Source organism: Balaenoptera ricei, chromosome 17 (assembly GCF_028023285.1).
Source record: "Balaenoptera ricei isolate mBalRic1 chromosome 17, mBalRic1.hap2, whole genome shotgun sequence".
In the NCBI taxonomy this organism is placed as follows: domain Eukaryota; kingdom Metazoa; phylum Chordata; class Mammalia; order Artiodactyla; family Balaenopteridae; genus Balaenoptera; species Balaenoptera ricei.
The window spans coordinates 50,264,404-50,336,492 of NC_082655.1; positions in this window are offsets into that span (position 1 = coordinate 50,264,404).

Genomic DNA, 72,089 nt, shown 5'->3' on the forward strand with positions numbered 1-72,089 from the left:
TTCTACTGTATCTGTGGGAAGGAAGGTGATCTCCGCGTCTTACTCTTCCGCCATCTTGCCCCTACCTAGAGAAATATTAGTTTCAATTGTGACCCTATTTTGACCTTCCACTTCCTGTGATCCTAAAAATATGGATTACATATATATATAATATAATAAGACTTTATAGAGCCCTGGGGGTTAGTAAGTAAAGAAAGAAGCCTTGTTTGTCCTTATTACAGCCATGTCCTCAGGGCCTAGCTGTTTATGTCATGTCTTCAACAAATTTGTATTACTCTCAGATTTCAATATATTTGATTCAAAGATCACTTGACAAATAATTACAATATTTAAGAAGGGTACTATATAACAAGTAAAATTATAAGATAAATGCAGTACCTACCTTTCACTGCCTTTTGTTCTAATATGAATTTATTAGCTATATTCTATTAATGAGTTCCTATGCAATGTCTTGATGCTTTCAGGGGACACCAGGATCTTACAAAAATATTTCATGTATATTTATATGTATATATATATTTATGCATAAAACATGTTGAGTGGGAACCAGTTGCATCTCCTTATAGCTGCTGAGGAAGACTAGCTTACAAAAATAAATTATAAAAAGACCCTTTGAAATAGCTTGATGATTGTATTGTCACCCACCAAGTTATCCAACCAGAAATCAAAAACAAGCATTGCCAATCCTATCAACACTGCTGACACCTAGTTCAACCATCCACACTTCATTGTGAATAATGACAATAGCTTCTTCACTGCTCTTCCTGTCTCCAGTCTTATCCTTTCCAGTATATTCTCCCACAGTGCTATCATACTAACTATCAAATCTTATTCTCCTGCTCAAACTTGATTTCAATGGTTCCTTCATCATCTGGGCCCTTCACTCCCTGTTTGTCTTCTATATTCCAGGAATAAACAAGTATTTGCAGTGCCCATTTCACACAGAATTTTCTCCTAACTCCACCATGCTTTTGATCATGATTTTCACTGGACTTTGAATTCCTTTCCTTTGCACATTTGTTACACACTTTTATACTTCTCCAAAGACTCTATTCTACTTCCATTTTACCATATACATATTTCTCATTATAATTACAATTGTATTTTACTGATATTTTTGGCTTACATATTTTTGTTTTCCATGAACTATAAGTTCCTTGAGGACTGGGACATAGTCTTTTCATCTATGTATCGCTCATATATGGGTGAAGTCCATATTCTCAACTGTAAATAGGGTAATATTTATCTCATGGTTATTTAAAAAAATAAATGGATTAAAACAAAGGAGGCCTTTAGATTAATGCCTGATGCATGGTGTACACTCACACATAGGAAGGCTCAATACTATAAAGATGTAGAGTTTCTCAAATTTACTTAAAACTTAAAGAAAGTGCAACTGAAACTCTGAATTTTCAGAGATTTTTAATAAGCTGATCCTAAAATTATATGAAGAATAAAGTTCCAAGAATTGTCAAGAGTTTTACCAAACTCTTGAAGATAATAACAAAGATGGTTTAAGTCTAGGTAATAATTATTGAAAAAAGCTATACTAATTAAATTCAGGTGGTATTTGCACAGGGCTATAGACTACTATAATAAAATACACAATCATAAATAGATTTGACAACTTGAAATATAACAGAAGTGGCATTACATGTCAGAGGGGAACTGATGGATTATTTAATAAATGGTCTTAGCTGGGACAGCTGGATATTTATATTAAAAGTTCCTTCCTCGTATCAAATCTCAATTACATCCTGATAAATGAAATATCCAAATGTGAAAAGTAAAATTAAACATTAAAAAATAAATATATGTGAACCTCAAACTGCTCTAGAAACCTCTTTTAAAAATAATGGAAGGACATCAAGATGGTAGAGTAAAATAATGCTGGGCTCACCATCCTTCATGAATACATCAAAACTTTAAATACATATAGAGTGAATCTCACTGAAATCAAGCTGGGGACTAGCAGAACAGCTCTTCTACAACCAAGTTTGTAAGGAAAGATCCACACAGGTTTGGGTAGAAAGGAAGAAGAAGTGATATGATCAGAACCTGCACTCCTAGTGGGGGACACAGAAGAGGAAGCAGATATCTTAGGCTCAGTGATCCTCCTGGGGAGTGAGAAGTTTGAGCCATATATTAGGCACCTCAGCTCTGGGGTTGAAGACTGTGAAAATGAGCCTCCTTAGCTGGTTTGGAAACGAATGGAGCTTACTGGAAGGTTATGAGAAACAGAGATTCTACTCTTGAAGAGCATGTACACAGATCTGCTTACTCCTGATGACAGCACAGAGGTAACAGATTGAAAACTGCCTGGAGATTTCGTCCACTTGCCAGGATTGTCCTAGCATATCCCCCAGCCTGCACTAGACTGCTCTAGCCCCTCTTGCTCTGGTGCTGCTCTCCACTAGGGCCAAGGCTGCAATTGCTGACAGGAGCATGAACACTTAGAGGAAATGGAGCTGGCTTGAATCTGACTCTACTCCAAATCAGAGCTGAGTCAGCCATTTCCAATATATGTGCCCCCATCCACATTTAGGCTGAACAAAACTAGCTCTAAGGTGGAGAATGACACTGCCAATAGGAGTTAACCATCTCAGTAGTGTGGCAAAAACACCTCCCGTCCTGACTCCGCCTCTAATCAGGCACAAACACCAGGGAAAAAAGTGAAGCCAGCACAGAAATGCCACCTCAAGCCCTCAGGCTCCAGCCATGTCTCAAACAAAGGCAGAGACTGCCAGCATGCCTGGAAGAAACCCAGCTCTCTCAGGGATCTTGCTCCAGCCTCTCAATCCCCAAACCCAAACTGAAACTCCTGATAGGGAAGTTTCAGTCATTCAGCATAGCAGAAGCCCCGGGTTGCACCTGTCTCTAGCTGTAGCCCCTCCAAGTCCAGTTCTACCTTCTACCAAGGCAGTGGCTACCAGCACACCAGTGGGGAAGATATATTCTATGTTCATTTCAGATCCAGCTCTTCCACTAAAGCCACTGGCCACATGCAGACTGCATAGGGACACTCCCATATATGGTCTTACCTTCAAGACTAACATAGTAACTGTTTTACCTAATTTCTTAGAGACTGAGAAAATTAAACAAAATGAGAAGACAGAGGAGTTCATTTCAAATGAAAGACAAAAGAACCCCTGAACAAAACTTTAGTGAAGCAGAGATGAATAATTTAACAGATGAAACGTTAAAAGCAATAGTAATAAAACTGCTAACTGAACTTGGGAAAATAATAGATGAACACCATGAGAATTTTGACACAGAATTAGAAATTATAAAAAGAAAAAATCAGAGATGAAGAATATAATAACTGAAATGAAAAAAACACTAAAAGGAATTAACAGCAGACTAGGTGATACAGAAGAATCCATAAGCAATCTGGAAGGTAGAATAATGGGAATCACCCAATAAGAACACAAAAAGAAAAACAAACTTTAACAAATGAGAATAGTTAAGGGACCCTTGGGACAATATCATGTATACCAACATTTGCATTACAGGGGTCTCAGAGAGAGAAGAGAGAATGTTTTTGATTAAATTATGGCTGAAAACTTCCCAAAACAGAAGAAGGAAACAGATATCCTGGTTCAGAAAGCACAGAGACTTCCAAATAAGGTGAACCCAAAGAGACCCAAACTGAGACAAATCATAACTGTAATGGCAAAATTAAAGATAAAGAGATAATTCTAAAGGCAGCAAGAGAAAATCAAAGATTCACATACAACAAAAATTCTCAAGGTTACCAACTGATTTTTCAGCAGAAAAGTTTCAGGCCAGAAGGGAATGGCATGCTATATATAAAGTGCTGAAAAGGAAAGGAAAAGCCTACAACTTAGGATACTCTACTCAGCAAAACTTTCATTCAGAACTGAAAGACAGATAAAACGCTTCTCAGGCAAGCAAAAAATTTAAAAGTTCATCAATACTAAACTTACCTTACAAGAAGTGTTAAAAAGTTCTCCTAGAGTGAAAAAGAAAGGCTGCAACAAGAAAGAAGAAATTATAGGAAGGGAAAATCCCACTGGTAAAGGCAAATATATAGTAAGGGCTGTGGATCAAGTATTTAAATAAGCTAGTACAAAGGTGAAAAGAAAAAAAAAATTGTAAAATTAACGATAACTACAATAAAGAGTTAAGAGATCAACATGAAGATGTCACCTATGACATCAAAACCACAAAATGCATGGAGGTGGTAAAAATTTTAGAGCATTTAGAATATGTTTGAACTTAAATTACTATCAGTTTCAATCAAGTAGATATGTTATAGGTCAATATATATGAACTACATGGTAACCACAAATCAGAAACCTACAATAAATACACGAAAACTAGAGAGAAAGGAAAACAAACAAAACACTAAATAATCAAACCACAAGGGAATAGACTAAAAGAAGAAAAAAAGTAAAGTACTACAAAAACAATCAGAAAACAAATAATAATGTGGCAATAAGTACATACTTATCAATAACCACCTTAAGTGTCAATGAAATATATGCTGCAATCGAAAGCCATAGGATGTCAGATTGGATAAAAAATAGACCCATGTATATGTTGCTTACAAGAGACTCACTTCACAGCTAAAACACACAAACAGAATAAAAGTGAGGAGATGGAAAATATATTTCATGAAAACAGAAACAACAAGAAAGCAGGGGTAGCAAAACTCATATCAGACACAGGGGACCTTAAATCAAAGTCTATAACAAAATACAAGGAAGAACATTATATAATTATGAAGAGATAAATACAAGAAGGGGATATAACTTTTGTTAACATATATGCACCTGACATAGGAGCATCTAAATTCATAAAACACATATTAACAAATATAGAAGGAGAAATTAACAATAATACATTAATAGTAGGGGACTTTAACACCCCAATTACATCAATGAACATGCAGAAAGAAAATCAATAAGGAAAGAGTGATCTTAAATGACATATTAGAGCAGTTGAATTTAATGGATATATACAGGACATTTCATCCCAAAATAGCAGAATACATGCTCTTGTCAAGCGCATAAGTAACACTGTCCAGGATACGTCACATGCTAGGTCACAAAATAAGTCTCAGCAAATTTAAGAGGATACAAGTTATATCAAGCATTTTTTGCAGACCACAATGATACAAAACTAGACAACTAGAACAGGAAGAAAATGGGAAAAATGCAAATGTGCAGAGTAAATGACATGTTACTAGAAAACCAATGGGTCAATGAAGAAATCAAAGAGGAAATCAAAAAATACCTCAAGACAAATTAAAATGGAAACAGAACACTCTGGAATCTATGGGATGCAACAAAATAAGTACTAACAGGGAACTTGATAACAATAAAAAGACCTTTGTCAAGAAACAAGAAAAGTCTCAAATAAACAACCTAACTTACAATCTAAAAGAATTAGAAAATGTGAAACAAAGCCCAAAGTCAACAGATGGAGGGAAATAATAAAGATCAGAGAAAAAAAAAATGGAAAAGATCAATGAAACCAAGAGCTATTTTTTTTGAACAGATAAGCAAAATTGATTAATCTTTAGCCAGGCTCACTAAGAAGAAAAGCAGGAGGACCTAAATAAACAAAATAAGAAATGAAAATGGAGAAATTAAAGCAATATGACAGAGACACAAAACATCATAAGGGGACACTATAAACGGTTATATGCCAACAAATTGGACAACCTAGAAGAAACAGATAAATTCCTAGAAAACTACAACCTTCAGAACCAAATCATGAAGAAACAGATTATCTGAACAGGCCAATCACTAGTAGTGAAATTGAGTTAGTAATAAAAAAAAAAAAAATCGTAGCAAACAAAAGTCTAGAACCAATGGCTTCACAGGGAAGGGCTAATAACCATCCTTCTCAAACTATTAAAAAAATTGAAGATGAGGTATTACTAACAAATTCATTTTATGAGTCTACCATAATGCTGACAAAAACCAGACAGACATTGCAAAAAAAGTAAAACTACAGGCCAATACCTCTGATGAATATAGATGCAAAAATCCTCAACAGAATATTGGCAAACCAAACTCAACAATATATAAATAGGATCATATATCATGATCAAGTGGGATTTATTACAGGGATTCAAGGATGCTTCAGTATCCAGAAATCAGTCAGTGTTATATACCACACTGACAAATTAAAGAATAAAAACATTTGATCAACTCAATAGATTCAGAAAAAGCATTCACAAAATACAACACACATTCATGAATAAAACTCTCAACAAGTTGGTATGGGGGAACATATCTCAATATAATAAAAGTCATTTATGACATACCCACAGCTAACTTCATACTCAATGGTGAAAAACTGACATTTTTCCTCTAAAATCAGGAACAAGACAAGGATGCCCAATATTGCCACTTGTATTTAACATAGTATTTGAAGTCCAAGACACAGCAATCTACAAGAAAAAGAAGTAAAAGATATTCAAACAGAAATGGAACAGATAAAACTGTCACTAGTTGTAGATGACATTAAACTACATATAGAAAACCCTATTGTCTCCACCCAAAAATATTTTAGAACTAATAAATGAATTTAGTAAACTTTCAGGATACAAGATTAATATATATATATATGTGTGTGTGTGTGTGTATATATATATATATATATATATATACACATACATATAAATCTGTTGCTTTTCTACACAATAACAATAAACTATCAAAAAGAGAAAGCAAGAAACCAATTCCATTTAAAAAAGCTACAAATGGAATGGAATAAATTAGCCATGGAGGTGAAAGTTGTATACTCTGAAAACTATAAGACCTTGATGAAGGAGATTGAAAATGATACAAAGAAATGGAAAAATACCCTGTGTTCATTCATTGGAAGAATAATTATTGTTAAAAGGTAAACACTCCCCAAAGCAACAGATTAATGCAATGACTATCAAAATACCCATTTTCCACAAAACTATAACAAATAATTCTACAGTTTGTATGGAACCACGAAAGACCTCTTAATAGCCAAAGCAATCTTGAAAAAAAAAGACTAAGGCTAGAGATACCATGTTCCCTGACTTCAGATGGTATATAAATATATATTAACCCAAACAGAATGGACCAGTACAAACACACACAAATAGATCAGTGGAACAGGACAGAAAGCCCAGATATAAATCCATGCAATTATGATTAATTAATCTATGACAATGGAGGAAAATATATATAAAAGACAGTCTCTTCAATAAGTGGTTCTGGAAAAACTAGGCAGCTACATGTAAAAGATTGAAATTAGAACATTTGTATCATACCATATAAAAAATGAACTCAAAATTTATGAAAGACTTAAAATGTGAGAATAAAAACCATAAAACTCCTAGAAGAGAACATAAAGCATGCTGACATAAATTGTAGCAATACTTTTTTGGCTCTGTCTCCTCAGGCAAAGGAAACAAAAGCAAAAATAATGAAATGGAACATAATTAAACTTAAAAGCTTCTGCAGAGCAAAGGAAAACATCAACAAAATGAAAAGACAATTTGCTGAATGGGAGAAACTATTTGCAAATGATATGTCCAATAACAGGTTGATATTGAAAAGATATAAACAACTCAGTTAAATCAATATCAAATCATCAAACAATCCAATTAAATAATGGGCAGAAGACCTGAATATATATTTTCCAAAAAAGACATACAGATGGCCAAAAGGCACATGAAAAGATACTCAACATCACTAATCATAAGGGAAATGCAAATAAAAACCACAGTGAGATATCAACTCAACATATCAGAATGACTATTGTCAAAAAAGATAACAAATAATATATGTTGGTTAGGACATGGAGAAATAGAACCCCAGTATATTGTTGGTGGATATGTAAATAAGTATAACCAGTATGAAAATCAGCATGGATGCTCCTCCTCAAATTAAAAATTGAACTACCATATCATCCAGCAATTTCTGGGTATTTATTCAAAGAAAACATAAACACTAATTCAAAAGATATATGCACTCGTTTGTTCATTGTAGTATCATTTACAATAGCCAAGATATAGATGCAACCTAAGTGTTCACCAACAGATGAATGGATAATATATATATTATATATATATAATAATATAAATATATATAGATTACTCAGTCATTAAAAATAATGAAATTTTGCTATTTGAAACAACATGGTTGGACCTGGAGAGTATTATATTTAGTGAAGTAAATCAGACTGACAAATACAAATAGTGTATGTTTTCACTTATATGTGGAATCTAAACAAATGAATGAATACAATAAAACAGAAACAGAGTCATAGAGAGAAAAAACTAGTGGTTACCAAAGGTGAGAGGGGTAAGCGAGGGGTGAGATAGGGGAAGATTTTAAGAGGTACAAACTACTAGGTATAAAATAAATAAAACATAGGGTGTAATGTAAATGGATTATAATCTATAAAAATATTGAATCACTATGTTTTACACCTGAAACTAATATAACGTAAATCAACTATACTTCAAGAAAAAGAAAAAGAATAAAAAAAAAAAGAAAAGAAAAAGAATAAATAAATAAATAAATAAATAAATAAATAAATAAATGTTTCTTTATGTTCTTGGAATGGAGAAGTATTTCTTTAATGGTAATAGTATTACAGCTACTACTACTACTACTAACAATTATAACAACTAATGCTCAGTGAGAGTACTGTGTCCTAGGCCTTGTTTTAATCACTTGACATATTCTAATAGTTCAGTTCTCAAGACAACCTTAGAAATAAATTCTACTACCATCACTATTTTCATATGAGGAGGTCACATTTAACTTTCAAAAGCATGTGTGGAAGAGGTGAGTTTTTAATCCTGTCAGGCTGTCTCCTGAGTCCATACACTTTAATGGCTGCTATGTACAAGGTATAAGCCATAAAGAAAAATATTAACCAATGTGAATTCATCAAAATTAAAAACTTATGAATAGCAGCCACCACATAATGGGAAAATATAGAAAATATCATGTATATTAAATATAAAGTATTACATATTAATTGGAAAAATGACCTAGATATTAGGTAAAAATATGAATATGCGTGTTACACAAAAGAAAACTCAAATATCCAATAAATACATGATCAACTTCCCTAATGGTGAGAAAATTTAAATTAAAATCACAAGATCGCACTTTATGCTCAAATTAGTACTAAGTTTTGGCAAAGATGGAGGGAAGTGTTGAATTAATATGCACTGCTGGTAGGAGTGCAAATTGATAGAATCACTTTGGAAAGCAGTACCTAGTGAAACTGACAATATGCATAATGCATAAAAACCCAGAACTTTTATTTCTAAATATTTAGAGAGGTATCTTCATTTACACAAGACAATATATATAAATGTTTATTAAAATAATATTCATGAGTCTTAAAAAGTATAAATAGCCCAACTATCCTTTAGTAGAATGACTTAGAGTTTTAAACAATATTTTATTCATGTAGATATACTACAATGTCAGGAGAATCTAACTAAGTATTAAAGGCAGGACTTTTCCTCCCAAGTTTTTGTATTTTCATTGGTGTCTTGCAGACAATTTCTATTAGAAACTGTGTTCTAAAACTCCGTAAACCTCTACCACTGACTGTCACAAAAACTTGTATTTGTTCTTCCCAAACTCAATTAAGGAGGCTCTTTCCTCTTAACACATATATTTGTTTTAGATTTTTGAATTTACATTATGTTTATAATGAGAAATTATTTATTTTGAATTCTGATATAGTGGTTGAAATGTTGAGCATCTGCCACTGAGAAGAAAGGAATACACTGTAGGAAAATTAACCTCTTCTACCCCTCTTACTTTCCAAGAATTATTAGACAGTTATAAATACAGAGAAAATTCAGTATGTTTTTAAATTAAGAAAGAAAAGCCTACAAGTTACTATTACAAAATAGAAAATCAATTTTGTAATGGAACGTTAAGGGATATGTCAGAGAATTTGAGTCACAGGCCATTCAAAATTCAACTGATGTCTTAAACTTGGTTGCCTGGAAACAGACTCTGAGATGCATGTTTGCATATAAAAGCATTCTGGGAAGGGGTCTTGGGCAATACACCACTAAAACAATGAGGAAAGTAGGAAATGGCAGTAGGAGAAACTCACCAGCAGTGCATGTGCAACTGAGGCCTTAGCCAATCTTATTGCATGTTTTGGGGTTGGCATGATCTTTCAAAGATGTCTCAAGTTTATGTAGTCTCTCATCAGCCAGTCATTGCCAATTGCCACCCTCTGGTAGGGAGTGTAACCTTGTACAAGGTGGTTCCCTTTGGCCAAGGGCAAACTCATGAAGGAAGTAGATGTTGAGGCATCAGTAGCTACTCCCAGAGGCTGGGAGTTGGGGACATTGGCAATGAATAGGGAGTCTGTGTTGAGCACTGCGTTCTGACTGTAATGATATCCATGCTCACACCTACCCTATCTTTGATCTCCCCCCTTCAAGAGATAGGAATCTGATTGAGTAAGAGAAGTTCAGCAGTGAAGCTAAGCTTGGGGATACGTTAAAAAATAAATAAAATAAAAGAGCATCAGTTTCATAGATTATATGGGAATAAGAGAGTTGAGAGTTCATAGGATTGTTTTTAAAACCTCATTAGAATATTCACTCACCAACATGACTACATCAGAGCAACTGCCTAAATTGTCACTTTGACATGTCTCATATCTACAAGGATATTTCACAAGTGATACAGATCCCAATGGCAGCAGGGATGTGGGGAGAACAGAACCCATTATTGAATATAGATGTTCAATTTTAATAAGTTTCCTTCCTTGATCTCAATGACTTTGTTGAACTTCCTTAATTTTTTGGTGGGATTCTTTCATCCTTCCATTACTAGATAAAATTTTTCTAATGAGCTTTCTCAAATAGTTTAATGCTATTTCTACTTCTTTTTGAAATAAATAAAATATTTATGAAATGAAAGGATGAGCTAGGTTTTTTTAAATTTACAAATTTGCAAATTTGCAAATACTGATCAGATGCTAGCTTCCTGATTATGAGAGCATTATTGGAATCAATGTCTACTCAGATGAAATACCCACAGATACTTATATTTGATGAATTGATATAAATTCCTAAAGAGTAATCCTATTTTATGTTAGTTTGTTCAGATTAATGATTCTGTGATTCTAAGCCTAGAATGTGGCCTAATGGTAAAAGCATCCATTTTAAATCAGACAGACCTAGGTTATATTTTGAATATATTTTTTATTAGCTTTGTTATGTTCAGAAAATAATTTAACCTCCTTAAGCAGTAATTTCCTCATCTGTAAATTGTGGATAATGATAGGATTTATTTTACAGAGTTTTTAATTATACATAATACCTGGCATATGAAAGACTCATTAAATGTTAATTGTCTTCCTTCCTTTATGAACAATTTAATTAAAAGTCAATTGGGATTGCACCATCAACATCTGAAAATGTTTAAAGAAATGGGACGTCAGGGCCAAGAGTCCTGGAGAAGGCTGTATAAAGTTTATTCAAGCTTAAAGAAACATTAAAGTTGTCTTGGGCAATATACAGAAAACTGTTTTTGAAAAACATTCATAAGTCCCCCATATCCACTTCTATTAGCAAATTTAAAGGAGTAAACAATCTCATAACTTCCACATCTCACTCATTGCACTTTTGTGACTCTTAGCCTTTTTTTTTTAAATGGTATATTATATTAAGAGGGACAGGAAATCACACTGTATTATTTTGTCCATATCTGTACTTCCTAAGTATGGCCATGATATTCATATTCTATTAGGAATAGATTTATTGCTTTATTTAAATATTTTAAATAGAAAAAGAGGGTTGATCAGAGTTTACATTAAAAAATACAAATTAAAGCTAACTTTTTTTCAAAATATCTTAAAAGACATTTAAACATTTGTTCTTCTCTCCCTAGATAGGGATAAAACATACAAAAGGTAGATGGAAAAAAAGTAAATGGAAAAATTATACAGTAGTTTTCTAGGAAATTCACAGTTTGTTAAAACAGATTAACTTCTAGATCTCTGAAGTAGTTAATATATGGTACACTTGATAACAAAAACAGTTAACTGAGGAACAGAGCTAAAACATGTTAAGTTATATTGTGTATTTTCTAAATTTACAATCATTTCTAAAAATTGTCATAAGTAGTGTGGATTTTTATCTTGGAAGAAGATAAATATATTTATACATGATATAAAGCATGGGGAAGAATATAGAAAATAAAAGTGCTGTACACAATAAAAGCGTGGAGAGTGGGAAACGAAGAACAATTTATTTAAAGTATATTCAGATCATCCAAACACTGCTACATTAATCTAACTTTTTTAACATCAATAATATAAATTATGGATTATAATAATACAACCAAGCTAGAAATCTTAGAACTTTAAGACCTTTAAGGTGTTCAAAACAAACAAATTCTTTCAAAATAAACAAATTCTATAATGCTAAATACATTTTACAATAAGTTCTTTTTCTTTTGCAATCTTAGAAGAGGCAAGAATAACTTTCAGTAGAGCTTTATTATTGATTGTAAAATCACAGACCTTATCCTTTTCAAGGCTGAAATGATGATGGAATTTAAAATTCTTGGCAAATAATTCAAGATCATGTACTGATGCAGTTAAAAATTAATCTTGTGAACTATGGGATTTCAGCAGGCAGAAAGGAATCGAGACAGTGAGAGAAGCTGCCATAATGCCTAATTTATATGCTGGGTTATAAATTGAAATGCCTAGAACTTACCGTAGAGTTATGGAACCTTTCATTATGAGCATTTTTTTCTGAGATCTACTTCCCTTTTCTTTATTTTTCTCCTCACTCTTCACCCGTCTTATTAAACCCATATTGACTGCTTACCAACTTACTCTTCTCCCTAAAGAACATGCTATATTCTTGCCTCAGTTAGTTGATTGTCCTTTTGACTACCATAAGCATTTTCTTATACAGGAAAGACATTGGGAGAAGAAAAGGAGAGCAAAGAATATCTCAGATTATCAGACTAGAAAAATAAAGAGTTATTTATAAAAATCACCCATAAAGATATTGAAATTCTGACAAATTTCTTTTTGCTTTATAAAAAAACTTTTATTGAAATATAATAAACATGCACATTTCTTTCACCATGCAGACAAACCCATGCAATTATACCAAGAAACAAAAAAACTCCAGGACCCAATAACCTCCTATGTGTTCCTCCTAGACACTACCTTCATAATTTCTAATATACATTAGCTCTGTTGGTTTTTGTACTTTATATAAGTGGAATCATGCAGTTTATGTTTATTTATGTCTGGCTTATCTCACTCACTCCACAACATTAAACTTTCATCTATTTTAAGAGTAATTGTAAACAATTCATCCCCAGTTTCGTATACTGTCCAATAGTGTGAACACCAAAATGTACTTATCCCTTCAAATACTGATGAGTATTTATGTGTTTCCAGAGTGAAACATTATAAATAATATTGCTCTGAACATTCTAATGTATTAGAATGTTTACATATGTATTCATTTGTGTTATATATTACATTGGGTTGTGAGACATACATATGTTTGACAGTAGTAGATAAGTGGTTTTCCAAAGTGGTTTTACTAATTTATATTCATATGGGAATCTATGACAATTTCAGGTACTCCACATACTTGCCAAAATTGTATTTTCTGCCTTTTTAAAACTTTAGACATTATGATAAATGCGTAGTGATTTATCATTCTGATTTTCATTTTCATTTCCCTGTTGACTAACTACCTATTCACATGTCTGTTAGTCATTTGTATATATTCTTTTATAAACTGGGTCATGTTTTTCTCATTGATTAGTAGGTATTCTTTATGTAACCTCTATGTGAGTAATATTGTTTGTAAAATCACGGTACATATGAATTGCAAATATCATATCTTCTCTCAACATTTGAGTTGACTTTTCATTTTCTTAATGGTGTCTTTTGATGTACAGTGTATCAGTTTTTAAAATCTTATGTTAGTGCTTTCTTATGTCCTCAAGAAATCTTTGCCTACTCCAAAGTCACAAGGTGGTTCTCCTTTGTTTACTGCTAGAAGATTTATCATTTAATTTTCACATTTGGATTTACAGTCCATCTGGACTGGATAGTGGTCCAGATATTCATCCAAATGATTTAGAACCATTTTTTGAAAATATTAGTTTTCTCTCCACTCTACTGCAAATAAGATAACCATACAGTGGGGTCTGTTTTGTGTTCTCTATTCTATTCCATTGGTCTGATTTTCTATTATTGCACCAATGTCACACTGTCTTACTGTAGCTTTATGATAGTTCTTCTTATCTGGTAGTATAATTTGTCCTCTCTTGTTCTTATTTAAGCTAGATTTGCCTACTCTTGTTTGGTCCTCTACATTTTATATAACTTTTAGAATCAGGTTTCCATTTTCTGCAAAAGAAAACCTACTGACATTTTTATTGGGATTGCATTGAATCTATGGATTAATTTGGGAAGAATTGGCATATTTACAATATTAAAGTTACTAATTGATGATTATATCTGTTTACTTAGATTTTCTTTAATTTTTAATGACAACAGTTTTTAATGAAAGGTCTTACACAATTTAATTAGATTTATTGATATATAATATTTTCATTTAAAACATTTTTTCTGTGTGTTGCTTATCTACTGAAACATAATTGAGTTTTTCAATAGACCTTGAATCCTGTAACCTCAATAAAGTTGCTTATTAATTCTAGTAGTTTGTAGATTCCTTCTTCCCCTACTTCCAACTTCTGTATACAAAATATTGTCTGGGAATTGTGACAGTTTTCTTTCTTCCTTTCTAATCACTATGGCTTTTTTGTTCTTCTTGCTTTATTGCACTGGCTGGGAAATATAGTTTGTGTAGAGGTAATGCTAGTGAATATTATTGTCTCAAACACATATCAGGAAGAAAATTTTAAATATTTCTTCATTAAATATGAGGTTTGCAGAGGCTTTTTTTTATCAGATTGAGAACTTTCCTGCCTATTTTAATTTGTTAATTTTTAGTAGGTTGTGAATTTTACTAAATACTCATCCTATAATTTATTTTATTTTATTTTCTTCATCTACTTTTTTAATGCGTATGACTCCAAATCCAATATGTTGGATTTCCTCAAACCAAACCTGAGAGAAGTATAGATATGAAAACTCTTCATTTGAAAATATTCCTCTGAGAAACCAATAGCAGAATGGGTAAATTTGACCGCACACAGGTAAAACATCAAACTAATTTTATAGTGGGTAACTTTATATCAGTACTGCAAGGAAGGTCTAGAGACAGTGTAGGTAACACCTCAAAGTTGTTTCTTTCTAGTGCAAGGAAAGTGTAACATTTATGTTGGCTACATATCTCACTGATTAAGTATTGCACAGGGTTGGGGGGGAGTCACCTTATATTCTTTGTGAGTCTAAGGGTATCAGCAGTCTGAGGGCATATTCCTGACAAAGAAATACAGGTGCTAACTCTTTAGAGTGAAACCTTGGGTAGTAAAGAAAAGGGTAAAGCAACCTGAAGGAGTATGGATGGAGCACTGACATCTGCTGAAGTGAATTACATACCTAACATGCATATCTGAAACAAATCCCATTTGGTCATGATATAGTATCCTTTTTATAGATTGTTAAACTTATTAAGGCAGGAAGCGTTTTGTATCCAGTTTAGCTCTTCTTGCTCAAGATTGCTTTGGTTATGCAGTATTTTTAAAGTTCCATATGAATTTTACAATGGTTTTTTTTTCTTTTTCTTTTTCTGTAAAATGCCTTTGGAATTTCGATACAAATTGTTTTGAGTCTGTAGATCACTTTGAGTTATATGGACATTTTAACAATATTAATTCTTCAAATCCATGAACAGAGAATTTATTTCCATTTATTTGTGTCTTCTTCAATTTCTTTTATTAATGTCTTGTAGTTTTCCATATACAGGTTTTTCACCTCCTTGGTTACATTTCTTCCTTGGTATTTTATTTTTTTGACCCAACAGTAAATGAGATTGTTTTCTTAATTTCTCTGACATATTTTGTTATTGATGTGTATAAATGCAACAGATTTTTGTGTATTGCTTTTGTATCCTGAAACTTTACTGAATTTATTAGTTCCAACAGTTTTTTTAATGGAATCTTTAGGATTTTCTATATACAGTTGACTTGAGCTACAGGGGGTTTGAACTGCATGAGTCCACTTATCCATGGATGTTTTTCCAGTGGTAAATACTATAGTATTACATAATCCGAAATTGGTTGAATTTGTGGATGTAGAACCATGGATACTAAGGAACCGCATATTCGGAGGGCTGACTACTAGTTATATGCAGATTTTTGACTGTGTGGAGGGTCAGCACACTTAAGTCACACATTGTTTAAGGGTTGACTCTATAATATCATGTCATCTGCAAATTGTTGTGGTTTTACTTCTTCCTTTCCAATTTGGATGTCTTTGATTTTTTTCTTGCCTAATTTCCCTGGCTAGGACTTCTAATGCTGTGTTGAATAAAAGTGGTGAGAATGGGCATCTTTGTCTTGTTCTTGATCTTAGAGGAAAAACTGTTTTTCACCATTGAGTGTGATGTCAGTAATGGGTTTGACATATATGGTATTTATAATGCTGAGGTATATTTATTCTCTACCCAATTTTTTTAGAATTTTAATCATGAAAGGATATTGAATTTTGTCAAATAGTTCCTCTGAATCTATTGAGATGGTCATGTGATTTTCACCCTTTACCCTATTAATGTGGTACATCACATTTATTAATTTGTGTATGTTGAACCACACTTGCATTCCAGGGATAAATGCTACTTGATTGTGGCATATACTATTTTTAATGTACTAGTGTATTCAGTTGGATAGTATTTTGTTGAGGATTTTTGCATCTATATTAAGGGATAAAAGGGATATTGGTTTATACTTTTCTTATAGTATCCTTGTCTGGCTTTGCTTGCCTTGTCATTCTCTTCAATTTTTTGAAAGAATTTGTGGAGTATTGTCATTAATTCTTCTTTAAATATTTGGTAGACTTCACCAGGGAAGCCATTTGGTCTGGACTTTTTATGCTGGGAGGAATCTGATTACTGACTCAATCATCTTTGTTGTTATTGGACTGTTCCAATTTTCTATTTCTTCATGACTCAGTTTTAGTAGGTTGTATCTTTCTAGGAGTTAATCCATTTAAAAACATTATCCAATTTGTAGGCATATAATTGTTCATAGTAGTCTCTTATGGTTTTATGTATTTCAATGGTATTTGTTGTAATTTCTCCCCTTTTATTTCTGATTTTATTTGTCTTCTCTCTTTTTTCTTAGTTAATCTAGCTAAAACTTTGTGAATTTTGTTTATCTTTCAAAAAATCAACTCAGTTTCATTAACTTCTACTATTCTTCTTCTAGTGCCTATTTCATTTATTTGTGCTCTAATCTTTATTATTTCCTTCCTTCAGCTAGCTTTGCTTTTAGTTTCTTCATATTTTTCTAGTTCCTTGGTGCATAAAATTTAGGTTCATTATTTTTTTTATTTTTTATTTTTTTAATTTTGTTCTTTTTTTAAATTTATTTATTTATGTATTTATGGCTGTGTTGGGTCTTCATTTCTGTGTGAGGGCTTTCTCTAGGTATGGCGAGTGGGGGCTACTCTTCATCGCGGTGCGTGGGCCTCTCACTGTTGTGGTCTCTCTTGTTGTAGAGCACAGGCTCCAGATGCACAGGCTCAGTAGTTGTGGCTCATGGGCCAGTTGCTCCACGGCATGTGGGATCTTCCCAGACCAGGGATCGAACCCGTGTCCCCTCCATTGGCAGGCAGATTCTCAACCACTGCGCCACCAGGGAAGCCCTAGGTTCATTATTTAAGATCATTCTTTTTTTTTTTTTTTTAACATCTTTATTGAAGTATAATTACTTTACAATGGTGTGTTAGTTTCTGCTTTAAAACAAAGTGAATCAGTTATACATATACATATGTTCCCATATCTCTTCCCTCTTGCATCTCCCTCCCTCCCACCCTCCCTATCCCACTCCTCTAGGTGGTCACAAAGCACTGAGCTGATCTCCCTGTGCTATGCGGCTGCTTCCCACTAGCTATCTATTTTACATTTGGTAGTGTATATATGTCCATGACACTCTCTCACCCTGTCAAATCTCACCCCTCCCCCTCCCCATATCCTCAAGTCCATTCTTTAGTACGTCTGTGTCTTTATTCCTATCTTGCCACTAGGTTCTTCATGACCTTTTTTTTTTTTTTTTTTTCCCTTAGATTCCATATATATGTGTTAGCATACTGTATTTGTTTTTCTCTTTCTGACTTACTTCACTCTGTATGACAGACTCTAACTCCATCCACCTCATTACAAATACCTCCATTTCATTTCTTTCTATGGCTGAGTAATATTCCATTGTATATATGTGCCACATCTTCTTTATCCATTCATCCGATGATGGACACTTAGGTTGCTTCCATGTCCTGGCTATTGTAAATAGAGCTGCAATGAACATTTTGGTACATGACTCTTTTTGAATTATGGTTTTCTCAGGGTATATGCCCAGTAGTGGGATTGCTGGGTCGTATGGTAGTTCTATTTTTAGTTTTTTAAGGAACCTCCATACTGTTCTCCATAGTGGCTGTATCAATTTACATTCCCACCAACAGTGCAAGAGTGTTCCCTTTCCTCCACACCCTCTCCAGCATTTATTGTTTGGAGATTTTTTGATGATGGCCATTCTGACCGGTGTGAGATGATACCTCATTGTAGTTTTGATTTGCATTTCTCTAATGATTAATGATGTTGAGCATTTTTTCATGTGTCTGTTGGCCATCTGTGTATCTTCTTTGGAGAAAGATCATTCTTTTTTCTTAATGTAGACTTAATCACTACAAACTTCCTTAGGACTGCTTTTACTGCATCTCATAAATTTTGGTATGCTGTATTTTCATCTTTGACTCAAGATTTTTTTTTTTATTTCTTCCTTGACCCATTGGTTCTTTAGAATTGTGTTATTTTATAGTTTCCACATATTCGTGAATTTTCCAATTTTCCTTTTGTTAATTAATTTCTAGTTTCATGCCAATGTGGTCAAAAAAGATATCTGATATGATTTCATTCCTAAATTTGTTAAAACTTGTTTTGTGGCTTAACATATGATCTGTCTTGGAGAATATTCCATGTGTCCTTGAGAAAAATATGTATACTGCTGCTGTTAGATAGAATGTTATGTATATGTCTGTTTGGTCTCTAGTGTTGTTAAACTCCACTGTTATCATATTGATTTTCTGTCTGGATGATCTATTCACTGTTTAGAGTTGAGTATTAAAGTACCCTAGTATTATTTATTGTATTGCTGTCTATTTCTTTTAAAATTTGGTTCATATATTTAGGTAGCCTGATGCTGGATGCATATATAATTGCAAATGTTATATACTTTTGACCCATTGACCACTTTATCACTATATAGGGTCCTTCTTTGTCTCTTTGACGATTTTTGACTTAAAGTCTATTTTGTCTGATATAAGTATAGCCATCCCTGCTCACCTTTGGTTAGCATTTGTATGGAATATATTTTTTTTTTTATCCTATCACTTTAAGCCTGTATGTGCTCTTAAAGCTAATGTGAGCTTCTTTTAGGCAGCATATAGATGGGTCTCTTATAGAGAGCCAATCCATGTCATATGATTGGAAATTTAATCAATTTGCATTTAAAGGAATTGTTGATAGGTAAGGACTTACTATTACAATTTTGTTAATTCTTTTCTGACTCTTTTGTAGTTCCTTTGTTCCTTTCTTATTCTCTTGCTGTCTTCCTTTGTTATTTAGTGATTTTTATAGTGGTGTGCTTTGATTTCTTTCTCTTTATCTTTTGTGTATTTACTACAGACTTTTTCTTTGTGATTACCATGCAAGTTACATAAAATTTCTTATATTCATAACAGTTTATTTTGAGATAACAACGTAACTTCAATTGCATTCCAAACTCAATAGTTTTTCTCTATTCCAAACATTTTATGATATTGAAATCACAATGTATGTATTTTCATATTGTGTAACCATCAACAAGCTATCATATGCAGAGTTAATTTTTATCTTTTGTATTTTTAAGTTTTATACTAGAGTTAAAATTGATTTGCACACCGTTACAGTAGTAGAGTATTTTGACTTTCACTATATACTTACTTTTACCAGTGAGCTGTTTCTTCTGCTGTTCTCAAAATTGTCTCTTTGCTATTAAATTTTGAAAATTTGGTAATACTGTATATTAGTGAAGACATTTTAATGTTCAATTTATTTGAATTTTTTTTGGTTTTCATGAATCTGGATGTTAATTTCCTTCCCTAGATTTAAGAAGTCTCCTGTCATTATTTCTTTAAATAAAATTTCTGCTCCTTTTTCTTTCTCTGCTCCTTTTGGGAATTTCCAAAATGCATGTATCAGTTCACTTGATGGTGTACCATAAGTCCTATAGGCTTTCTTTAACTCTTTTACTTTCTTTTCCTTTTTGTTCTTCCAACTTAATAATTTCAAATAATTTATCTTCTGATTTGCTGATATTTTTCTTTTTCTCTATTAAGTCTACTATTGAATCTCTCTATTTTTTTTTTTTTTTTAGTTCATTCATTGTATTCTTCAGCTTCAGAATTTCTGTTTTATTATTTTTACTGTTTCTTTTTTACAATTTATTTTATTTTATTATTTATTTAGGCCACACTGTGTGGCACATGGGATCTTAGTTCCCTGACCAGAGATTGAACCTGTGCCTCCTGCAGTGGAAGCTTGGAGTCCCAACCACTGAACCACCAGGGAATTCCCTATTTTTATAATTTATATCTCTTTGTTAAATTTCTCATTTTGTTCATGTATTATTTTCTAAATATCATTTGGGTGTGTATCTGTGTTATCTTGTAGTATTGAGCTTATTCAAGATCATTATTTCAAATTCTTTGTTAGAAAAGTCATAAATCTCCATTTTGGGAGATCAGCCTTGTGAGCTTTATTTTGTTCTTTTGGTGGTGTCATATTTCCTTGATTTTTCCTATTCCTTGAAGGCTTGCTTTGTTGTTTTCACATTTGAAGAAACTATCATCTACTCTGGACTCTTTTTTTTTTTTTTTTGACTGGCTTCAGGAGAGAAAGATTTCAAAAATCTGCCTGATTAGAAATTGGGGAGAGAGTGTCTTTTAGAAGTTTTCTATGGATATGTCTTCTTGTTTCCTCTTTGGGAAGAAGTTTCAGAATTTTATGTCTATACTTAATCTCACAAAGCCAGTCCAGGTGCTGATAGCTTTATAGTCTATTTTTCCTAGGGCAGTGCCCTGAAATGCTTTTTTCCATCTTCTTCCCATTTAGCAGAGTTAAATCAGCTGCTGATATTCATTTACTGTCTGCTGGGGCTCATATGAACCACCTGTGGAAGATCATGCACTGTCTGAGGGGTCCACAGGTGAGGCAATCTATGGGGTTTATTTGTGGGACCCATAGTGGGTCACTGAGATTAATGTCCTGGTTACTGTGAGTCCTTGACACTTTTTTCTACTTTTAGGGGTCTCCAGACTATCCAGTCATGTCAATCCCCTCAGTGTTTTGTGTGAGGCAAGACAGAAGTGAGCCTCTTAGTTTGTGTATCACAAGGTTGGAGAAGTGGGGTGCTCACTTTATTCTCACTTTCTCCCATGGGAGAAATTGCAGGCTGACAGGGCTTTCTCTTGGCACTGAGCTGTGCCCCTTTGGGAGTGAAGTGATTCAAATAAAGTGAAACTGTTCTTTTTGCCTTATTTAACCCATCTTTTCTTGGATTTTTTTTTTTCTCCACCCAGTTGCCAGAACCTCTTAGTTGTATTCCTCAGCTCCAATAGAAATATTCTCATTTATGAGTGATTGTTAAAATTGATGATTCAGTGAGGGTTTGGGAGATGGAATAGGAACCCCCTATTCCACCATCTTGCTGACATCAATTCCTCCATCTGGTTTTAGTATGTCAAATGTAAAATCTTCATTATGATTCAGTTAAAATGTTTTCTATTTTTTATGTTTATTTCTTCATTGACCTGTGAATTATTTAAAAGTGTCCTGTTCAATAGACAAGTCCTTGGGGGGGTTTTCTAGGCATATAATTGCTATATATTTTTATTTAAAATACTGTGGTCAAAATACTTAGAATAATTTAATCTTTTGTAATTTTTTGAGGCTTTCTTTTTTGGCCCAGAATAGCGTTTGGTTGATAAGTGTTCCATTTTCCCTAAAAAAAAGAAAAGTGAGTTCTGTCATTGGATGTGGCATTGTCTTTATAGCAATTAGCTCAAATTTAACTGAGTATTTTTTTTTTTTCTGCTTATTCTCTCATTTATTGAGAGAAAGGCATAAAAATATCCAATTCTGATTGTAGATTTATCTACTTATTGTGATAATTTTCTGATCAATTGACGCTTTGTCTTTAGGAAATGTTTCTCTTTATCTCCCCTAATACCTCTTGCCTTGATGTCTACTTTGTTTGACACATAGTATAGTTAAACTATATTGCTTATGGTTAGGGCTTGCAAGATTTATCTTTTTTTTCATCTTTTTAGTTTCAATCTTTCTGTGTTCTTGTATTTAAAGTGTTTTTCCTTTAAGCATTGTATAGTAGGGTTTTAAATTTTAATCCATTCTCATAGTTCCATTCTTTTATTTAGAGTATTTGTTCCAATTAATCTTAATTTAATTATTAATTTACTTGGATTTTTATCATTAACTCACTAGTAATCTACATTTGGCCTACTTCTTTTATGTTCCTTTTCCCCTTTCTTCTTGTTTATTTTTAATAAGCTTTTTAATGTTCCATTTTTTTCATTTCTGTAATCTGTTATAGAAATATATCATTATTCTTTTATGGTAACTTTAGAAATTATAACACTATCCTTGACTTCTTACACTCTAATACATTATAAACTTTTATAATTTCCTTGATAGTGCTAGACGTTTAGAACTTTTAAGCCCCATTCTTTCTTCTTCATGTCTTTGTGGCTGCTTAAAATGTTGTTAATGTCTCTTTCCCTCACTAGAGGTTTTCTGCCTGGGAAATACTGAAATGAGGACAAGTAAAATAACCTCACACATAGGGTTGCCAAATGTCCACAGAGAGAAGAGAATCAGCTGGTAATCATCAGCTTATCCGGAAAAATTTCTTTTCTTTCTGGAATTTTAGTTTATATAATAATTCTTCTTGCTCATAGAGATCACTGAAATCTTTCAAAAGCTGAGCTGTAATTTATCCAGTTACATTTAGTTGTGATAGTGAGAGAGATGAACTCCTGGGATCTTCTACATCTTTTTGGGAGATGGAAGTCCTTTCTTTTTTTCTGTTTTAAAACCATGAAACAAGTAAGTCAATATCCAATATAAATTTATCTATTTTATAAATTTATATTTTATGCTAATGAGGATTTAGATGAAAATGCACAGAGGTTTTAAGCTAGGATTCAAATACCAGTACCTTTAGTGGGGATATTATAAAGAACAATAGTTGCCTTAAAATCCCACACTATCTATGTTACTGCTTTTAAAGCAAATCACTTTTACTATTAGTAAACATATCAAATCCAGTGAGTATGAGTGTACAATGCATTTGATTTTGCACATCAGAAAATTGCATTTTCAAAATAAAGTTAAGATGGCTAAAACATAGTAGTGCTCCTTGACTCCAAAATTGTTGAACATGTTCCAGTAATCAGTAATGTGATCTATAGGCTCTCAAATGAAAAGGACTGGAAAACTGGTTTATTTTATTTCTTTGTTAATTGAACTATAGCTGATTTACACTATTATATTAGCTTCAAATGTAGAACAGAGTGATTCAGTATTTTTAAAGATTATATTCTATTTAAAGTTTTTATAAAATATTGGCTATATTCCCTGTTCTATACAATATATACTTGTAACAGCAGAAACTAACACGACATTGTAAAGCAATTATACTCCAAAAAAGATGTTGAATAAATATATACTTGTAGCTTATTTATTTTATACTTAGTATCTTAAACAACTTACCCCTATTTTGTCCCTCTCATTTCCTTCTCTGCATTGGTAACCATTAGTTTGTTCTCTATATATGTGAGTTTGCTTTTGTTTTGTTATATTCATTTGTTTTTAGATTCCACATATAATTAATAACATACAACATTTGTCTTTCTCTGTTTGACTTACTTAACTAAGAATAATACCCTCCAGGTCCATTCATGTTGCTGCAAATGGCAAAATTCCATTCTTTTTTATGGCTGAGTAATATTCCATTGTATCCACATATGCAACATCTTCTTTACTCATTAGTATGTTAATGGACACTTAGGGTGCTTCCAATCTTGTTTATTCTAAATCATGCTGCTATGAACATTGGGGTACATGTATCTATTTAAATTAGTCTTTCTGTTTTCTTTGAATATATACCCAGGAGTGAAATTGATGGATTATATGATAGTTCTATTTTTAATTTTTCAAGAACCTCCATATTGTTTTCCATAGTGGGTGCACCAAATTACATTCCCATCAACAGTGAAAGAGGGTTCCTTTTTCTCTACATCTTTGCTAATCAATATTATCAAATATTGATTATTTGTTGGTTTTTTGATGATAGCCATTGAGAGAGGTGTGAGGTGATATGTCATCATGGTTTTAATTTGCATATTTCTCTGATGAGTAGCAATGTTGAACATCTTTTCTTGTGTTTATTGCCATCTGTATGTCTTTTTTGGAAAACTTTCTATTCAGGTTCTCTAACCATTTTCAAATCTTGTTTTTTTGTTTTGTTTTGTTTTGTTTTTTGATATTGAGGTGTATGAGTTGTTTGTATATTTTGCTTATTAACCCTTAACTGGTCATATCATTTGCAAATATTTTCTGATATTCCATAGGTTGTCTTTTCATTTTGCCTGTGATTTTCTTTGCAGTTCAAAAACTTTTAAGTTTAATTAAGATCCATTTGGGTTTTTTTTTGCTTTTGTTTCCTTTGTCTGAGGAGACAGATAGAAAAATTACAGCTACTATTTATGTCAAAGAGGGTTCTGCCTATGTTTTCTTCTAAGAATTTTATGTTTTCCAGTCTCACATTTAAGGCTTTAATCCATTTTGAGCTTATTTGTGTATATTATGTGAGACATGTGTTCTAAATTTATTCTTTTACATATAGCTCTCCAGTTTTCCCAGCACCGCTTATTGAAAACACTGTCTTTTCTCCATTGTATTGTATATTCTTGCCACTTTGTCATAAATTGACCATAAGTGCATGAGTTTACTTCTTTGCTCTCTATTCTGTTCCATTGATATATGTGTCTGCTTTTTTGACAGAATTATTCTGTTTTGTTTACTGTAGCTTTGTAGTATAGTCTGAACTCATGTATCATGAAACTTCAGCTTTCTTCTTTTCTTGAAGATTGATTTGGCTATTTGGGGTCTTTTGTGGTTTCAAGTAAATTGTAGAATTACTTGTCCTGGTTCTCCGAAAAATATCATGGGTATTTGGATATGGATTGCATTAAACCTGTAGATTGTTTTGGGTAGTATGGACATGTTAACTATATTAATTCTTCCAATCCATGAACATGAGATATCTTTCTATTTCTTTGTATCATCTTCACTTTCCTTCATCAATGTTTAGTAGTTTTCAGAGTATAGGTCTTTCACCTCCTTGGTTAAGTTTATTCCTAGGTATTTTATTCCTTTTGATGCAACTTAAATGGGACTGATTTATTGTTTTTTCTGATCATTTTTAATATATAGGAAAGCAATAGATTTCTGCATATTAATCTTTTGTCCTTCAACTTTTCTGAATTCATTTATTAGTTTTAATAGTTTTTCAATGGAGATTTTAGTGTTTTTTATATACAGTATCATGTTGTCTGCAAATTTGGTGACAATTTTACCTCTTCTCTTCCTATTTGGATAATTTTCTTGTCTGATTGCTGTGGCTAGTACTTCCAATATGATGGTAAATAGAAATGGCATGAATGGGCACCTTTATTTTGTTCCCGATTTTAGAGGAAAACCTTCCAGCTTCTCACCATTCAGTATAATGCTACTTGGAGGGTTATTATAAATGGCTTTTATCATGTTGAAGTACGTTTCCTCTATACCAACTTTGTTGGGAGCTTTTAGCACGAAAGGATGCTGAATTTCATCACATGTTTTTTTTTTGCCTTTATTGAGATGATCATGTGATTTTTACCTTTTGTTTTGTTAATGTGGTGTATCAAGTTGAGTCATTTGCCAATATCAAACCATCATTGTGTCCCTGAAATAAATCCCATTTGATCATAATGTATAATCCTTTTTATATACTGTTGAATTCAGTTTGCTAGTATTCTCTTGAGGACCTTTGCATGTATTTTCATCAAGGATATTGGCCTGTAGTCACTGTATTTTTTGTAGTGTCTTTGTCTGGTTTTGGTATCTGGGTGATGCTGGTCTCATAGAAAGATTTGAAAGTGTTTCCTTTTCTTCACTTTTTTGGAATAGTTTGAGAACACATATTCTTTTTTAAATGTTTGGTAGAATTAACTAGTGAAATATCTGGTCCTGGACTTTTGTTTGCTGGGAGTTTTTTGATTACTGATTCAATTTCTCTACTAGTGAACAGTGTTCAGATTATCTATTTCTTCCTGATTCAGTCTTGGAAAATTGTATGTTTATAGCAATTTATCCATTTCTTCTAGGTTGTGCAATTTGTTGGTGTACAATTTTTTGTAGTATTCTCTTATGATTGTTTGTATGTCTGTGATATTAGTTGTAACTTCTTTGCTTTCATTTTTAATTTTACTATTTTGGCCCTCTCTTTTTTTCTTGATGAGTCTGGCTATAGGTTTATCAATTTTGTTTATCTTTTCAAAAAACAGTTTTAATTTGATTGATCTTTTCTATTTTTTTGGTCTTTATTATTTTATTTATTCATCTCTGATCTTTATCATTTCCTTGCTTCTGCTGACTTTGGGCTTTGTTTGTTCTGTTTCTTATTCATTTACATGATAAATTGAGATTTATTTTGTTTGTTCAGGCAGGCCTGTATCACTATGAACTTTTCTCTTAGAACTTTGCTGCATCCCATAGAGTTTAAAAGGCTGTGTTTTCATTCTCATTTGTTCTGAGGAATTTTCTGATTTACTATTTGATTTCTTCATTAAATAATTGCTGTTTTAGTAACGTGTAGTTTAGTCTCTGGACGTTTGTGATTTTTGCATTTTTCTTCCTGTAATTGATTTCTAGTTTCATACTGTGATGTTTAGCAAAAATGCTTGATATTATTTGCATCCTCTTAAATTTCTTGAGACTTGTTTTGTAGCCTAGCAGGTGACCCGTCCTGGAGAATATTCCACGTGTGCTTGAAAAGAATGTAAATTTTCTGTTTTTGGATAGAATGTCCTATAGATATCTAGTAAATCTAACTGATCTAATGTGTTATTCAAGGCTATAGATGACTTTCTGTGTAGATGATCATTCCATTAATGTAAGGAGGTTGTTAAAATGCCCTACTATTATTCTATTATTGTCACTTTCTCCTTTTATGTCTAAGAATATTTGTTTTATATATTTAGGTGCTCCTATATTAGGTGCATATATGTTAATGAATGTTATGTATTTTTTCTGTATTGATCCCTTTATCATTATATAATGCCCTTCTTTTTCTTTTGCTATAGACTTTGTTTTAAAATCTATTTTGTCTGAGTATCGCTACCCAACTTTTTGTCATTTCCATTTGCATAAAATATCTTTCTCCACTCCCTCATTTTCAGTCTGTGTGTCTCTAGTTTGAAGTGAGTCTCCTTTCCTTTTTTAGAAATATCATTTTAGATTACTATGGATAACTGAGTTGTAGTCACAATTATCCCTGCCTGTGCCTGTAAGGGAAAAAACTTGGAATTAATAGATTATAAAGCTTGGACACTATAAACACTGTAACATGCATTGCAAGATGTGAGTATGTGACATTCTTTCTTTTCTTGAGACAAGAGGAGATGTAGTATTCTAGCTAGTTAGGAAGAGACTTACATTGCTTTTTTTCTTGTTGCAAAAATAATAGTTAATTTAAAAGTAAAAATGGAGATAATAATGGTGTTACAGGAACTAGATAAAAGGAAATTAAGAACATCCTTATTCATTATAATTCCTTTCTCATACCTTGATTCATGAGTCTGCTAGAAAGACACACTCTGATATAGAATTAAATCTGGGGTCCTAAGCTTTTCTCAAAGGGCATGTATTTTTAATTTCTCCAAGATTTTGAGAACTTAGGGTTAAATCAGAAAATGTATGTGTGTCTGTATGGACGTGAAATGTGTTTTGAGATTTTGTAGAGGTTTACTTTTTCTTTGTGGGAAAATTTGACAAACTGCACTAAGCAAGGAATCTTTACTTGTAAGCATGTGTAAAATTTTTTTGAGGTGCTGCATTCTGGCACAGAAAAAGAGTACTTCATCATGTTCTTCTGAAACAGGATCATGAGATGTTCCAACTGAGAAGAACTGACAGCTCCAACAGGAGGGCTTCTTTTTATCCCACCTTCTTGTCAAACCTCCAACTGACAAACACATTACTTTCCTCACAGTTAATTTTTGGACAATGATTTTTGAGTTGGAGATATCAAATACATGAAATAGGAGTATGAATTTTCTACTCACAGCTTAAACATTCATCTCTGAGTACTGCAGTCCTTTAATGTAATAAAATGGTGATATTGTGGCTTACTTTTATCCAGTGCTTATCATGTGCCAGGTTATGCCAGCACTTCATGTATTTCATCTCCTTTAATCTTTATAACAACTTTATCTGATTGCATTTTAGTGAAGATTAGGGTCAGTCATGATGGGTAGGAAACACAAAGAAACAATGGCTTAAACAAGTAGAATTATTTTTCTCACTTAAATGTCCCACAGTAGAAGGTTGTGGTCATCATTAGCGTCCTTTGTTGACATTTATGATCTTCTCCTTCCAGGTACAGCATAATATTATACTTCTCCATGCCCTTGGTGTTAGACATGGCCAAATGACTTGTCTTCAGCAATTAAATATGAGTGGAAGTAATGTGCCATTTCTTGGGAGAAGTCTTAATAACTGGTGCACACTTCACTTTATTCTCTTTCTCTTACCTCTAACAATGATGCTGTAATGTGGTGAAGGCTCCATCATCCTTGGCCTCTGATTTAGGTCATCATGGAGCAGAGCCTTTTGCTGATCCAAGACGGAAGAGTAGAATGAATAGGAAATAAACCTTTCTTATTTTAAGCCTTGTCCTTGCTTGCTCTTGCTGTCACAAACATTAGGGGCTGGAATGATGCTCTGTAGTGTCAGAGACCCAGGCTCTATGTGTCTCACTGCTTTAATATGTGTGACTTCTATTCCCATATACACCCCATGATCCAATATGGGTGCTTTAGGTCAGGTCATAATGTTTGATTTACAGTAATGAAAGTATGGAAGGGATTGAGAAAAGTATTCTCTGCTCTTTAAGGATGCTTCTTGAAAACTGCATGCATCACTTCCATTTACATTCCATTTGCTATTACTTACTGATATGGTCACACCAGTGGGGAGGAGAGTTTGAGAAATGTGTGTTGTTTTTTATTTTTTTTTCCCCAAGTGACCATATACTCAGTTGAAAATCAGGTGTATTACTTTAAAGGAAGGGGAGAATCGATAATAAGAGACAACTATCAATCTCTAAAAATGTAGTTCTGACGAACTTCCCCATTTTATAAATGAGAAAACAGGGAACAAGGGAGATTAACTTAGTCAAGATCACACAGCTAATAATTGATGGTACCTGATTAAGAACTTGAGTCACATTACTTGAAAGCCTGTGTGTTAATACAATACTATACTACTTTCACTGTTAATCTGTAGAAAATAAACTCCTTTTTAATAGCAAAAAATGTTCTATAGGATTCAAATTGATTTGACATTTCTATTTTCTTCCCTGATCCTCAAATTTGGAATAGAAGATCTGACTGTAATTGCCAGTCCTGATACTAACCAGACCAGTTTTTGAAATTCACAGATTAGGAGCAGAAGTAGCTCAGCCAGCTCAATATATCTTCCTCCTTAGTTACATTAATTTTGAAATACTAGTTCCAGGACCAGCTTGTTAGTTATAGATAGGCTTAATGGCTAAGGAAGAATACAAGCATAAAAAAAATTTTGAGTCTTAGAGATCATATTTTATATATCTATTTAAAATGTAAACTCCATTTCAGAAATAGATAAATTTTAAATAAAAGTTTAAGTTGACTGACTAAATCATTCGATAATTTTTCTACCTTTTTTTAATAGAGTGTGGATGATGTTCATAATCCTTTATAACTAACTATCTCTCAATATTTCTTATACTAATTCAATTTCTTTCCTATTTATAAGTTATATTTATCAGTGTTTTCCAGATGTAGTAAAGAACTTTTTCTCACTGTTCAGTGAAATAATCAGGAAAACTTTAGTGAAAGATTATATTAAACATACTAATTTATACTAAATGATTTTTAATTACAATTTGAATTACTCTGGCTATAATCCATTCCCTGGACTAAGAATTCTGCTTAAATTTTCAGTATATTATATATATTTAAATATAAAATTATGAAAAGCAGTGAGGGCTTCCCTGGTGATGCAGTTGTTAAGAATCTGCCTGCAAGTGCAGGGGACAAGGGTTCGAGCTCTGGTCTGGGAAGATCCCACATGCCACAAAGCAACTAAGTCCATGCACCACAAACAAATAAATAAATAAATAAAATTTTATGCAGTGACATTATATAAATACAGCTCATTTCTTACTGGAGATCCTGGCTCACTTATGTTATTGTACATAAAAATACATATTGACACTACAGAGGAAAGACAGGAAATATATGCAGAGAGAAAAATTTCTTTTTTCTTAGCTTCTGAAAAGTGATGCTGTCTCAGTAATTATATTTACTAATGTCACAATGTTTTCATTCTCAGAGTAATATAAAGGTTGGTAGAAATTGTTCACCTTTTATATCTTGTCCTTGGTGACCCTCTCTGGTCTGGCAGAACATGAAACTCTTAATCAAATAGTCAGTGACTGTACAGTGTAAGTTGATTTATGATGTTAGAAGTTACATGAATTCCTCAGCTCAGCCAATTACAAAGTGGTTTCGTTTAATCTTAATTCACAGGAATATGTCTACAGCTTGGGCTAATATTTATGGCACATTGCCTGATGCAGCAGCCATCAGAGGGCTTTTGGTGGTGGGAGTATTGAGTTGGCAGTCTAGAATTCCAGAGCAGATATCAATCAATAGGGAAAGAATTTAGGAAGTGCCAATGAACTAAGGAGCTGTCATGCTGCGATTTCTTCTTTAAGTACAGTTCAGTGTTCACTCTGATATGTACTGAGGAATATAAAGTATATCAAGAAACAAAAGGAGTACATAACTCACTTTAATGCTTGTGGAATAGGTAAAATGAATTCTCCCAGGAGACGTATCATTGATATATAATGTTTTAACCAAAATTCCAATCTTTGTGTTCAAACTAACTTGTATCTTCATTTGCATCAAACATCAAGTATAATTTGATAAGGAACATAGGACTTTAAAATAATTCTGTAAATTCAGAAATGAACAAATTCTTCACTTAAGAAATTGGAGTAATTGTATACATCTGTATGGTATTTAATAGTACCAAAACTAGAGTAACCAAGCCTTTTTTTCAACCTTTCTTTTCTTACCATGCATAATACCTTATTTTATTTACTCATCACAAAACTCTATATGAGAAGTAGGTTTACAAAAGATAATATTCTTTCTTTTCTCTAATATGAAAACTGCATCTCAGAGAGATTATGTGGCAAAAATAAGGTTCAAAACCAAAACTTCAAATTTATAAATTCATGAGAAGTTCATGGCCTCCAAAATATATAATAATAGTGCCTAAGGGCATGCAAACAAAATTGTGAAGAAAGAAAACTACAAGCATGTTTTACATTCCCTCTTTTCCTGTCTGTGTCCGTCTCCTTTCTTTTACTATCTTTACTCACTATTTTCTTCCTTCTAAATAAAACTTATGTGCCATGACACCCGGATTCTGAGAAGCTAAAAATGAGTTAAATAATCTGAAAAATTATTATGTGTATTTTGTTTACATTAGATTAGATGCACAGCTTCCATAGTTATCTACATTTTAAAAAAGCATCCTAGACTACATTCTATACGTTATATTAATCCAAAGGTATGAATGATGATGGAAGAAATTGCATATCTTGTAGCTAATGAGTTCTCCAATAATTTTTTCAAGTTAATTTTCACCAGTATACTTACATGGTCTAGCATCTCCATTCTTAAATAAACCTCTTTTGATATCCAGTCTTTCTACAGTGGAGTTACTGTAGTCACTGCATCCACTTAATTACTTCATATTCTCTCTTCAGCCTATTCCATTCTGGCTTCTGCTCCATCACACCACTGGGACAACACTTGTCAATGTCATGATATCCATGTTGCTAAATCCAATGGTCAATTTATTTATCTGTCCTTCTTTTATCAGTATTTGACTCAACGAACCAGTTCCTCCTTGAAAGAATTTCTTATCTTGGCTTTTATGATCTAATCCCTTTTTCTAGGCTTTTTGATGATCTCTCTTCCTTTATTTAATCTTTATTCTATTGTCTCTTCTTATATATATGAGAAAAGAATACACATATATTCTCAAGGTTTGGATTCATTCATCATTGGATCAAGTAATTCATTTCTATGTCTTTGAATATCCTTTTATGTACTTATGACTCCAAAATCTATATTTCCATTCATGATCTTTCCTTGTACACCAGATTAATGTTTAACTTCCTACTGAACATTGTCACATGATTGCATGCTACCTTCATTCTTTCCTGTACCAAATGAATGTTCCCTTAATCTCATTATTTCAGGCAAATAATCTAAAAGTTAACTCTGATTCCTCTATTTAACCTATTCTCTTTATCAAAACAATCAACGGGTTCTATTGAGTCTACCTCAAAAACCTATGCCAAATGCTCCTGCTTCTTCCATCAATCTTTTTACTTACATCTAAGCCATGATCATATTTTATGTGGGCTAAAACAATAGTTTGCTTTAGTCCTCTTGCTTCCACACTACCTTTATATTATGCAATTTTCACACAATACCCTGAATGACTTTCTAAGATAGTAATTAAATCTGTCATTCTCTTCCTTAAGCTTATGCTTATCATTACACTCAGAATTAAATTTTAACTCCTTATTCAGGTTATAAAGCCTTATATGGTCTGCCCCCTGCTATTGTTCTCAACTTTGTGTAATACAATTCTCCACTCTTTCAGGACAGTGTAGTCAGTGTTCTTCTTTCTGCTCTAGAAACATCAAAGTTTAGGTTCTTTGAACAATCTCTTCCTTCGGAATCTGGTTTTCCTCCTGATATTTGAATGGACTGACTCATTCTTGTCATTTAAAACTTTGCCTAAATTTTATAGCTCAGAGAGCTCTTATCTGACTACCAATCTACAGAAACCATCAGTAACTCCACCACATCACCCAGTTTTGTTTTTCAGCATAACATTCATATTATCTTGATATTATCTGTGTTTTATTTGTTGTCTAATTAATTCACTAATCAGCGTGTATATCTTTTTATTTTATATCCGTCTTCTCATAGTGTGTATGCCCCTAGTAAGCAGGATATGTCCTGCTTTATTCTTTGGGGCATTACTAATGCCTAGTACATAAACATGGATGCTCAAGAAATATTTGTTTAATAAGTAGAGTTAAAATTTTTCCAGATGTTCTCAATCTAGTTGGAGATAGTGATTCATCTTAGGGTTTTTCTTCATCTTATCCTCTTTTTTCTTCTGATGGTTGAGATAATCACTCAACTGAGTGGCCTCTCTCTCTCTCTCATATATATGTATATTCTCAAGGTTTGGCATATATATATATATATATATATATATATATATATATATATATATAGTCTCCATTTCATTCTTTTTATATGTGGCTTGACTGAGACAGTCACTTTCAGCATCCCGACTAGTGAACCTGTTCAAACAGATGTCATTGGGACCTTATTCCTTTTCCATTTGCTTCTCTGTCAGGTGCAGAGTTGAACATAATTATGTCTTCACAGGTTGTTTTGTAACTAATGTGATCTTTCTGATGTTCACTGTGGGTCCTGAATGGATATATACTGAGTATTAATTGACCTATCCTCTTAGTAGCAGTACTATTATTTCTGTTTGTGTAGTAGCACCACATCTTATACTTGATCTTAGATTTGATGAATTCTGATTGGTCTAATTCAATAAATGCTGTGTGGAATATGAATTAGTTCTGAGATGGACAGCTCAGTCAGGATTAACCTCAGGACTTTAGCTGAAAATGCTTGGATATGGGATTTTTGTACCCATTGGATGTGAATAAGAAACTTTAATCTGGTGCCCATTTTGGGACCACAAGGGGCAGCTTCCCAAGAATGAGCCAACAAAGAGAAGTGAGGTGAGAAATAGTTCCTGTTCACTTTGTTTGAACCACAAGAATAAATTTCACAAGAAATCAATCATGTTTATAAACTTCTCAGTTATATAAGCCTTTCTTGTTTCCTTTATTGTTAAATTCAGTTGCGATGTGCCGTTTTGTTGAAAGAAACTGAAAATATTGTGTCTTTCCTGGTAAAATAAATCACATTCATTTGAGTGTAAATTACAGTGGCAATCTAACATGGAGGCTACTTTATTAAGAATATTAAATTATATTGATATAAATTATATTAAATCCTATACAATACATTTGTGCTTAAGTGATGTATAAAGTCTCTTCTCCACAAACAAAGTCCACAACTGACAAAACAACAAATAAAATATTCTTTTGATTCCATTCCTCTTATTTTCTCAAAGACATTGCTTTATCAATCACACCCTTTGAATTATCATTTTCCCTCCTTTACTTATTGACAGGTAGTTGGATTGTTAACCGTATCAAAGATTTTTATGCAAGAAGGACTTTTGGGAGATAAAAATATGATGTTATCAGGAAAGATGTCTGTTCCGACATTTGACACAAAAACTCAGTAGCAAAGAGACTTTGAGTTTTCATTTGAATTTTTACCTATTGAGAGGTGGACTTTATTAATTCCCACCTTATTCTGCTGCCCAATCTTATAATTACTTTGTAGTCATCACTATCTTTCCAGAGTAGTGGAATTTGACAATCATTTTTTTTTTTAATTGAAGTATAGCAGATTTACAAAATTGTGTTAGCTTCAGGGGTACAACAAAGTGATTAATTTATATATTTTTTCAGATTATATTCCGTTATAGGTTATTACAAGATATTGAATATAATTTCCTGTGCTATAGAGTAAATTCTTGTCGCTTATCTGTTTTATGTATAGTGCTTTGTATCTGTTAATCCCATACTCCTAATTTGTTCCTCTCTCCCTCCCTCTCCCCTTTGGTAACCATAAATTTGTTTTCCAAGTCTGTGAGTCTGTTTCTATTTTGTATATAGATTCATTTGCATTATTTTTAGATTCCACACATAAGTGATATAGTATTTATCTTTCTCTATCTGACTTACTTCAATATGTATAACATTCTCTAGGTCCATCTATGTTGCTGCAAATGGCAATATTTCATTATTTTTTTATGGCTGAGTAATAGTCCACTGTATATGTACAGCAAATCTTCTTAAGCCAATAGTCTGTTGATGAGCACTTGGGTTGCTTCCATGTCTTGGCTATTGTAAATAGTGCTGCTACGAACAATGGGGTGCATGTATCTTTTTAAATTAGATTTTTCATTTTTTTCCAAATATATACTCAGGAGTGGGATTGCTGGATCATATGGTAACTCTATTTTTAGTTTTTTAAAGAACCTACAAGCTGGTTCCATAGTGGCTGCGCCAATTTACATTCCCTAACAGCGTAGAAAGGTTCCACTTTCTCCACATCCTCTCTAGCATTTATTATTTGTAGATTTTTGATGATGGCTATCTGACCTGTGTGAGGTGATACCTCACTGTGGTTTTGATTTGCATTTCTGTGTGAGGTGATACCTCACTGTGGTTTTGATTTGCTGAAAAAACACAAGTGAAAATGATTGGTGCTGAGAGGATGTGAACAGGAGTCAACAATATCTGCCACAACTGCCATATTTTCAGGTTAGTCCCCTCCTATAACTCATTTACCTGCCCAGCAGCTTAGATATCTAATAATCATCTCAAACCAACATGCTTAAAAGCCCCCACTGATTTCTATGCCTGAAAACCTGTTCTTGCCTAGAATTCTCCCATTTCTGTAAGTTGAAATTCCATTCCTTTAGTTGCTCAAACTTTGATGCTCCGCTTTCTTTCAGACTCTACATCCAGACTGCTAGCTTATCAGGACTGATTCTCAACACTTCCACTGCCACTGTCATCTCTCACATGGATTATTACAATTGTCTTCTAACTGGTCTTCTGTTTCCATCCTTGCTCTTGCTGTTCTTACAGTCTTTTATCTATAGAACTATCAAGATGATGATTTAACTTTAAATCATACTATGCCAAGGGCTTCTCATCTCACTGAAATTAAAAGCCAAGGTCCTAATAATGACCCACAAAGTCCTAAGTAATTTTACCCTCAGTCACCAAACTGATCTCATATTTGACCACTCTCTTATTTGTTTACTCCACTCTAGCCACACTGTCTCTCTAGCGTTTCCTTAAACATATCAAGCTTGTCCACAGGATTTTACATTGCTGTGTATTCTTTTTGTATTACTTTATACCAGATGGCCACATCACTCACTTCAGGTCACCTCTATTAGTCAATTTTATATTATTAGATAGTCTTCCTTATGGAAAGTTACATAACATGTTCCATCATTTTTTCTCCCTTTAACCTTATTTTCTCCCATCATTACTTTTTATCATAATTTGATAATATAAAAATTTCTATATGAGCAGAGACTTTGTTCTGATATAAGATCTAGAAAGGTTTGTGGCACTGATGAATTGTGAAAAAAAGTTAGAAGAAAAGGAAACGATTTTCTAACACTATAAATAAATTTTTTGTCTTTTGTAGTTTTTCAGGTTAATTTATACTTGCCTCAAATTTGAATGCATGAGTGTAAGATATATAAATAAGTCACACATAAAATCATGTCTTCTGTGGTATACCTATAGATTAGGATATACATAGAAGAAAATAAAACAGTGCAATATGTTTTAAAATTACTTTGGCTTTTTATTTTTATGTTATAATTTATAACTAAGGAAAGATATTCTTTTGAAAGAAAAGGAGAATAGAACTTATTTATTTTTTTATTAAAATATTACTATGTTTTATTAAATATTACTATTGAAATATTACTATGCTAGAAAATTTCTAGAAGATACTCCACTGTGTATTATTCAATCTTTAGTATCTGTTTGGAAAAATAATAGTAAATTTACTAGAAAAAGAGAGTATGCTGCTTAGTTGCTTTTCACAAAAATATAGTAAGCATTACATATAATAGTTTCACAAGATGCTGGAATAAGAAAGAATGTGAAACTGTAGAGAACACATAATAAAAATTTAATGATCATGGTATATCCAGACAATGGAATATTGTTCAATACTAAAAAGAAGTGAGTTATCAAACCATGAGGAGCCATGAAAGAAACATAAATGCATATTGCTAAGTGAAAGAATCCAATCTGAAAAGTCTACATATTGTATGATTCCAATTATATGACATTATGGAAAAGGTAAAACTATGGAGACAATTAAAAAATCAGTGGTTTCCAGAAGTGGGAGGAGGAGGGAGAGATGAATAGGCAGCGCACAGAGGAGTTTTAGGGCAGTAAATATACGCTGCATAATATTATAATGATGGGTATATGTCATTACATATTTGTCTAAATCCATAGAATGCACAACCCCAGGAGTGAACACTAAGGTAAACCACAGACTTTGGGTAAAATATGTAACATTCTGGTAAGCGATGTCGATAATAAGGGAGGCTATGCACGTGTGAGGACAATGTGTATGTGGGAATCCTCTGTACCTCCCTCTCAATTTTGTTGTAAAACAAAAACGTCTCTAAAAAATAAAGTCTTTAAAAAATCAGTGATCAGAATTACTGTAATTGGTCTTATTCTATTATATTTCTCTTTACATTTTAGCTTAGTGAGTCTTGGCAGAAAGATGTGTTCTAAAAGAATTTTTCTGATATTTGAGGGAGGTCAGATTTACATTCTTCTGTCAAAATTTGGTTGAGAGAGATTATTTATTGGCATTGTACTAGGTTCTTTTGACACAAAGGCTAGTATAAGAGATGACTTGTTTTGCCATTTATTGAAGAATGAAGAAAGTAATAATAACAGTACTTTGCGTTAAGCACTATAGAGGTAGGTATTGAGGGTTCCCTGTGGGGGGTGGGGGCGGATAAAATCACATTGTTACATTGGGAACGGTTTGCCAGAAGAGGATGCTGTGGGGCTCAGTATAGGGTCAGAAAGAGATAAAATGCTGTGCAAAGGTTTCAATGCATAAGCCTGCGATGCCAACTCAGGAAACTCCATTTATTTTTGTTAAGCTGTAATGAAGAATAAATAAGGGGAAGCAGCAAGAAATATACTGATATGATTATGAAGGGCTTATTTATCTAGGTAGGTGTTTGAATTTTATACTAACATTTGTGTATTTTGGTGGGGGGGGGGCTGCACCCCACGGCATGTTTGATCTTAGTTTCTCAACCAGGGATCAAACCCGCATCCCCTGCAGTGGAAGGGCAGAGTCTTAACCACTGGACTGCCAGGGAAATTCCTAACATTTATGTATTTTTGAAGGAGACTGATACATTTGCATTCTAGAAATATCACTGTAGGAGCAGTTTGGAGGATAGTTGGAGGAGAGGGCATACTGGAGGAAAATTAGGAGAGATTTTTATGATTCAGGATATACTAATGAATACTGGTCTTACGTCATTGTTAGTGAAATGTCGAAGTATATAATTAACATATTTTAGAAAGATGGAATGTTCAGGGTTTACACTGATTGGATGTGGGGAATCAGCTATAAAGAGGCATCTAGGATAAATTTTATCCTAAGTTAGACAATTTTTTCACTAGTATTACTGTCTACTGTGATTGGAGATAACAGAAGAGAAATGTTTGGGGAGCAGGGAAGGGGAATGGGGTGATAAGATGATAAGTTCAATTGAATGTAATGTGGAATATTCAAGTAAAATGTTTAATAAGCAGTTAGTTATGTATTTCAGGAGCTCATTGGAAATAAGGCTGCTGAGTAAATGTATATTTGTGTGTCATCAGAAAGTTATTGACTGTTGCAAGCTTTGGCTTGGAGAAGCTTACTGTGATATCAGAGCATGTGATACTAGCATTTAATGATGATTACAAGAAGATTAGCTTACAAAAGGATACTGATAATCAGCAGAGGCTAGGCAAATAGAATACCACCAGGAGAGAATGGGGAGAAAGTTAAAACTGTATGTGTATAAATATGTTTAAAGTTTTTTGCCCTATGATCTGCCTTGCCTGATGTTCGTTCTTCTATTGTTGTTGTTGTTGTTCTTTAGAATGTCAAAAAGATTTTGAAACTTTAATAACACTTAATGGTAATGAAAAATATAAGGGTAATTTTCTCAGAAGAGTGATTCTTAACATTTTGGGAAATTTGATAATCTGATGATAGATGTGAAGTCTATACCAAAGGAAAAATCTACATACTGACTGTGTTTGTCAAAGTTTTGGGCTCATTGATTTAGAGAATGATTTTTTTTTCCATTCCTATCCCAGAAAAGAGTTCATATTCTTATGGGACAGGCAACAGTATTTATGGTCTTACTCAAGAGAATGTGTTAACTCTTCTGCTCTCTGCCATAATATAGTCAAAAGGGACTTGTACCATCCAGTTTCCCCAGAATATCATTTTGGGATCAGATTAAAAGAAGTGACAGTTATATTGTGACATCTGAGATCCAGTGAGTGTGAGATAAATTCTATGAAAATTCATAGGCTTGACACATCAGTGGAAGTTTTAGGGGTTGAATGATTTGAAGAATGCTGAAACATCCTTCCAATGTAAAGTATAAATGATTGCATCTCACAACTTCCACTAGTAAGAAGGCAGTATAAGGGGGGATAATGTAATATCATAATTGGGAATATGCTTTAACATATTATGGAGGAACAAGGAAAGCTACAGTCTTTAAGTGAGAGTAGAAGAAGAAAGGACTCTGAAATAGGTCCAGGCTGTGATGTCAACAACCCTGACATTTGCATCATGCTCTCTGGCAAACCCTATATTATTAGGGGTAACTCTGGTGGGAAAATACGCCATGTGAATTTTATGTCACATTCAACTGGGAGAATTACAGTATAGACCCTAGAATTCTGGAGCTGTGCCATGCCATGGACAGCAGCAAATTCAACACCATTCAAAGAAAAAGTGCCTTGGTAGATATGACACACATGACTAAAGGACATCAAATGACAGTGTTGTCGGAACAGTCCATTATGAGCTGAATTATCTCAGACTAATCATTTCATAAGGGTGTATGAGTGAGGAGCAGGGTCAGGAGAGGAGGAATAGCAGTAGTAAAATTCACAAGCTAGAAGTGAAGTAATACATCTAGGATGGGCATAAGAGGGCCAGAGAGTACATGTAAGTTGCATGAGCAAGTAGCTCAACTCCACTGTCATTTACCACTTGGTTGGATGTACCACTCTCTCAGCTTACACTGGTTTCCTTAAGATCAGCTGATGGAACAGGAAAAAGTCCAAACTTGATTCAGGACTTGGTTAGCTTGGTATATGGATGTGAGCTGAAGATGAACTGCTGCTGCCTTATAGCCCTGCTCAGGTATGGCCTTGAAAGGCAGTAATGAGGAGAAATTCTCCCAATGTGAAGATCTTCAGGTGGTGTACCTGGTCACTCATTTTGTATGAAAAGAGAAATAGCTCATGTTAAGAATATGTATGAGCCATGGAGAATGACTAAGTTGTTGTTCAGAGACCTGGAAAAAAAATATTGAAAGATCAGTGACAAAGAAATTTGAAGAGGAGGCATGTGGACGGGCTATGGGGGTGAGAACAAAGAGTCAATATCACCAGAAACAATATATCACAAAATAGGCCCTAACCAATAAATAAAGAATATGATGTGGCTAGCTGATATCAGTTAGACTCTATCTTCAACCATACCTGGTGCCAGCACAATAGGTTTCTGATCAGGGAAGCCATGGTAAAAGAGATAGAGGCTATGCGTGGAACAAATTAAGGCTATTGCCACTGCCAACTATACAACCTGACACATATACAACAAACACCCAGGTTGGGCACCTGATACAGCCCCAACCTTCAAGAAAGTCAGCTAGCCAACTTCCAACTTGGATATATGAAATTGATTTATTTTTTATCAAAATTGATATATTTTGGTCACAAGTGTGCCTTTCTTGCACACAGCCTCAGACAACACTTTCAACAAGGACTTTCAGATTATTTGTTGTATAGTCACAGCTTCTCATCTGACAGAATGATGGAACAGCCTTGTTGAAAGCAGAGCTAAGGAGCTAGCTTGGAGAAAATATCCTGCAGAAATGCGACATCATCCTGCAAGACATAGTATATACATTAAATCAATAATCATTTTATGATGCTGTGTCTCCAGTAGGTAAAATGCACTGACCCAGGAACCAAGGGGTTGAAGTATGAGTGACTATGTTCCCCATGATCCACTTGGAGAAATTTATACATCCTGGTCTTACAACTCCAGAATTTGAGACTGCTTCTCAGATCGGGATCCCTCTAGCAGTGAACATATCTAGATTCCCATTAAATTTTAACCTGTGACTGCTACCCAATTACTCTGAGTTCCTCATGGCAAAGATTAGTAGGAAGGAAAGGAGTCACAATTGTGGTAAGGGTAATTGACCCTGAAGGTCAGGAGGAGTAGTTGAGTAATAGGAGCAGAAAAAAGTCCCAAACATTTGAGAACATTTCTGAGGATGAGGGTAATTATAATAGGTAGTAGAGGATGAGGAGGAAGATGATAAATTTAGCTTGGTGGATGTTGTGTTGTACTGCCCAGATTCAGGCACCCATTTCCCAAGTTGCTATGCCTATTGTATACAGATGGTTCACAGCTAAATCTCTCCCAGGAAATTCCTTTGGCTTGCTACACTGAAAGTTCTTCTCCCTTGCTGGAGAAAGCCAGAATCCAATGGCTGGTTGAAGCAGGAGTGCAAAGGCACAGACCCCTTGCTTTGATTTGGGACAACTCCAAAGCTTCCATTTTCCTAATTTTTCACTCCTTCCCAGATGTTTTTTCTCTAGAGTACTCTCTAACACATTCTTGCACCCAAATCCCCTCACAGCATTTGTTTCCTGAACAACCTTACCTGAGACATTACTCTTGCTGCTTTAAAGCTTTCTCAAAACTTTCTAAAGATACAAAAATAAAATGAACTTTTCAAAAGCAGAATTTCTATACAGCTTTATTAAGAATTAATTGACATACAATAAACTTCACATATTTCAAATGCACAATTTAATGAGTTTTGACATATGTATATGCCCATGAAACCATGCTCAAAACAACATACTGAACGTATCCATCATCCCCAAAGATTCCTTGTGCCCCTTTGTAATTCCTACCTTCTATTCCACTCCCCTTGCCACCCCAAAGCAACCGTTGATCTGCAGACTGTCGCTATATATTACTTTGTATTTTCTGGAATTTTATGTAAATTGAATCATACAGTATGCAATCTTCTTTTTTGTCTTGCTTCTTATACTTAGCATAATTATTTTGAGATCCATTCCATGGTACTGCATGTATCTATAAATGTATTTCCTTTTTTTAAAAATTATTGATTATCCCATTGATAATGCACAGTTTGTTTTCACTTTCATTCATTGATGAACATCTGGGTTGTTTCCAGTTTGGAGTTATTACAAATAAAGCTGCTATGAACATCCATGTACAAATATGTGTATAAACATATGTTTTAATTTCCTTTGGGTAATAAAGACTGGATTGGCTGGATCATAGATGAGGTGTATTTTTTTTTGTTCGTTTGTATGTTTTGTTTTTTCTTTTTTTGAATTTTATTAATTTTTATACAGCAGGTTCTTATCAGTAATCTATTCTACACATATCAGTGTATATATGTCGATCCCAATCTCCCAATTCATCCCACCGGAGGTGTAAGTTTAGTGTTTTGAAACATATCAAATTATTTTCCAAAGTGATTGTGCCATTTTTCATTTACACTAGTGGTGCATGTGAGTTCAAGTTCCCGTACATTCTCACTAACACTTGATATAATATTTGTTTATTTTATAAATAAATATAATTACTTGTTTATTTTTAAATTTTATGGGAGTATAGTTGATTTATAATGCTCTGTTAGTTTCAAGTGTACAGCATAGTGATTCAGTTATACATATACATATATTTATTCTTTTTCAGATTCTTTTCCCATATAGGTTATTACAAAATATTGAGTAGAATTCCCTGTGCTATACAGTAGGTCCTTGTTGGTTATCCATTTTATATATAGTAGTGTGTGTATGTTAATCCCAAGCTCCTAATTTATCCCTTCCCCTCCTCCACATTTCCCCTTTGGTAACCATAAATTTGTTTTTGAAATTTGTGTGTCTGTTTCTGTTTTGTAAATAAGTTCATTTATACCATTTTTTAAAAATTAGATGCCACTTATGAGTGATATCATATGATATTTGTCTTTGTCTGACTTCACTTAGTATGATAATATTGATGTCCATCCATGTTGCTGTAAATGACATTATTTCCTTCATTTTCATGGTTGAGTAATGATCCATTGTATATATGTATCACACTTTATCCATTCCTCTGTTGATGGACATTTAGGTGGCTTCCATGTCCTGGCTATTGTAAATAGTGCTGTACATTGGGGTGCATGCATCTTTTCGAATTATGGTTATCTCCAGATATATGCTCAGGAGTGGGATTGCTGGATCATATGGTAGTTATATTTTTAGTTTTTTAAGGAACCTCCATAGTGGTTGTACAAATTTACATTCCCACCAACAATGTAGGAGGGAGCTTTTTTCTACACACCCTCTCCAGCATTTATTTTTTGTAGACTTCTTGATGATGGCCATTCTGACTGGTGTGATGTGTTACTACATTGCAGTTTTGATTTCTCTGATAATTAATGATCTAAAGCATATTTTCATGTACTTTTTGGCCATCTGTATGTTTTCTTTGGAGAAATATCTAATTAGAACTGCTGCCCATTTTTTGATTGGGTTGTTTGTTTTTTTGACATAGAGCTGCGTTAGCTGTTCCTATATTTTGGAGATTAACCCCTGATTGGTTGCTTCGTTTGCAAATATTTTCTCCCATTCTGTGGGTTGCCTTTTCATTTTGTTTATGGTTTCTCTTGCTGTGCAAAAGCTTTTAAGTTTAATTAGGTCCTGTTTGTTTATTTTTGTTTTTATTTTCATTACTTTAGGAGGTGGATTGAAAAAGATCTTGCTGCAACTTATGTCAAAGAGTGTTCTGCCTATGTTTTCCTCTAAGATTTTTATACTGTCTGGTCTTACCTTTAGGTCTTTGATCCATTTTGAGTTTATTTTAGTGTATGCTGTTAAAGAATGTTCTAATTTCATTGTTTTACATGTAGCTGTCCAGTTTTCCCAAGACCATTATTGAAGAGACTGTCTTTACTCCATTATATATTCTTGCCAGTCTTTTTAATTTTGACCATTCTAATAGGTATAAGTGATATTTTATTATGGTTTTAGTTTGCATATACCTAATAACAAATAATGCTAAGGATGTTGTATTGTACTTATTTGTCATCCCTATTATCCTCATTATTAATGGATTCCAGATATGTGAATTCACCTGCTTGTTAAAATTTATTTGGAATCCAAAAAGTCAGTACTTGGGACACTTTAGTGGACATTTAGGGCCATAAGAAAAGTGGCAAAAGGTTTTGAATTGTCACAAGTGTGCTTGCAATAAATCCCAGCTAAGGTGGAAAATGGAAACTATCCTCTGCTGTCTCCTTTCAACTCCAATATAGGAATGACCAGAGGATGGGAATAATAGGTGACAGTGCAGTGTAGTGCAAGAAGATCCCCAGAGCCACTTGAATGGGGTTTTAATCCCAACTATCGTGTCTGTTAGTGTGGTGACCTCAGGCGAGTCATTTCACACAACTGAATCTTTTCTCTTTTATAAAATAAAGAAAATAGAACATATCAGGATGAATTGTTTTTAGTATTTAACCTTTAGTCTGTGTTAGGTGTATATATCTACATCTACATCTATCTATCATCAATTTATCTATACAGTTCCCCTAGAAACAATGATTCAGTATTCTCTAATTCAGTGTTCACTGTGACTTTATAATGAGAATCAACTGTACTTTCTTTGTTGAAGTATCTGTTCAAATATTTCACCCATATTGAAATTTGATTATGTATTTTCTTAATGTTGAGTTTTGAGAGTTCTAGATACTGTGTTTGTCAGATACATGCTTTGCAAATCTTCTCCACAGAAGACTTTGACATATATTTTTATTCTCTTTATAGTGTCTTTTGGAGAGGAGGGAATTTTAATTTTTATGAAACTCAATTTATCTATTTGTTCTTTAATTAATTGGGCTTTTTGTGTTGTATATAATAATTCTTTACTAACCTAAAGTTACAAAGATTTTCTCTTAGCCATTTTTATAGTTTAGGTTTTATATTTAGGTCTAGTATCCATTTCAAATTAAATTTTGTACTTGGTGGTGAGTATTCATTCCCATTTATTTATTCTTGGCATATGGTTATCCTTTTTTTTTTTTTTTTTTTTTTTAACACTGTATGTTGGAAAGACTATCCTTTATGTCTTGTATTGCCTTTGCACATTTGTCAAGATTAGTTGTCCATACATATGAGGTTATTTGTGGATTATCTGTTTTATACTATTGCTCCATTTGTCTATCTTGAGGGCAATACAACATGGTCTTGATTAATGTAGCTTTATAGTAATTGAGGTTATTGTCAGTTCCCTTTGTTATTCTCTTTCAAAGTTGCACTGGCTATCCTAGATGCTTTACACTTTCATATAATTTTAGAAGGGAGAATTAATATTTTGACAATGTTGAGTTTTTAAACCCATGGGTACCATATACCTTTCTTTTTAGTTAAGTCTTCTCTATCTCAGGAATATTTTGCCTTATTCTGTGTTTAAGTTTCTCACATATTTTCTAAAATTTATCCCTAGTATTTCATAATAACTGTTACCTTTTTCAAAGCAGTATTTAATCCTATAGTTAATGTCTTTAGCATTTTTTTCTGGATAATTTTCCATGTTTGGCATTTTTAGGATGTGAATCAGTGATGGGCTTAGTTAAGTTAATGTAATAAATAACTACAAACAGGAATGTTTATAAATTTTAGTTATTTTAGAATAATTGGACAGATATCACTTATTATTCTTATTCTATTCTACATAGGTGATAAATAAATTGAATAAGACAAAAATATTCAAGAGTTAAAAATGTTTTATGTGAATTTTTATACAATAATAATTAGTGGACACAAAGTGTTTGCAATCACTCTATTCCCTTTTCTTGAAATAATCTTCATTTTAATCCAATCGCTTTTATTTTGATACATTCTCAGTATTTGCTCTAAATATGGAAGCAATTAAACATTAAAAATTTTGTTCCCCAATTTATCATTAAAAATATTTTGAACACAACTTTTTATAAATTATCAACCTTAAAAGGTGATTTTCTTTGGCATTAAGAAAGCATATAGGTAGCCTAAAGGCATAGGTTTTTGAAATCAGACCAATCTGAATTTGAATACTGATTCTACCACTCATTACATGCTTGAGACTTGGGAAAATTACACTCTCTGGGCTTTAATTTCTTCATCTATAACATTTGCCTGACATAAAATATTTATTTAATTTTTTAGATAATTATAATACAGTTAAATACTTTGTCATTATATCCTTACTTCTTTCACTCCCAGGTTAAGAATAGATGCTCTGTACTAACATGGTATTTTGTGCATCCTCCTATAATACCATTTACTGATACTACATATTAATTGTTTAGCATTTTTTGTCATTATTTGACATAAAAGAATGAATTCATCATTAAGGAGAATGTTTCTTCTCTCCTCTGATGATTCCTTCCAAGAGGACCCTGAATTGCTACCCCATTCCTGGCCCTTTTTCTGAACTCATGATACTGAGCTCAGTTCCTACCTTGTTCCTCTTGGAGGGGTGAATGCCTTCTGAGAGCGCACATTGTCTGCTCTCCCAAGAAACGGGATCATCTATGTAGAGGCCCAGTCCAGAGCTCTATGATCAGATTGTTATATCTGTCTGGCTCTAGGGTTCAGTGTTATGCATTAGGAGGACACATTTGCCCCTCACATTAAGCTATATCCTCCAACCTTCGGTTGTCATTTTTTTAAAGTTTAGTTTTGACCCTAAAAATTTTTAAAAAAGAAGAAAAAGAAAAAAGGTATATCAGGAACCATTTTGCTTCTTGCACAAACACATCCTTTTCTTTTAGAAGTATAGATGCAGAATTATAACTTTACCTTGATTTACATTAAGCTAAAACCTATCTTTTTCTTTTAATCTTCAAAACCTTAAAGAAGGTAATATAATTTTCATTATGGAATTGAAATTCAAGCCTAAATTGGTAGAATTATATGCTTTACTGTCACTCTAGTTAAATGTTTGTTAAAAAAATTGGAATTCAGGAAAAAAATATCTCTGACTCTGTATGCTCTTATGTACTACTACAGAAATAATTGAAAAATCTTATGTTTCCTTCGAGCCACAGACTTGATGATCTTGGGTATTTTATTTCCTGAATCAATTTCAAATGGTGTCAGCCTAGATACTCATTTTCAAAGGATATAGAAAACTGAGGCACTTATTTATATAATTCAGTACAAAATTCCATAAGATCATGGAAATAAGATTCTATGACCAGAATTATATGGATAATAGATGCAAATCTCACTTGTAGTTATGTATGTTAGTGACTAAGGCAGCTGAAATAACTAGTGGACTAGGTATAGTCTGTTTAATTTAGTCGTATAGATAAATGAAACCAATATTTGTTGTTCCAGTTAATATGGTTATCTAACTGATCAAATTGGCACAATTTGATCTGCACTAATAGAACTAGTGCATGTTGGGAGCTACCAGTAATGTGCTTGCATTAAAATAATGTGGATGTTCATTCTGGGTTCAATATTTCAAATAAATTACTATCTTTAGCAGCCAAGGAAAAGCATATTTGCATTTCTCTATGAAGATCCATTGGGTCATATGATTCATTTTTTTTTTTTGGTTGTTTTTCTTTTGACTGCTTTGGAATTTTGATAATTTTGGGTAATTGATGCATCACGTGTAACATGTTTGAAGGGAGAATCACATCAAAGTCAATGATAATTACTGTGAAACAGTTGTTTCTGAGAAAATTAAAGTGAGTATGTAGATCTAATTATGGAATACTAAGAGCATAATTGATCTCTTTCGTAGTAATACTTTTTCTCTTTGCTTTTAGTAAAAAGAAAAATAGGATGTAATAATTCATGAAAATGCAATAACGGATTGTATACAATTTTTAAAAATTCTCAGCAAATGAATTCTCAAGTAATAGATGAAGCACAGGGTGTCTTACTACATCATATTGATAAAGGGTTATGATTATTTATTTATTTAGCAACTTTAGTGATGTCTCAGATAGATAACTTGAAGTACTGGAGATTTGGATATGGGTAATAAGAGAACCCTGATTTTTTGTTGCTCACACACACGGTTGAGGTTGAGTAAATATCACAGAAGGAAGACCTTATAGCCCCTTTTTTCATCACTTTGTCTGAAGCATCCTGCATCATGCCTGGGACATAGTGAGTGTTCACCTAATTTGTTAAATGAGTTGTGAGGTACAGGTAAGTGGACTTCTAACTTTTTTTCATTTCCTTCTTCTATTTCTCTTTTTGTAATGTGGGAAAAAGGATGAGTTGAGATAAGATGAAAAACAATCAACCTGAAATAGAAATTACTTAGCCAAGATTATCCTGGTTTGGTGAGACAAGGGTTGGGGGTCCTTGGAGTAACTTTGATTTGTAGCATGTCAAACAAGTGCTACTGTCTTAATTTAGGCATTGCAAGTAGTTTACAGTGACATACTACCATATATATTGTAGTCTGACTCCAACTTGGAAAGTTGAGAAAATTTGTCCTTCTGGTCTCTGTAACCTCAGTTCCTGAACAATAACCATCTCTTTTCTTTCAATTCAGAGATCTAGTGCATATTTCTCTCTAACAGATCAAAGTCCCAACCCTATTGTTCTAGCCAGATCTAGTCTTCTACCTGAAATAAATCCACTTTCACTGTAATGAAAATTCAGGCAGATATTATTATTTGATTAAACTACAGTAGTTCACAAAAACGTGGGAAAAGCTTTAACCTTTGTGGGTATATTTTGGATTTGGATAGGCTGCTGCATGATATTACAGTCAAAGAGAGCTTGGTTTATTCTGAAATTTTAGAATAATTCCACATTACTGAAGAGCAGGGGTGAGGAGGTAGTAGATTAGAAGGGTTAAGGTACTTAGCTGGGTAATTTGGGGAAAATTTTATAGATGAAGAAATTTTATCTCGATTTTATCATCTAAAAATTGGAGCAATAACAACAGCAAGAGACAAATGGAGATCAAATGAGAGTACAAATACAGTACACCTATAGAAGTGTCCTGGAAACAGCAATTGATCAATAATGCTAGTCTTATCATTAAATTCACCACCCTCTTTTCCACTTCAAGGCTTAGCACAAGTTCCCTTAAAAGAGAATTTGGAAGAAGGATTGAGAGATCTGGTGGGGCACCGATATTGTTTATAACAGGGTATAAAATGTTTATTTTGAGGAGACCATGGGCAATTCAAGAGATGTATCCAGTAGACAGGAAGACTGCTGTGAGGTTCAGGAGGGTGAAGAAGTATGAGTCATCATCATGGACTTGAATGGAGTACATAAGGAAGGTGCTAAGAGTAAGAAAGCCAAAAAGAACAATTATGGAACTGATATTCTAGGCATGAGCAGTGACAATGGAATCTATTAAGAATAAGAACATATGAAAGCCCGAGGGAGGAGAAGAAAAGGAAAAAACCCAGAGGATGCTGTTTTCATAGTCAGGAAGGGAGGAAGTGCCATGAAAAAAGTGGTGTTCTAAAATAGCTGCTGCAGAGTTTCAACAAAGGAAGTGAAGAATATTGACTATTGGATTCAGCTATTAAGGTAGATTATTGAAGTAAGTGAGAGTAGATTTGGGAGTATGGTGGGAACAAAAACACAATCATTATTGGTTTCAGAGTGAATGAGTGATAATTTACTAACCTTTAAAAAACCTTGGCTATGATGGGAAAGTTAGAGATTAGGCTGTAGTTAGGGGAATAAGTATGTTCAAAAGAAGCCACTATTTAAAAGGAAGAGACTCTAGAATATTTTTAGCACTAGTATAAGGAATCAGCACGGAGGAAAAAACTAAAGATACAAGCTGAAGAGGCTGAGGGCTGATATAGCTAGATGATTGAGCAATTAGGAGGGCATAGGATACAGAGCACTGTTGGAGAGATAGGCCTTGTATAGGGGAAATATCATCACTCCTGAGACAGGAGAAAAGGAAGTACAGGAATGGAACAGATTGGTCTGTAGCTGATCTAATAAGAAATTGAAATAATTATTGTCTGATGCTCTCTATCTTCTGTGTGAAGCAGGAGGTAAGGTTTTATGTCTGGTGCAGAAACTAGTTTACATACAAAACTAAATATAATTGGCTTTCTGATGAGAGGTTGGGATATGGATTTTTATAATTAGCATTAAAATTTTGAGTAAATCTAATTAACATTTTTGAAATCAAAGGAGATTGATAGCATATCAATATTTTCTCAAAATAGGTGGCACTCCTAAAACTGTGTATTTTTGTGAGAACTTTATTGTAGAACTTCATCCACTGCCTCAGCACCTGTCTTTGAACTTAGTTAATCACATGAGAACTCAATGGGAGAAATCTGACCAGACTATTTGATTTGTGAAGTGTCTGAGTGACTTTTTCTTTATCAGTTTAGTTTAGGGGTGATAATATTCACTCATTTTATACTTCTTTTTATGTTTTCAAATTAATTTTGACTATGTTATCTCCCTTTGATCTTACAATGAATGGCCTGGTGAGCTTGATCAGGCAGGATTTGCATGAGGATACAGAGGCAAAGGCTAATTAATTAAAGAGAAGAAAATTGAAACCAACTCTCTGAAAATTAGGAAAGGAGTAGGATGCCTTTGGAGAAATTATCAGTAATCATCCTGATGGCTCCTTAAGGGAGAAACTTAAGTTTATAGCTTAGGGAATGGAAACATAGAAAAAAAAATGGAAAAACATTATATTCAAGAACTGGAAAGCACCTTAGAATATATAGGACTCTATGTTACTTTCCAGATTAAGAAACTTGCTAGGTACTCAGTAAACGTTTGCAGAAGGAATGAATAGGTGAATGAAAGAAGAAACTGAGCTTCAAATAGTGAAGTCATTTTCCTGAATTTAGAGAACAGATTTTTGGTAGAAGGATAAGAAACCGTACTTTTTAAATGTTCAGGTCAATTGTCTTTCCATTAAATTAGCAATTGTTTCAAGGAATAATTATGGAGGAAAATAAAAATTATAAATTGAAAATAAACCAGTGTAGTAAATCACAGAAGAAATAATCTGCATTATCAGGAGTTTATAATGCAGTACTAATGTTAGCCAGAAACAACATGGACTGAATTCATAGAGCCTGAGATGTTTGGACCCCTGATGTTTTGCTCTTGCCAATTTTACTGCTTACATTAAAAATTAGAATGCACTTTTTATAGCAAGGCAGAGCTTACCCTCTCCTTCCTCCTACCATTTTATGGCTACAGAATCTGAGTGCAATGGAGACTGAGTGCTTTTCCCAAGGCAGCTAAGCTAATTAATGTCAAAGTTTGAATTTAATCCTGGTCTTTTGATGACTGGCTCTCCAAAATGATTCTTTCTAACATTTCATTTTGTGGAAAAAAAAATTTTTCTCTTTACCCTCTTTTTTATTTATCTCATTTTCACATGTTTAGGCTAAAATGGAACAAAATAAGGAAATAAAGGAAAACTGCATTATTTTGTCTACTATACTATTATTGGGAATAGATCCTTTAATAATCCTTAAGTGAGACTTAAATGAGCTTCAATTTACCATAAAGAAGTAAAATCAAAGTTATTTAATAACATAGTACCTAACAAATCAATACCTAACAATATGCAAGAGTGTATATATGCTCTTGTGTGTGTTTGCGTGTGGGCCTCTCTCCCTCCACTTTCTCTGTTCCTCTTTTAGTCTCTCCTGAGATGCCAACTCTCTTGCAGCCTCTGCTATTCATTTATCATTCTATTTCCCAACTCAAGTAATGCTTTCTACATTTAGTTCTCAATGTTCCATCACAAAAATCTTATCCTACCATTTCTGGGTCCATCTATAATTGAACAGCCATGAATTTCTATTCATTTATTTGGCTTACCTTAGCAAATACTTCTTAAAACTTTTAAGAAATAACCATGCTAATGCTGTGACATGAAGATGAACAAAAGTTGACAAAGTTCCTATTCTCAAAAAATATACATGTTATAGATCAAGATGGTGGAGGAGTAGGATGTGGAGTTCTCCTTCTCCTACAGATACATCAAAAATACATCTACATGTAGAATGACTCTCACAGTACATCTACGGAACACTGGCAGAAGGCCTCAAACTTCCAAAAGGGCAAGAAAATCTCCATGTAAATGGGTAGGGCAAAAGAAATAAGAAAATAAAGAGAGAAAGGAATTGGGACAGGACCTGTGCCTCTGGGAGGGAGCTGTGTAAGAGCAAAGGTTTCTTCACATTGGAAAATCCCCTCACTGGTGGGGAGATAAGCTAGGACACAGGGGGGGCTTCAGAGTCTTAGAGGAGAATGCAGAAACAGGGGTGCAGTGGACAGCAACAGGGGTGCAGAGGGCAAAGTGGGTAGACCTGCATAGTGGGTTGGTGCTGACTGGCACTTCCCAGCCTGAGATGCTTGTCTGTTTGTCTGCTGGGGCATGTGGGGCCTGGACACTGAGGCTTGGGCTTTGGAGGTCAGACCCTGGGGAGAGGACTGGGGTTGACTGCATGAAGGCAGCCTGAGGGGGCGAGGGTGTAGAAAGTCAAAACTGAGGGAGTCTGGGAAGAAGCTTGGCCCTGCAAGAGAGGCAAGGCACCATTGTGGGAGGGGTGGTGCATGAGGAGAGGGGAAGACCCACTATAGGATCTTCTTTCTCCATGCACTTGCAGGCAGCAGGGCACCACCTAAATGAGCTACAGGGGCGGGAGCAAGCTGTGGCTGCCTTCTCAGACTACAGAAATCTGCCCAGACCACTGACACTGTGACAGCCTGCAGCCAAGGGTCCTGTGAGTGGGTGCAGGTCAATACCCCCTCCTTCTCAGGGGCCTTTGTGGCCTGCCACTACTGAAGGTCCTGTGATCTGGGGCCAACTTTCCCGGGAGCATGCATGGCCCACCGCTGCTGCCAATTGCCCCACAACCTAGTGCCAACCACTGCCTCCACCACCCTGGGAGTGCACAACCTGCCACTGCTGTGGCCAATGGCCCCAAGATCCAGAGCCAACATCCCTGGGAGCTCACGTGGCCTGCAACCACTGCTGAGGGCCCTGTGACCTGGTGCCAAACACTGCCCACACCTCCTCAGCAGCACTTGACCCACCACCACTGTTGCAGAGGGACCCATGATGGGAAGCCAACCACTGCCCCTGCTTTCCAGGGAGCCTGTGTGAGACATGAACCTATGCACATGCACACCCCCTATCAAGGGGATAACATTCAGCACACACAGAGGAAAGAGATTACAAACATCCAAACCAAAAACAGCCCTCACCCCCAAAATAATTAAACTCACACAAGTTTCACAGTGACACTCCCACTTATAAATAGCCCTCCAAGGCTACAGTAGGTAACTGTTTCTCCTAAACTCACAGACTAAGAGAAATATAAGCAAAATGAAGAAGCAGAGGAACCACTGTCTGTTAAAATACCAAGAAAATTCCCCTGAAGGAACAAGCAATGAAACAGACCTCTCTGGTCTAACAGACATTGAGTTCAAAAAGGAGGTAATGAAAGTACTGAAGGAATTAAGAAAGGCTATCAACAGAAATGCAGATTACTGTAAAAAGGAACTAGAAACTATAATAAGGAGCCAAGAAAAATGAGAAAATTCATTTGCCAATACAAAAGCTAAGCTCAAGGCAATGAATAGCAGAATAAATAATGCAGAAGAAAGAATAAGTGACCTGGAAGATAGAATAATGAAAATTACCAACTCAAAACAGCAGATAGAAAGCCAAATGGAAAAAAAAAAGAAACAAAAACAATATAAGAGACTTATGGGATAATATAAAGCAGGCCAATCAATGCATAATAGGGATTCCAGAATAAGAAAAAGAAAAGGGGATTGAAAATGTATTTGAAGAAATTATGGCTCAAAATGTCCCAAACCTAAAGAAGGAAACAGATATCCAGATACAGGAAGCACAGATGATCCCAAATAGGATGAACCCAAACAGATCTACACCAAGACATATTATAATAAAAATGGCAAAAGTTAAAGATAAAGAGAGGATTCTAAAAAGTCAGAAGAGAGGAACAAAGAATTCTTTACAAGGGGACCGCCTTAAGGCTATCAGCTGATTTCTCTACAGAAACACTGCAGGACAGAAGGGAGTGACAAAATATATTCAAAGTCTTAAAAGAGAAAAATCTGCAACCTAGAATACTCTACCCAGCAAGATTATCATTTATAACAGGAGGAGAAATAAATAATTTCTCAGACAAGGAAAAACTAAAAGAATACAGAAATACTAAACCAATCCTAAAAGAAATAGTGAAAGGTCATCTCTAAATAGAAAAGAAGCAAGAAGAAATAGGAAGGAGGAAATCACAGTTGGAAAGTAAATCTCTTAAATTAGGCAGTATACAGATCAAAAATGGAAAAAAAAATCTATTTGTGAAAGCAATGATTAAAAACAAGGAACAGCAAAAGAATAAACATGAAAATGTAAAAAGGTACATCAAAATCACAAACTTTGAGGAAGGAGAGCAAGAAAATACAAATTCTTTTTCTTTTTTTTTTAGGATATTTTTGAGCCTATATGACTATCAGTCTAAAGCAAGCAGATATAGGAAACAGTTAACATACTTGAAAAACAGGACAACCACAAATCAAAAACATACAATAGATTCACAGAACCAAAAAGAAAAGAACACAGGCATAAAATAAAAGGAAATCATCAAACCACAAAAAGAAAAAGAAAGGAACAAAGAAGAAAGAAAGAATCAACTGGAAAACAAGGTTTGAAATGGCAATAAATACACATGTATCAATAATTACCTTAAATGTCAATGGACTGAATGCTTCAATCAAAAGACATAGAGTGGCAGAGTGAATAAAAAATCAGAGCCTATAATATGCTGCCTACAAGGGGCACACATTATGGCAAAGGGCACACATAGATTGAAAATGAGGGGATAGAAAAAGATATTTCATGCAAACGGAAATGACAAGAAAACAGGAGTTGCAATACTCATATCAGACAAAATAGACTTTAGAACAAATGCTATAAAGAAAGATAAAGAAGGGCACTATATAATGATAAAAGGATCAATACAAGAAGAGGATTTTATACTTTTCAACAAATATCCAGCTAATATTGAAGCACCTGAATACATAAAACAAATACTAACAGAAATAAGGGGAGAAATTAATAGAAATACAATAATAGTAGGAGACTTTAGCACCCCACTCACATCAATGGACAGATCTTCCAGACAAAGAATCAATAAAGCAACAGAGGTCCTAAATGATACAATAGAAGAGTTAGATTTAATTGATATTTTCAGGACACTACATCAAAAAAAAAAAAAAAAGAAACAGAATATACATCTTTTCAAGTGCACACAGAACATTCTCTAGGATTGACCACATCCTAGGACACAAAACTAACCTCAATAAATTTAAGAGTATAGAAATTATTTCAAGCATCTTCTCTGTCTATAATGGCATGAAAGTAGAAATTAACCACAGGAAAAGAAATGAGAAATAAAGGATTACATGGAGACTAAATAACATGCTACTAAAAAACCAATGGGTCAATGAGAAAACCAAAAAAAAAAAAAAATTAAAAAAATGCCTTGAGACAAACAGCAATGAAAACACAACCATACAAAATCTATGGGATGCAGCAAAAGCAGTTCTTAGAGGGAAGTTTATAGTGATACAGGCCTTCCTCAACAAACAAGAAAGTTCTCAAGTCAACAACCTAACCTACCACCTAAAAGAAGTAGAAAAAAAATAGAACAAACAAAACTTAAAGTTAGCAGAAGGAAGGAAATAATAAAGGTCAGGGAGGAAATAAATAAAATAGAGATTAAAAAAATAGAAAAAAATCAATAAAACCAAGAGCTGGTTCTGTGAAAGGGTAAAAAAATTGACAAGCCTCTGGCCAGGCTCACTAAGAGGAAAAGAGAGAGAATGCAAATAAACAAAATAAGAAATGAAAAAGGAGAAATCTCAACTGATATTACAGAAGTACAAAAAACCCTAAGAGAATACTATGAACAAATATATGCCAACAGATTTGACAACCTAGAAGAAATGGACAACTTTCTAGAAAGATACAGCCCACCAAAATTGAATCAAGAAGAAATAGATGATTTGAACAGACTGATGACTAGAAGTTAAAGAGAATCTGTAAAAAAACAAACAAACAAATTCCCTACAAACAAAAGTCCAGGACCAGATGGTTTCACAGGCGAATTCTACCAAACATACAAAGAAGAACTTATACCAATTCTTCTCAAAATCTTCCAAAAATTGAAGAGGAGAGAACACTCCCAAAGACATTTTAAGAAGCCACCATCACGCTGACACCAAAACCAGACAAAGACACCACCAAAAAAAGAAAATTACCGGCCAATATCTTTGATGAACATAGATGCAAAAATTTTCAATAAAATATTAGCAAGCTGAATCTAACAACACATTAAAAAGGTCATACACCATGACCAAGTGGGATTCATCCCAGGTTCACACAGATGTCTCAACATACGCAAATCAATCAATGTAGTACACCACATTAACAAAAGAAAAGTCAAAAACCACATGATTATCTTAATAGATACAGAAAAAGCATCTGACAAAATTCAACATCCATTCATGATAAAAACTCCTGTCAAAGTGTGAATAGAGAGAACTTATCTCAACATAGTAAAAGCCATTTATGAAAAACCCACAGCCAATATAATACTCAATGGTGCAAAGCTGAAAGCCTTCCCTCTAAAATCTGGAAGAAGACAAGGATGCCCACTCTCAGCACTTCTCTTCAAAATAGTATTAGAAGTCTTAGCCACAGCAATCAGATAAGAAAAAGAAATAAAAGGTATCTAAATTGGAAGGGAAGAGGTAAAATTGTCACTATATGCACATAACATATTATTATATATAGAAAACCTTAAGGACTCCACACAAAAGCTATTAGATCTAATAATCTAATAAATGAATTCAGGAAAGTAACAAGTTACAAGATTAACATTCAGAAATTGGCTGCATTCTTTTACACTAACAATAAAATATCAGAATGTAAAAAAACAATACATTTTAAAATCACACCAAAAAAAACCCAAAAACCTTAAAATAAACTTGACCAAGTAGGTGGAAGACTTATAGGCTGAGAACTATCACTATAAAACATTAATAAAGGAAATAAAAGAGGATTCAAAGAAATGGAAAGATATCCCATGCTCTAGGATTTGAAGAATAAATATTGTTAAAATGGCAATACTACCCAAAGCAATCTACAGATTTAATGCCATCCCTATCGAACTACCCAGGACATTTTTCACAGAACTACAAGAAATAATCCAAAAATTTATATGGAACCATAAAAGAACCAGAATTGCCAGAACGGTCCTGAGGAAAAAAAACAAAGAAGGAGGAATCACTATCCCAGACTTCCAACAATACTACGAAGCAACAGCAATCAAAACAGTGTAGTATTGGTAGAGAAACAGGCATACTGATCAATGGAACAGAATAGAGAACCCAGAAATAAACTCACACACTTATGGTCAATTAATCTTTGACAAAGGAGGCAAGAATATAAAATGGGAAAAAGGGAGTCTCTTCAGCAAGTGGTGTTGGGAAAGTTGGACAGCTGCACATAAATTAATGAAGTTAGAACACACCCCCACACCACACAGAAAAATAAACTCAAAATGGCTTAAAGACTTAAACATAAAACATGACACCATAACACTAGAAGAGAGCATAGACAAAACATTCTCTGACAGAAATCTGACCCATGTTTTCTTAGGTCAGTATCCCAAGGCAATAGAAATAAAAACAAAAATAAAAAATGGAACCTAATCAAACTTACAAGCTTTTCCACAGCAAAGGAAACCATTAAAAGAATGAAAAAGAAATATCTTACAGAATGGGAGAAAATATTGCATATGAGGCAACAGACAGGGTTTAATCTCCAAAATACACAAACAGCTCATACAACTCAAAAAGAAAACAAAACAAAAAAACCCAAACAACCCAATTGAAAAATAGGCAGAAGACCTTAATAGACATTTCTCCAAAGAAGACATACAGATGGCCAGTAGGCACATGAAAAGATGCTCAGAGGAGGAGGGGCAAGATGGTGGAAGAGTAAGACGCGGAGATCACCTTCCTTCCCACAGATACAGTAGAAATACATCTACACGTGGAACTGCTCCTACAGAACACCCACTGAACACTGGCAGAAGACGTCAGACCTCCCAAAAGGCAAGAAACTCCCCACGTACTTGGGTAGGGCAAAAGAAAAAAGAAATAACAGAGTCAAAAGAATAGGGACGGGACCTGCACCAGTGGGAGGGAGCTGTGAAGGAGGAAAGGTTTCCACACACTAGGAAGCCCCTTCGCGGGCAGAGACTGCGGGTGGTGGAAGGGGAAAGCTTCGGAGCCACAGAGGAGAGCGCAGCCACAGGGGTGCGGAGGGCAAAGCAGAGAGATTCCTGCACGGAGGATCGGGGCCAACCAGCACTCACCAACACGAGAGGCTTGTCTGCTCACCTGCCGGGGCGGGCGGGTACTGGGAGCTGAGGCTCGGGCTTCGGTGCTAGCCGGGAGGGAGTTTGGGAAAAAGTCTGCAGCTGCCGAGGAGGCAAGAGACTTTTTCTTGCCTCTTTGCTTCACAGCGCGCAAGGAGAGGGAATTCAGAGCGCCACCTAAACGAAATCCAAAGACGGGCGCGAGCCGCGGCCATCAGCGCGAACCCCAGAGACGGGTAGGACACGCTAAGGCTGCTGCGGCCGCCACCAAGAAGCCTGTGTGTGAGCACAGGTCACTCTCCACACCTCCCCTCCCAGGAGCCTGTGCAGCCTGCCACTGCCAGGGTCCCGTGATCCAGGGACAACTTTCCTGGGAGAACGCACTGTGCGCCTCAGGCTGCTGCAACTACACGCTGGCCTCTGCTGCCACAGGCTCGTCCCGCATCCGTGCCCCTCCCTCCCCCCCACCTGAGTGAGCCAGAGCCCCCAAAGCAGCTGCTCCTTTAACCCCGTTCTGTCTGGGCGGGGAACAGACGCCCTCAGGCGACCTACATGCAGAGGCAGGTCCAAATCCAAAGCTGAACCCCGGGAGCTGTACGAACAAAGAAGAGAAAGGGAAACCTCTCCCAGCAGCCTCAGAAACAGCGGATTAAAGCTCCACAAACAACTTGATGTGCCTGCATCTGTTGAATACCTGAATAGACAAAGAATCATCCCAAATTCAAGAGGTGGACTTTGGGAGCAGGCTATATTAATTTTTCCCCTTTTCCTTTTTTTGTGTGTGTATATGTGTATGCTTCTGGGTGACATTTTGTCTGTATAGCTTTGCTTTCACCATTAGTCCTAGGGTTAGGTCCGTCCATGTTTGTTTTTTTTTTTGTTTTTTTTTTTTTTAACTTAAAATTTTTTTTTTCCTAATACAATTTTTCTTAATAATTTTTTCCTTATTTTCTATTTTTAGAAATTAAAAAAAAATTTTAATGAGTTTTTTCATATTTTTTATTTTAAAAAATTAAATTTTTTTCTTAATAAATTTTTTTCTTAATACTTTTTTCTTTTTACTATAAAAAATTAATCTATTTTAAAAAATTTTAAAAACTTTGTTTTCAGAATACACTTATTCTTAATAATTTTTTTCTTATTTTTTATTATAATAGCTTTATTTTGTTTTATTTTATCCTCTTCCTTTCTTTCTTTCTATTTTTTTCTCCCTTTTATTCTGAGCCGTGTGGATGAAAGGCTCTTGGTGCTCCAGCCAGGCATCAGGGCTGTGCCTCTGAGGTGGGAGAGCCAACTTCAGGACACTGGTCCACAAGAGACCTCCCAGCTCCACGTAATACCAAACGGCGAAAATCTCTCAGAGATCTCCATCTCAACATCAAGACCCAGCTTCACTCAATGACCAGCAAGCTACAGTGCTGGACACCCTATGCCAAACAACTAGCAAGAGGAACACAGCCCCATCCATTAGCAGAGAGGCTGCCTAAAATCATAATAAGGCCACAGACACCCCAAAACACACCACCAGACGTGGACGTGCCCACCAGAAAGACAAGATCCAACCTCATCCACCAGAACACAGGCACTAGTTCCCTCCACCAGGAAGCCTACACAACCCACTGAACCAACCTTAGCCACTGGGGACAGATACCAAAAACAACGGGAACTACGAACCTGCAGCCTGTGAAAAGGATACACCAAACACAGTAAGATAAGCAAAATGAGAAGACAAAAAACCACACAGCAGGTGAAGGAGCAGGGTCAAAACCCACCAGACCTAACAAATGAAGAGGAAATAGGTAGTCTACCTGAAAAAGAATTCAGAATAATGATAGTAAAGATGATCTAAAATCTGGGAAATAGAATAGACAAAATGCAAGAAACATTTAACAAGGATGTAGAAGAACTAAAGAGGAACAAAGCAACGATGAAAAACACAATAAATGAAATTTAAAATACTCTAGACGGGATCAATAGCACAATAACTGAGGCAGAAGAACAGAGAAGTGACCTGGAAGACAGAATGGTGGAATTCACTGCTGTGGAATAGAATAAAGAAAAAAGAACGAAAAGAACTGAGGACAGTCTCAGAGACCTCTGGGACAACATTAAACGCACCAACATTCGAATTATAGAGGTCCCAGAAGAAGAAGAGAAAAAGAAAGGGACTGAGAAAATATTTGAAGAGACTATAGTTGAAAACTTCCCTAATATGGGAAAGGAAATAGTTAGTCAAGTCCTGGAAGCACAGAGAGTCCCATACAGGATAAACCCAAGGAGAAACACGCCAAGACACAAATTAATCAAACTAAAAAAAAATAAATATAAAGAAAACATATTAAAAGCAGCAAGGGAAAAACAACAAATAACACACAAGGGAATCCCCATAAGGTTAACAGCTGACCTTTCAGCAGAAACTCTGCAAGCCAGAAGGGAGTGGCAGGATATACTTAAAGTCATGAAGGAGAAAAACCTACCACCAAAGTTACTCTACCCAGCAAGGATCTCATTCAGCTTTCATGGAGAAATTAAAACCTTTACAGACAAGCAAAAGCTGAGAGAGTTCAGCACTACCAAACCAGCTTTACAACAAATGCTAAAGGAACTTCTCTAGGCAAGAAACATAAGAGAAGGAAAACACCTACAATAACAAACACAAAATATTTAAGAAAATGGGAATAGGAACATACATATCGATAATTACCTTAAATGTAAATGGATTAAATGCTCCCACCAAAAGACACACACTGGCTGAAAGGATACAAAAACAAGACCCATATATATGCTGTCTACAAGAGATCCACTTCAGACCTAGAGACACATACAGACTGAAAGTGAGGGGATGGAAAAAGATATTCCATGCAAATGGAAATCAAAAGAAAGCTGGAGTAGCAATTCTCATATCAGACAAAATAGACTTTAAAATAAAGACTATTACAAGAGACAAAGAAGGACACTATATAATGATCAAGGGATCGATCCAAGAGGAACGTATAACAATTGTAAATATTTATGCACCCAACATAGGAGCACCTCAATACATAAGGCAAATACTAACAGCCATAAAAGGGGAAATCGACAGCAACATAATCATAGTAGGGGACTTTAACACCCCACTTTCACCAATGGACAGATCATCCAAAATGAAAATAAATAAGGAAACACAAGCTTTAAATGATATATTAAACAAGATGGACTTAATTGATATTTATAGGACATTCCACCCAAAAACAACAGAATACACATTTTTCTCAAGTGCTCATGCAACATTCTCCAGGATAGATCATATTTTGGGTCACAAATCAAGCCTTGGTAAATTTAAGAAAATTGAAATCATATCAAGTGTCTTTTTTGACCACAACGCTATGAAACTAGATATCAATTACAGGAAAAGATATGTAAAAAATACAAACACATGGAGGCTACACAATACACTACTTAATAACGAAGTGATCACAGAAGAAATCAAAGGGGAAATCAAAAAATACCTAGAAACAAATGACAATGGAGACATGACGACCCAAAACCTATGGGATGCAGCAAAAGCAGTGCTAAGAGGGAAGTTTATAGCAATAGAAGCCTACATCAAGAAACAGGAAACATCTCGAATAAACAACCTAACCTTGCACCTAAAGCAATTAGAGAAAGAAGAGTAAAAAATCCCCAAAGCTAGCAGAAGGAAAGAAATCATAAAGATCAGATCAGAAATAAATGAAAAAGTAATGAAGGAAATAATAGCAAAAATCAATGAAACTAAAAGCTGGTTCTTCGAGAAGATAAACAAAATTGATAAACCATTAGCCAGACTCATCAAGAGAAAAAGGGAGAAGACTCAAATCAATAGAATTAGAAATGAAAAAGGAGAAGTAACCACTGACACTGCAGAAATACAAACGATCATGAGAGATTACTACAAGCAACTCTATGCCAATTAAATGGACAACCTGGAAGAAATGGACACATTCTTAGTAATGCACACTCTGCCGAGACTGAACCAGGAAGAAATAGAAAATATGAACAGACCAATCACAAGCACTGAAATTGAAACTGTGATTAAAAATCTTCCAACAAACAAAACCCCAGGACTAGATGGCTTCACAGGCGAATTCTATCAAACATTTAGAGAAGAGCTAACACCTATCCTTCTCAAACTCTTCCAAAATTTTGCAGAGGGAGGAACACTCCCCAACTCATTCTATGAGGCCACCATCACCCTGATACCAAAACCAGACAAAGATGTCACAAACAAAGAAAACTATAGACCAATATCACTGATGAACATAGATGCAAAAATCCTCAACAAAATACTAGCAAACAGAATCCAACAGCACATTAAAAGGATCACACACCATGATCAAGTGGGGTTTATCCCAGGAATTCAAGGATTCTTCAATATATGCAAATCAATCAATGTGATACATCATATTAACAAGTTGAAGGAGAAAAACCATATGATCATCTCAATAGATGCAGAGAAAGCTTTCGACAAAATTCAACACCCATTTATTATAAAAACCCTGTAGAAAGTAGGCATAGAGGGAACTTTCCTCAACATAATAAAGGCCATATATGACAAACCCACAGCCAACATTGTCCTCAATGGTGAAAAACTGAAACCATGTCCACTAAGATCAGGAACAAGACAAGGTTGCCCACTCTCACCACTATTATTCAACATAGTTTTGGAAGTGTTAGCCACAGCAATCAGAGAAGACAAAGAAATAAAAGGAATCCAAATCGGAAAAGAAGAAGTAAAGCTGTCACTGTTTGCAGATGACATGATACTATACATAGAGAATCCTAAAGATGCTACCAGAAAACTCCTAGAGCTAATCAATGAATTTGGTAAAGTAGCAGGATACAAAATTAATGCACAGAAATCTCCTGCATTCCTATAAACTAATGATGAAAAATCTGAAAGTGAAATTAAGAAAACACTCCCGTTTACCATTGCAAAAAAAGAATAAAATATCTAGGAATAAACCTACCTAAGGAGACAAAAGACCTGTATGCAGAAAATTATAAGACACTGATGAAAGAAATTAAAGATGATAGAAATAGATGGAGAGATATACCATGTTCTTGGATTGGAAGAATCAACATTGTTAAAATGACTCTATTACCCAAAGCAATCTACAGATTCAATGCAATCCCTATCAAACTACCACAGTTATTTTTCACAGAACTAGAACAAAAAATTTCACAATTTGTATGGAGACACAAAAGACCCCAAATAGCCAAAGCAATCTTGAGAACGAAAAATGGAGCTGGAGGAATCAGGCTCCCTGACTTCAGACTATATTACAAAGCTACAGTAATCAAGACAGTTTGGTACTGGCACAAAAACAGAAATATAGATCAATAGACAGGATAGAAAGCCCAGAGATAAACCCACGCACATATGGTCACCTGATTTTTGATAAATGAGGCAAGCATATACAGTGGAGAAAAGACAGCCTCTTCAATAAGTGGTGATGGGAAAATTGGACAGGTACATATTAAAGTATGAAATTAGAACACTCCCTGACACCATACACAAAAATAAACTCAAAATGGATTAAAGACCTAAGTGTAAAGCCAGACACTATCAAACTCTTAGAGGAAAACATAGGCAGAACACTCTATGACATAAATCACAGCAAAATCCTTTTTGACCCACCTCCTAGAGAAATGGAAATAAAAACACAAATAAACAAATCGGACCTAATGAAACTTAAAAGCTTTTGCACAGCATAAGAAACCATAAATAAGACCAAAAGACACCCATCATAATGGGAGAAAATATTTGCAAATGAAGCAACTGACAAAGGATTAATCTCCAAGATTTACAAGCAGCTCATGCAGCTCAATAACAAAAAAACAAACAACCCAATCCAAAAATGGGCAGAAGACCTAAATAGACATTTCTCCAAAGAAGATATACAGATGGTCAACAGACACATGAAAGAATGTTCAACATCATTAATCATTAGAGAAATGCAAATCAAAACTACAATGAGGTACCATCTCACACCGGTCAGAATGGCCATCATCAAAAAATCTAGAAACAATAAATGCTGGAGAGGGTGTGGAGAAAAGGGAACACTCTTGCACTGTTGGTGGGAATGTAAATTGATACAGCCACTATGGAGAACAGTATGGAGGTTCCTTAAAAAGCTACAAATAGAACTATCATACAACACAGCAATCCCACTATTGGGCATATACCCTGAGAAAACCATAATTCAAAAAGAGTCATGTACCAAAATGTTCATTGCAGCTCTATTTACAATAGCCAGGACATGGAAGCAACCTAAGTGTCCATAATCGGATGAATGGATAAAGAAGATGTGGCACATATATACAATGGAATATTACTCAGCCATAAAAAGAAATGAAATGGAGGTATTTGTAATGAGGTGGATGGAGTTAGAGTCTGTCATACCGAGTGAAGTAGGTCAGAAAGAGAAAAACACATACGGTATGCTAACACATATATATGGAATCTAAGGGGGAAAAAAAAAAAGGCCATGAAGAACCTAGTGGCAAGATGGGAATAAAGACACAGACCTACTAAAGAATGGACTTGAGGATATGGGGAGGAGGAGGGGTGAGATGTGACAGGGTGAGAGAGTGTCATGGACATATATACACTACCAAATGTAAAACAGATAGCTAGTGGGAAGCAGCCACATAGCACAGGGAGATCAGCTCAGTGCTATGTGACTGCCTGGGGGGGTGGGATGGGGGGGTGGGAGGGAGGGAAATGCGGGAGGGAGTAGATATGGGAACGTGTGTATATGTGTAGCTGATTCACTTTGTTATAAAGCAGAAACTAACACACCATTGTGAAGCAATTATACTTCAATAAAGATGTTTAAAAAAAAAAAGGAAAGATGCTCAACATCACTATTGGAGAAATGCAAATCAAAACTACAGTGACGTACCACCTCACAGTGGTCAGAATGGTCATCATTACAAAGTCGACAAATAGCAAATTCTGGAAAGGGTGTGGAGAAAGGGGAACACTCGTACAGTGTTGGGAGAATGTAAAATGGTACAGCCACTATGGAGAACAGTATGGAGGTTCTATATATAAACTATAAATAGAGCTACCATATGATCCTGCAATCCCCAGCCTGGGAATATACCCAGACAAAACTATAATTCAAAAAGACACATGTACTTCTATGTTCATAGTAGCACTATTCATAATAGCCAAAACAGGGAAACAATCTAAATGTCCATCTACAGATGAATGGATAAAGAAGATGTGGTACATATATACAATGGAATACTACTCAGCCATAAAAAACAATGAAATAATGCCATGTGCAGAAACATGGTTGTAACAAGAGATTATCATACTAAGTGAAGTACATCAGAAAGAGAAAGACAAATACCATATGATATCACTTATATGTGGAATCTAAAATATGGCACAAATGACCCTATCTACAAAACAGAAACAGACTCGTAGACATACAGAACAGGCTTGTGGTTGCCAAGGGGGGTTGGGGTGCGGGAAGGAGAGGAATGGACTGGGAGTTTGGGGCTGGTAGCTGCAAACGATTACATTTATAATGGATAAAGAACAAGGTTCTAATGTGTAGCACAGGGAACTATATTAAATATCCTGTGATAAACCATAATGGAAAAGAATATAAAAAAGAGTGTATTATGTATATGAGTCACTTTGCTGTACAGAAGAGATTGACACAACATTGTAAATCAGCTATACTTCAATAATAATTTAATAAATAAAATTTTTTTTAAATGTAAAAAATGTACATGCTATAAATTTAACCAAACAATCCTACAGAAAATATAAAACATTGGCTGTGATGAGTACTGTGAACAAAACTAGTGTCCTTCTAATTCTAGAAGATGCCCCAAGTAGATGATTTCCAGAAAAGGTATGAAGCTACTGAAATTGTTAGTCAAGAAGCATAACTGGCAGTTCTGAGAGATGAAAATCCACCACTTGAGGCCAGAGGGAACATTCTTTTCTGCTCTATGGTTATCTTTGTGGCAGAAGGAAGGATGTTAAAAGAAGATAAATCAAACTATGATGAAGGAAAAGTGGGCAATGAGCCGGAGGTTTGGTGAATTCTTGTTTCAAAAAAGTTGGCAGAAATCTAATTAGGTTTCCAGTTGCTGTTTGGGATGAGAGTCATGTGCTTGCTTGGGACTAAGTAATTTTGTAATTTTCCCATGTATGTTAAATTCCCCAAACCTAGTTTTATTTATTGATTAGAATTAAGACCTGAGAAAAGAAAGGTCTGAGAGAGTAAAAGAAGTACTTAATAGGGAAGACTATGTCCTAGTCTTCAACTAGTCATGAAGATAGACCTCCAAGAAATAGACTATGTGGCAGCAGATTTAGTCTTTGGAACCAGGGCTGAAGAACAAGAAAAAGTCCCCAGTGTCTGGCCCTGAAAATTGACTTAAGGCTACAGCATAACATTAGAAAGACCCTAGAAGATTCCTCATGCCAGATCTCTCTTAGACCCACGAGTTCAGCTCAGTTGCTATGAAGCTGATTTTACTTCAAGGGCTGTCAGTGGGTGGTAAGATGTGTACAAAGAAAGCATGGGTTGGAACAAGGATTATTAACTCAGTTGTGGACTGTGTTCCTACTTCATAATTCTTTTGTAAATTTATGTATAATATGAGTTCATTCTGGTTGGAGAAGTATGATAGTAATTAGTAATTACAAGTATGATAGTAATTAACAGTGATCATACTTAGCTTGCTTGTAGCATTTGAGAAAAGAAAAGGAAGTCCTTTTAGTTTGAGCCATGGCATCAGTCAAAGACAAAGACAGCATCCAAAGAAGGGGAGTTTGTGATGGCTGCTGGCAGATTCTCCTCTGAGTGTTAAATTGTAGTGCAAATTGCTGATAGAATGGAGATGGTCATGTGGGGCTGGAACAGGAACTACAACTTATTGGATACAGGGTACACATGTCAAGAACACAAGATACTGCACGTAAAGGAGCAAAGCAAATTCTAAATACCATTCATGGCAGGAGATGAGCTCTTAATGTACCTTCAAATTCATCACAGGATGACTCTGTAATTGGTTGTGGACTATGTCAACACTTTGATTATATTCTATAGCTATTGCTCATCAGAACTTTCTTTTCTGGCCAAGAAAAGCAATAATAATTTAAAATTTTTCACAGCAGCCTCATGAGATGATTATTACTATCGTAATTGTTCAGATAACAAAGTTGAGGCTTGGGTTTAGGTAAATTGACTAGTTTCCAAAACATTCAAATTCAGGTCCTTAATACTGTAAAACCCCTTCTCTTTTCTGACTGCACTTCACTTGCTTATAAGTCCATTTTGTTCGAAATTTTTCTTTATAAAAAACCATAACTGTAGTTTTGCCTCAGAAAAAAAATCTATTCCTTCTGTGTCCCACGAAAGATCTTATATTTCCAATTACTCTCACCTATGAAACATATACTTCTTACCACTTTTATAACCAAATAAGAGTGAAGGGGCAGTTGGTTATCCCTTTTTGCACAATCAAAACTCTGTTTATAGTTCACTTTCCATTCTTCTAAAGTCTTCTATCCCTATGAATCATTTGGTTTAAATATTGTCACTTTTATTCACTAGGACCCTGTTCTATTTTTTTAACAGCTTTACTGAGGTATAATCATCATACAACAAAGAGCACAGATTTACATTGTACAGTTTGACAAGTTTTGAACTATGTATACAATGTTAAACCATCACCAAAATCAAGATAATGAACATATGCATTACTTTGAAAATTTCCTTATGCCTGTTTTAATTCCCTCCTCGCAACTCTCCCTGACTCTTATGGTCATACCTCCAACCCTAGGAAGAAACATATCTGCTTCCTATCCATAGATACTATTTTGCATTTCCTAAAATTTATATAAATGAAATCATTCAGTGTACCCTTTTTCCCCTTTGGATTCTTTAACTCAGAGCAATTATTGTGAGATTTATCCACATCTTTGTGTGTGTCAATAGTTCTTTCTTTTTTATTGCTGAGTAGTAGTCCATGTATGGAAATATCACAGTTAGTTTATCTATTCACCTGTTGAGGCATATATTGGTTATTTCCATCTTTTAGGTATTCCAATATCTGTTACAGATATTCATATACAATTCTTAGTATGAACACACACTTTAACTTCTCACAGGATTGTAATGGCTAGATAATATAGTAAATCTATGTTGAACTTTTTAAAGAATCTGCCAAACTGTTTTCTAGAGTCATTGTACCATTCAACTTTTCTACCAGCACTGTTTGAGAGTTTGTTTTTCCATATCCTCACCAATACTTGCTATGAGCAGTCTTTCATTTTAGCCATTCTACAAGGTCTACAGTGGTATCTTGTTTGGTTTTTATTTGTGTTTTACTGATGACTAATAATGACTTGAGTGTATTTTAATGCACTTCTTTGCTATTCATGTATTTTCTCTGGTGAAGTGCATTTCCATATCTTTTAACCAATTTTTAGAATTAGATAATTGTTTTCTTAATGTTGAGTTTGAGAATTATTTATATATGCTGTGTATAAGTTCTTATCAGACATGTTTGTAAATATTTTCCTCAATCTATGGTTTATCTTTTCATTCTCTTAATGCTGTCTTTTGAAGAACAAATGTTTTAAATTTTATAAAGTCCAATTTATCAACGTTTAACTCTTTTGAATTATGTTTTGGTATCATAAGCTAAAGGTCACAAAGGTTATTTGTAACTTATTGACCAGGAGTTTTATACTTTTCAGTTTTACTTTTAGGTCTCTGATAAATCTGAGATTTTTTGTCAATGGCATAATGCATAAATGAACATGTTTTTGCATACAATTATCCAATTGTTCTGATAGCATCTGTAGAAAGACCATTTTTTTCTGTACAGATATGCCATTGCACCTTTGTCAAAGATCAATTTTCCATAGATATGAGAGGTTATTTCTGGACTCACATTTTTTTTTCAATTGATATATTAGTCTATCTTAAAGTAAACACCACTCTGTTTTCATTAGTGTAATTTTATAATAAATTCTAGGATTGGTTACCATTAATCCCACAACTTTATGCTTCCTTTTTTCAAGTGTTTTGACTATTTCAGATCAAATTCCTTCATATTTCCATAAACATTTTAGAATCATCTTGTCAGCATCAAAAACAAATCCTGTTGAGATTTGACTAGCATTATGTGGGAGCTACAGACCAAATTGGGAGAATTGACATCTAAACAATATTGAGTCTTCTAGCCAGGAAGAAATTATATCTTCACATTTCTTTAGATCTTAATTTTTCTCAGCAACATTTTCAGGTTTCTATGTAAATATCTTACACATTTTTCTTGATTTCTCTCATAGAATTTCAGTTTTTGATGATATTATAAATGGTATTGTTTTAAAATTTTAAACTCCAACTGCTCCTTGCTAATATATAGAAATACAATTGATTTTTGTACATTGACCTTTTTTCTGCAGTCTTGTTAAATTTACTTTTTAGTTCTGGTAGCTTTGTCTTTGTGTGTGTGCAGATTCCTTTGTATTTTCTACATAGACTATCATGTTGTTTGCAAATATATATTTTTACTTCTTATTTTCCAGTCTGAGTGATGATATTTTCTCCCCTTATTCAGCATTTAGAAACTCCTTAATGATGTTGAATAGAAGTTGTGAGAGCAGCGTTGTTTTTGATCTTAGAAGAGTTTCTCACCATTAAGTATGATATTAGGTGTAGGTTTTTCACTAACGCTGTATATCGGATTGAGAAGTTTACTTTTATTCTTGTTTGCTGAGTTTTGTTGTTGTTGTTATGAGTGGATGTTAGACTTCTTTCAAGTGCTTTTTGTACAGATGATCATATGGTTTATCATTTTCAGTTTATTAACATTGAGAATTAAATTGACTCATTTTAAAATGTTAAACCTGGGATAAACCAGGAGATATATCTCCTGGTTTTATAGATATTGAATATAAATACATTATAGCTATATTTATCTATCTATTGAGATAGAGAATTACATTATACATATAAATATATTTCACACACACACATACACAGTTGGGAAGTAGCAATGGCATAGTGGCCAGCAGTCAGGTCACAGAGGGCTTTGTATGTCATCCTAAGAAGGTGAGAAGGTGTTTTATTCTCTCGAAGTGGCAAGGGATTTTTAGCTTTTAAAATAAGATTTATGTTTTAGGAATGCTTCCCTGTAAACGATGCAAAGAATTGGGCTGAACCGACAGAAGAGAGTCTAATCTGGAGATTATTGGCAGTCCTGGAAGTGATGATAGGGGTGTAAATGTATGAGAGTATGATTTTAGTTGCCCTAAAATTTTAAATTATTAGCCTAGTCCTGCTCAAGTTGGTTGTAAACTCCTTGAGGACTTGATCCATGTCATATATTTTTATACCTTATGGTTTCTATCAATATTCTTGTTGTACTTACATATAGCACTATTTACAAACAAACCCAGTGTCCTCTCTCTACACAAAAACATTTATCAACTCTTTAAACTTATTTTGGTAAAGTTTATAATAGCCATTTGTAGACATGAGTTTCCTTGAAGTTCCTTCAATCTAACTGAGTGAATCATTTTCATTTCCAGCTAGAGAACAAGAAAGAACCCACAAGACTGTTAATTAGCCAAATTACCCTTCATCTCAAAACAGCAAAAGACTTTCAAGCCAATTAAACAGACAATTACTGAACTCTGCTCTGGCAGATTGTGGCTGTTGGGACTTTGGTTTGAGTTGATAGATTTGTTTTGTAGTTTTGTCATGGCATTTCAATAGCACAAAATCCTTATTAAAAATACACTAGTGTATTCAAGCCCATGGAATTGCACATGTCACTATGTAATCATGGAAAAAAAACTGCTTACTTGATACTCTACCATGTAGATTTCTTATAAATGGGAATTTACGAATTTATG